This window comes from Biomphalaria glabrata, chromosome 1 (assembly GCF_947242115.1).
Source record: "Biomphalaria glabrata chromosome 1, xgBioGlab47.1, whole genome shotgun sequence".
Taxonomy (NCBI): Eukaryota; Metazoa; Mollusca; class Gastropoda; family Planorbidae; genus Biomphalaria; species Biomphalaria glabrata.
In genome coordinates, this window is record NC_074711.1 from 84,391,935 (window position 1) to 84,453,636 (window position 61,702).

Genomic DNA, 61,702 nt, shown 5'->3' on the forward strand with positions numbered 1-61,702 from the left:
TGTTTAGATTTCTCGTATCTTAGCAACAAAACAACCTTGAAGGTAAACGTCATTTACAGGATGTGATGTCACGATCTAAAATAATCAGTGCATTCTAAGGTGCCCTAGTTGTTGGAGACTATCACAATAGCCCTGTGATAAGTTTAGGTGCTGAAATGATATAATCAGTGCATTCTAAGGTGCCCTAGTTGTTGGAGACTATCACAATAGCCCTGTGATAAGTTTAGGTGCTGAAATGATATAATCAGTGCATTCTAAGGTGCCCTAGTTGTTGGAGACTTTCACAATAGCCCTGTGATAAGTTTATGTGCTGCAATGATTTTCGTGCGACAAGTAACGCTGTGTACCTATTTGGTTCGGAGACCCATTATTTAAATAAAAATAAAAGAAAGTAGTTTGGGTTTATGAAAAGAAATGTTTACAAAACAAACAAGATCCATGTTTAGACCAATATTAAAATATGAATCCTCGGTTTGGGAACCCCTAAGCTTTGGCAAAGATAAATAAACCAGAATGAACACAAAATAAATCCATGACATCTATAACAAATGAATATTCACATTTGGTTAGAATAACAACATTAATAGAATCACCTAACTTACACGTCAAAGGACAGATGACTAAAAAGGAAAGTAACAATGAAATATAAAACACTGACGCATAACTTGCTATTACAGAAACAAAACTTAATGAAATACTGAGAAAAAAAATAAGACAAAGTCTAATTTCTAATCTGTGATCTTTCTTATAGAATTAAACGGGTTGCTTTAATCCGCCAGGAAAACCTGCGAATTAGTAAAGAGTATATCTATAAGTATTATCACGACTAGGTCAACAAATGGATAACCATCGCAATGTTGTTGTCTCTTAAAGAAACGACTAAGAGATGAAGAAAGTAATTTAAAATAATAGTGAGTAAATTAAACCAAAAAATTACATCTTCTTATCCAAACGACACAAAAAAAACAAGGTACAAAGACAGTTTGTGTGGAAACACAAACTCAAAATCGGCCCCCGAAGTGGTCCACCTAGAGTCTCCACCAGGATTCGAACACGGGACTTCCGGTTCCAAGTGCTTTACCCCTCAGCCACAGCATCTCCATATTTTCATTTAGCGTACACTTATGTTTTTTTAAATAATAATAAATAACCTTATCCATACATTCAAAATTAATAACATGTTACATGTAATAAAGAGAAACTAAAAAAGATTTATTCTTCTTACAAAATTAGATAAACTGGCAACACGAAAAAAACAAATTCTCGACCTACTTTAGGTAGTGAGATAGCTAGAGAGACTTGACAAGACTTTCACCTCGCAAATAAAAATGAATATCTCCATCGTCTAGTCACATGAACCCTTCAACGTGATAATTGAAAACGCAGAAGAATGTCTGTGACTTATAAGGAAAGAAAACTCCCTGGATGCTCTCACATCTTCACTCTGCTCTAGAGACTGCGGAATGATCTGGTGAATTTTAACTCAGGAAGTAATCCAGCTAAGAAGAAAATAAAAAGGACTGCATCCTGCCTAAGGTTGTACGGGAGGGGGGGGGAGTGTTAAGTGATCCGGAATAATTTCATACCAGCTACTCTTCATTTCAAAGATTGTATAGGAGGGTAGGGTCGATTATTTTCAGTTGATATCCGTTAAGTCGAAATATTATGGGCATACAAAGTAACAGGGCCGGCCCTAAAAATTGCGGGGCCCTAAGCGAAACGGATTGCGAAGGACCCGTCTAAGTAGGAATAAACACAATGTCAAAATTAAGATATTGTATTAGAAAATACATTCGTCTTTGCAATACTTTTTATTAAATGAAAGCTGACAATTCCGGTTTTTTTTTTTTAATTGCGAGTAGGATTGGTATCCCTAATTCACAATTTTGTCTATTTTTCCGTTCATTTTTAATTTCAGATTTCAAGGACTTTTTTTTTATTTATATATTTTGCAATTGCAGGAGATCTCCAGGAGCCAATAAATGATACCAAAAATTAGCGCGGGGCCTATGAAAGTGCGGGCCCACTGCACCTCTTAGGTTGCGGTGGTCTAAGTCCGCCCTGACAGCGAACTAACTCGATTTGCAAAGTGCCCTTGTTACATGAGACAATGTCGTTTATGGCCATAGTGTAAAACACTAGTAGACATACGAAAACCTTTTTAGCCATCTATTCTTTCAATCATGATAACTATTTTTAACATCTCCATAGGTGGCAATCAACTGTTAGGGGATAAGTAGATATAATTCGGTTGTAACTTTGAGGGACAACTCAACGAAAGGAAGCTCAATGAGAAGGTTACAGCAGGGGTTCTCAACCTGTGGGTCGCGACCCCATTGTGGGTCGATTGACGATTTGCCACGGGTCGTCTAAGACCATCGAAACTACAGATTGTTATTGTCTGCTCTTCTAGAGCTGTCTCTGTGTATCGGGTGAAGGGGGTCGCCGCAGAGTGGGGGATTTGTAAAAAGGGGTCGCCGAGCATAAAAGGTTGAGAACCGCTGGTTTACAGTAACTCAAAAACCAAATTTCATAAGGCAGAGACAACATTCAATCAAAACTCGTCTCTCATTTTTGCATTGAAACCCAGTGAAAACAAGGAGAATATTAAAATACTTGATTATCTAAGGGAAAGAACTCGACATTTACAGCTATATATCTCAATAATGTAGAAGTAACTTCCCCTTTAATCAATTCACAAGTAATTAATTCACTAGTAAAGTGAACTTTCCCTTTCATGCCTAGCAGTCGATAGGGCAAATGATGTAAATGTCAAACAAGGGTGTCATGTCGCCAGCACAACGACCAGCCGCCTTTACTTTTACCCCAACTCATGTCAGGTACAAAATTATATTTCAACACTCAGAAAGAAAACTATATGGAGATCTCCCTGATTTGGAAACCACTGCGCAGTTCATCTCACGTATTGGTCTAGTCATCTGAACGCTCCAACATAACAATGAGAACGAAGAAGAAGAACCCTCAGTAACCGCGCCTCCGATTAATTAACATTATTGGTTAATTTTGTAATTCATTCATGTTTTGCTAGGTACAATAAATAAGTGTTTCAATTTTCAACCTAATCCGAGAATGGGTGTGGGAGAAATAGCGTGTACAATTATCTAAATGGACAAAACCCTATATATTAAGCCACATCTTTAAATGCTGCACTATTAATATTCCTTGTTGGTGTCAAACAAATTAATTAATTACCAGAAATCTTGTTAACTTACCAATACTTTAACATACATATCCGTTTCTCTTACCTTTGTGAATAAGGCTACACTAGAAGCAAGTTAACTAGCTACATGTACTTTGCAATTATCATTTTCAGCATTTTTTTTTAATTTGAATTAATAATGGCCAGGCCTTCGATTCCGAAGTGCAGTTTTTTACATGACTACGCAAACCGAGTTGCGGCCTACATATTTTGTCCCACTTTAGGCACCTTCTGCGCCTGTCTTTGACAAGGGTTTTTCTTTGGATCTCAAATGTGTCTTGCTCGGCTTCGTGAGAGCACCAACTGTATCTCTTAGAGGCCATCTGCTGCCAGCTACTCCCCCCCCCCCATGCCGAATGAAGGCGCCATAGTTGAACTGCATTGCTCTTCAGGGAGCACTTCTGTTACATCGTTAAAGTCGCCTAAAAAAAAGATCACTATTGGCATGCTGTTGTGGGATAAGTGTCGACCCAATGCAGCTGTTGAATGTTAAGTCTGCTTTAAAGAATGAGGTAAATTCACAGTTGGACGTCGAAATGTAATGCTTGCTACTAAATTACTTTATTAGCTAATTTATGTGTGTTGAATTGTATGCGTCATGGCACAGTATTAACGCTTTTCACCCTTTTATCTGAGGTCACTAGAGTTTATTCTTTTCTTACTGTGAATTTGACTTTATTTTCATTTTTTTTCCCCAGTGTTATGACAGAATCGTGTATTGGTATGCGCTTAGTATTTTTAGAAAGTGTACAGTATGACCCAATTTCCATGGTGCGTATATCATGTGACAGCCGGTTATATTACTCTTGGACTGTTTGAAGTGTTTTAGAATGAGGATTGGTGTGTTCTAGAATACAGATTGAGATGAGCTGCTGAAAAAATGGTTGAATAATGATTGAGATGCCATGCTGAAATGATGGTTGAAATGCCCTAGACCTAGAATAATGATTGAGGTTGTAGCTGATATTTGTTGACTGTCTGACATTAGTGACCAGGGGGAGGTGGGACTGTTCATGACAACCTAATTGCTTGTATTTATTACTAATTGATAACATAGTATAAGTGTTAATAATTCAATGAGCAATGTTTTAGATTTAAAACATGTTGACTTAAAGCTTGTTGTTTATTAACGAATTTAGTTGCTATTAGTTGCTGAAGAATAAGTTACAATTTCTTCATCTGAGTTGATGTGGGTAAAAGCAATGGTTGGTTATATTAATATTATTGAACTCATTGTTTATCATCATATCTCTCGGTTTAATTTTGTCCAGGTTGTGTCGTGGCTGGATGCTAATAAAAACAATTATTTCAACCAAAATAAGCTTTGATGTTTTTTTTAAAGCATTTTTGTATTTTTCTTGTTTTTAGCATTACTAGAGCATGACAAGGAAATGAAGTGTATTGAACGAGTCTATACCTGTTAACAAAGGAGCGGGGGTGTGGATCGGAGGTGTGTTCTACTTTTCTGCTCTTCAAATTGTAACTAATTATTTTCATCATGCTTTTACAAATATTGAGGCATTATAATTTGAAGTCACTGAACAAAATCTTGCTGGATGAATCCTGGAAGCGAGGCTGTGTGCTGCTTTCGGTCTGTGGTGATGTATCGGTTATTACGCTCATCCAGTTTACGGGAGGCTCCATCTCTTCATGATTGAAATCACATATTTCCCAGGATCATTTATATAGTTATGTGTTTTCCCAATATTTCTGACCACCAGCTGTGGATGGTTGCAAGATTAAACTCAGAAAACGAATTCATATTTAATACTTAAGGTTACAAGGTTCTTAAATACGTTTACTGCTTTTTTTTTTTTTTTTTGTTTTTTTTTTTTAAATCCATGATCAATTTTTATATACTAAAAAATAATAATTAAAAATGCCAACAGGAAAATGAGAAAAAAAGGTATAACATTCATTATGATTGATAATAAATCACTCAGGACAAACTGAAACATGCTAATAGTACAAACTCACAGCTTGAGTTTTCAATTACCAGTGCACAAATCAAAGATCTAGCAATGTTTTTTTCCGTTTGACAAGACTACTAATTAAATAGTACCTGCATGTATACTGATTCAAAGAGTTCCAAAACTTGCAACATGATAACAATTTTATACTATTTCCAAGAACGCCTAATGGTATTATAGAGATTTTTAAATCATAAATTTTTACCCTTTGAAAATTTTAAAGTAACTATTTGATGTCAATAAATGTGAAAACCATTCTTAGTCATCTCACACAAATACAAAAGTGAATAATTTTAAGAAAGCTAAAGCAGGTGGTAAATGTGCAGATGGGAAAATGCTATGACATTATTTTATCTGTTGTGTCTTCACTAGAGGTCTCTGAAGCTGTTTTCCTTTCATCTGTGGAACCTTCCTTGAAGGACTTTTGTAAAACATAGGCATCGGCAGGCTCTATCCTTTTGTAGTAGTTCTTGTTTTCCTCAACAATCTTGAAGCCAAACTTTTCATACAACTTTATGGCTCCTTCATTGTTGACTTGCACATGTAGGAAGACGTTATCAATGTTACCATCTTTTTCACAGATGTTCAGCACATGCTCAAGCATAACAGTACCAATGCCAAGTCTTCTGTAAGGAGCCAAACAGCCTAGGGTCATGATGTACAACCGTCGAACATTTTCAGAAGTGTCGATTCGACAGCAAACTGCTCCAATCACAATATCATTATAATATGCCAGTTTAGCTAGTTCACCAACTTCTAGGACATCTTTATAAAACTTGTCATTGTAAGTCTTTTTTTTTTTTTTTTTTAAAGGAAACCTCAGAATTTGCGCTATTCAGTTTTAGCTTTATCATCATAGGAATCCTTGGGCTTTATGCCTCTTTTCTTTGCCTCTTTTTTGGGCTTTATATGCCTCTTTTATGGGCCATCTTGCCTCTTTTTTGGGCTTTTTTTTTTTTTTTTTTTAATATGTTTTTATTTGTAAGTTCTTATAATTCACAAGTATTAAATCATAAACAATTGAAAAGTGATTAACCTAAAAATATAATAACAGTAATAGAAATATTATTTAATATCAAAGACATACTACCTAACCAATGAACCCCCTAAAGACAGAAAAATGATACAAGTATACTCTACTCCAGAACAATCAACACAATATCAGATATCCCTGACCCCCAACACCCCATTTCTGAAAAACTACATGAGCATTATACAGGTATATGAAAATCAAACTAGATAATTCTCTACCCTAAAGTCCATTATTTTTCTAAATGTTAATTCCAAGTGATTAGGATCAAACACCTTATTATTATGTAGACATTTGAGCCAGGTAGCCCAAACAAGATTCCTGTATTCGGAAACAATAATCAAGTTAAAGTTATGTATCCTTTTATTTTTTAGTTTTGGCAGCTTGTTTAAAATAATAGACAAGTTAACATTTACATAATTGCCACAGTTTGCTTCCAATAGGTCCATTACAGTACTTCTAACTTGAAGGAATAATGGACATTCCAAATACATGTGTTTTTCGTTATCAGCATTTTCAAGGAGGCATAATATACATTCACGGTCGTTTGCCCGTCTTCTAACCATAGGGGTCATCAAAAAGATAAGTCTATAACTAATCTCTCTAGTTTTTGGTGGGATATGTTTACCGTGTAGGTTTATGAATGTGTCCTTGAATTCTGTCACCCCAAGAACTCTCCCCCACTTAATCCTATTCACTAGGCTTTCCTGTAACAGCTTTTTAAGTGTTGTGTATGATTCTTTGGTTTTGTTGTGTATTAAATGTTCATTACCAGGTAAAACTCTTGAAATAGATCTGTAAAATAAATGAGTGACTGTACCAAAATAGTGAGGAGTATCATTGTGTATTGGAAGAAGACTACTTAATCTTAAATCAGAATAGTAAATTGTCAAGGGAAAGTTTGTTGGGTTTCTAACTACTTGACCTACAAATTTTAGCCTTAGCGACTGTATTTTTGTTTTAACATCTTGCAAGTTTATCCCCCCATCCTCTTTTTTTTGAATGAGTGTAGTGTGCTTAATGCTCCTAATAGTGTTTTTAAATATAAAGCTTCTAATTAACTTGTTCAGCTTGTTTATGAATTTAGGAGGTGGCTCTGTAATGTTAGCTAAATAGACAATCTTTGGAATGACCAAACTATTTATCAATACAGCTCTACCAAATATTGTAGAACCTGTGTGCTGATAAAGTTTAATTAAGTTTGAGGCTTTGACAAAAATATTCTCCCACTGGTCTTTACAATAGAACAAAGGATTACAGGTATAGACAATACCACAAATCTTGATTTTATCAACAATTCTGAAAGCGCAATTCTCCTTGAATTTCCATTTCCCTAGTCCCATTACAGAGGATTTATTTATATTTATTTTTGAACCACTAGCTTCTCCGAAAAGTGTAAATTTCTTTAGTATATTCTCAATATCTTGCTCTGAAGATGGAAAAAAGGTTGTATCATCCGCATAGGCTTTGACTTTGATGGTTGAGAAGGAACGACCCGGTATATTTATCCCAATAATGGATGGGTCAGATCTTACAGATTCCAAGAAGGGTTCCAAGCAAAGGATATACAAGAAGGGGGATAAGGGACAGCCCTGTCTGACAGACCTTTGTATGAGGATACTCCTACTGAGAGAATGATTAATTATCAATCTACTTGTTGCATTGGTATAGACAAGCTTTATATATCTGATTAACAGGGAACTTATTTTACATTTCTCAAGCACCTTGAACAGGAAGCTATGGCTTACTCGGTCAAAGGCTTTTTCTTGATCTACAGATAAAAGAGACACATTGAGGTTTTTATCCTTACTGTACATGATAAAATCCCGTAAAAAATGCGTCATGCCGTCAATGTTTCTGTCCGGGATACCACAGTACTGGTCATGTCCGATAAGTTGGTTTATGAGTGGTTTCATTCTTAGGAAAATCATTTTTGTGAGAAGTTTATAGTCCGTGTTGAGAAGTGAAATGGGCCTATAGTCGCTAGGTGAAGTGTTATTTTCAGATTTCTTAGGTAAAAGTGTGATGTATGCTTCGTTAAAATTTGGAGGAAAATGTCCCAGTTTAATGGCGTCGCTATATAGTCGCAGTAAGAGAGGACCAAGCAGGGGGAAGAAGGTTTTATAGAGTTCAAATGTTAAGCCATCTGGACCGGGTGATTTATTGTTCTTAGTCGAGTCCAGGGCAGTCCTGAGTTCGTCTAGCGTAAATGCACTCCCTAAAAGATCTTCATCTGTCTTGTCCAGCTGGTTGCAAAATTTTAGAAAATTATCTTGAGCATCAGTATATACTGGCTCTTCACTGTATATAGTAGTGAAGTGTTTTGTAAAAATATTCTTAATATCTTCATAATCATCTACTTTATTCCCCTCACTATCTATGATGTTGCTTATTATTTTACTTGATTGTACATTCTGTTCAAACGATAGGAATAGTTTACTAGGACCTTCATTACTTAAGTAATTTTTACACCTAATCTCAGCACCCCTATAAGTATACTTGTTTAATTCCTCTAGTTTTAAAAGAGTTTCTGTTTTAACGATTTCATCATCCGTGTGTAATAATGTGTATTTGAGTTGTTCATATTCTTGCCTCCTACGTCCCTGAGCTAATGTAGATATTAACTGGCTTTGCTGTTTGATAGAACTTTTTAGGAGAGGCCATGTCTGTGTTAAATCGAAATGTGGATCTTGTATATCTTGTAAGTAAGAATTTAGATTAGTAGAAACTAACTCCACGAAAAGGGGAATTTCCAACAGAGAATTGTTAAATTTCCAGTGGGATGACTTTCTTTTAATTTCTTTGTTTTTTATGTCCAAAGTAACTAACACCGCTTTGTGGTCTGTGTATTCTAGTGTTTCTTCCAGATGTGACACCCGACTTATATAGAAATGATTAGGAGCATACACTCTATCTAAGCGCGTAGAGACGGGGTATGACCTATGCACCATGGTGGTGTCACGACCCATAGGTTCTAGTGTCCTGTAAGCATCAACTAAATTAAAATTCCTCTCTATCTCCTCTAAGAAATTAAGATTCGGAAAGGTTTTACGAGAGGGAGGGCCCACTGCCAAAGTAGTCCGTTTATCTAATGCAGAAGTCATTGTAAGTCTCTCTAAGCGCTAAAATTAAACCATATAATAATTAAAAAATATGTTGTAGTTAGCAGTTTTTATTTCTCATATTTAAGTTTTAAAATTGGTAGTTTATCAGCTGATTGGTACCTGATGGAAAGATTAATATGCAAAGTGTATTTCTTCTGGATACCAAAATAAAAGCTAATAATTGTTTTAAAAAAAATGGTCGAGAATGTGTACAAAGTTAATAATGTGGATATATCGAAACTGGAACAGACGTTGCCATTTCTACATAGTTTTAATATTCAAGGAAACAGAAATCGTTGCATGGATTTATATTGGATGCATTGCTGCAGTACTCGTTCGTACCTCACTCGGTCAGCCTCTATCAACGCCACTCGTTGATCAGGAAACATGAAAAGAACCAAGATGCCTGCGTGTAGTCGCTAAATGAACTCTTTATGTTGTGTCTGTCCTATTTATGTGTCTGTTTCTGTTGTGTTGTCTGTATATGAGAAAAGAGTCCTTGTAATCACAACAAATTCCCATAAGGATCAATAAAGCAGTCTTAGCAGTCTTTATCATTCCTCGTGCTGGTATAATGACAAAAATGCCCTGACCTAGATCAAGGAGTAAGATGGCCTGGTGAAATAATGAATGAAATGTACCGAAATGATTACTGGAATGTTTTTCAATGATAATTATAATATCCGAGAAGGAAGTTGTGGGGCGCGGTGGTTGAATGGTTAAGCGTTTGGCTTCCTAACCTGCGGTCCTGGGTTTGAATCCCTTTGAAGACTGGGATTTTGAATTTCGGGATTTTTAGGGCGCCCCTGAGTCCACCCAACTCTAATGGGTGCCTGACTTAAGTTGGGGAAAGTAAAGGCGATAGATCGTTGTGCTGGCCACATAACGTCCTGCTCGTTAACCGTTGACCAAAGAAACAGATGACCTTAACATCATCTGCCCCATAGATCGCAAGATTTGAAGGGGAAACTCTTTTTTTCTTTCTAGAAGGAAGCTGTGGTCACTTAATTTATCTCATATCTTATTTTTCTTGTGTCCACTTTGTCTAATGGCTTCAGGCCAATAAAAAAAAGTATTTTATCCATCATAATGTAGCTGATTTTGTTTAATATTTCGAAAATTTTGTCTATTTTATGTATAGTTGAAGGGCATTAGCCGATTAGCTACATATCAAGCACCTGGCGTTCAAACCCCAAATCAACCCTGTTGATGGAATGTTATTTTGTATGAAGAGTTGTGCCCATGCACAGGGGAAACTACTCTAGTAATCAAGATGGCTGATTAAACTTGTTTATGTTTACCTGAGATTGTTCTTATGTCAAGTGTATTTATATTTGAGTGTCCATCGTAACAAACCCGACTTGAACTAAGTTATGTTTGGAAACCTTCTCTGATTTATCTCTTGTCCAGTTTGTATTTAAGCCTTGGCTTTGTCTGTCCAGGCACCCCGACAGTCTATCATTTAAAAGAGGACAAGGTTAATAGGTTAACCTATAATAGATAGCAACAAACACTTATGTAACAAAGATTCAATACTGGGGGACAACAGAATATAAACCCTAAAAAGAACCAGCCACTCCCAGAACAAAACAAATGAAGCAATGACGTTTACAAAGCTCGTCTTTAGAAGCAGCGATTAAAATAGTATGGTGCATAACAAAGAAACACAAAACAAAGCCGCAACTCAATATGCACATAACACTCGGACTTCCCATAGGTCCACCAGGGGTCTTGAACCACAGCGCCCTGACCATTCTATAGCATTGAAGATACAGAATCATTTTTACAAGGCTTATATCAAATCACTCTGTCTGTCTGGACAAAAGTTTGTGCACATTATTTCTCCGACACCCAATCTCGGATCAAGCTGAAATTTCGCACAATTATTTCTTTTAGCTGACAACACCAGAATCAATAAAAAGAAATTAACCAATTAGCTAATTAACCATTGGTTCTACATTATTTGTTTTTGTAAATTCAAATAAAGGTAAGAAATAGTACTTGACTGAAGTGATAGTATACGCTGGATTATCAATATAAGGCGATTGGTAAGCGTTTAAATCAGATGAGAAATTCAGAGGTAGATAGATAGATAGATAGAGATAGATAGATAGATAGATAGATAGATAGATAGATAGATAGATAGATAGATAGATAGATAGATAGATAGATAGATAGATAGATAGATTAGATTAGATAGAAAGAAAGACAGATAGACAGATAGATAGACAGACAGATAGACAGATAGATAGATAGATAGATAGATAGACAGATAGATAGATAGATAGATAGATAGATAGATAGATAGATAGATAGATAGATAGATAGATAGATAGATAGATAGATAGATAATTTTTTTTTTGTCTTTTCTTTATTAATTTGAGTTCGTCATACAAATTGCGAGAGAATTACGAAAACAAAATGCGTCTTGAAAACTAATTCATAAACTTTGTCTTGCGAACTACAGTCCAGTCTTAAACTAATACTCATATAGCTTATTGATACCATGTCTCTGCATGGGGGTCTTATGTCCACAACGACCGGGATGTTTTCTTGGGTTCACTTTTTTGTTGTTTCATTGAAGGCATATCTCTCCCAGACTAAAACTCCGCGGCGGGTCTCAGCGGCCCGTACGGCTTAGCCAGGCCAGCGTAAGTATGGAGACGTTGCAAAGGTCGACCTACCTCCAGCTTACCTTTGCCCCAACAACATAATCGGTTTCGTTTTTGAAGTCCGACGCCGCGGTGTTTGAACACGTCCCTGTCACGACGCCCCTCCAGGGAACCCCGCGCGCCCTTAACATTAGGATTTCCCGAGCAATCAACAAAAAAATATCGCTAATATTTCCCGGGTTATGTGACCTGGACTGGACTGACCTTTGGGGGGTCAGTATTTAAACAAAGGGCGGCTGGATTTGTTTGTTCATTTTCTGTTTTAATTTTTATTTAATTTTGTACAACTCGTGTCTAGATAGGTGTCCTTCTCCTGTATTCAAAATCATAAAACTTGAGAATATATGCGACTCTAAACTTTGGCTTTAGGATATTTATATCCACCAACGCTGTAAACTCCGCTTGTGGATTACAGTGTACTTGAGACATTGTTTAATATTTAGCATTTTAGAATGTTCTTCTTTTCGCGCCTTTATCTCCAGAGCTGAATTTTTAAATAACATGCTTACTTCTGTTTGTCCGTTTAATTTGCGGGTCTGCCGTTTAAGTTCACACACGTATTGTGTTATTGCTACATAGATTATTTTTAATTAAAATGTTGCAAGATGCAAAATCGATCGCACAGCGAAAAAAAAGGGCATGAGTTGATGACCCACGGATGCAGGAAGCGTTACAATAAATACATCGTCATCTGAACATTTTGTTGACAGCCTGTGCCAAATTGTGTTTCCATATATATATATATATTTTTTTTTTTAAGCTGTCGTCTGCTGGACTACGTATAAAAAGTCTCTGGATATGGCGCAAGTTGCAAAGGTAATGGTAGCCACAGTTATAGCTAGCTAATTATGAGATTTACTAAATGTTGGTATAGATGTGTAATTTAATATGTGGCGTTTCTGTAGTTATAGTTTTTGTAATGATCAAAATTGTGCAGTATAATATAATATCAATTTCAAGTCTCTGTGTTGTATGTTTTTTTTAAGAACTTAATTCTTATCTTATCTTATATAATACCGACATTGCTTAAAAAAAAAGAAAATGATTACGTCCTACGCGTCATGCATCTAGTCATGCATGTTAACCAATGACCTAAATTCTGCCAAGTCACTGGTTTTCTTGACTGGCTCAGGCAACCTATTCCATAATAGCACTAGGAAAGAAGGAGTATTTATACAAATTTGTCCTAGCATATGGAACGAGGAATGTGCCTTTATCTTGGTGTCTTTCTGAGTGTTTTATTAGATTTTGTTTTTGTATTCCAAGATTATGGTTCAGTGTTTCATGTATAATTGCTACTTTACTTTTGAGTCTTCTGTCACGAAGGCTTTCTAAATTTAGTGATTTTACTAAAGGTGTTACTCTAGTCAAATTATGAATCGCACTGCTCTATTTTTTGTCTGTTCCAGTTCCTTAATATTTTTTTTTAGTTAAGGGATCTCAGAGGATGCATATTCTATTATTGGCCTAACCAAGGTTAAATAACATTTTAGTTTTATGTTCTTATTTGATTTATAGAAATTTATTCTAATAAGTCCTAATGCTTTGTTTGATTTTTTGATAGTTTCATCAATATTGGGATTCCATGACAGTTTTTTCATTTATTATAACACCTAGGTATTTTGCGTTTTTAGTCTGTGTTACTGGTTTACTATGAATAACAAAAGTGACATTTTTCTGGGTGGAAAGACATGCTCCAATTTGATTCCCATTTCTGTAATTCATCTAATTATCTTTGTAAAATTTCTGTATCTTGTGTTGTTTTTATTGTTCTATATATTTTTGTACATTATGCAATCGTCTGCAAATAATCTGATTTTTGTTGACTTATGAAGTACAGACGTTCCTTCTTTAGACAAGATAATTACGTCCTACCTGTATCCGCATGAAGTGAATCGCCCATTTGAGTACCGGCCCACCGGACATTGGCCCGTATGCTCAAATAGCCAAGTTCGCCTTTGCCTTGTTGTACTCCTGGGTTAATGACTTGTATGTGCAATTTACATTAACACTTTTGAGATTAATTCCTTTTGTGTTGATTTCTTGTTTATTTCTGGATATTTTAACGATTTGTTGGTGTGAGTAGGTATGTTGGTGTGAGTAGGTGTGTTGGTGTGAGTAGGTGTGTTTGTGTCAGCAGGTGTGTTTGTGTCAGTAGGTGTGTTGGTGTTAGTAGGTGTGTTGGTGTTAGTAGGTGTGTTGGTGTGAGTAGGTGTGTTTGTGTTAGTAGGTGTGTTGGTGTGAGTAGGTGTGTTGGTATGAGTAGGTGTGTTTGTGTGAGTAGGTGTATTGGTACGCGTCGGTTAGTTTGTGTTTGTTAGTTATTTAAGGCACGTCTGCAATTTTAAAGATAAATTAGCAGATTTTCTTCGGTGCGGTGGCTGAGTAGTAACTTTACTTTAAGTTAGTAGATTTTAAAACGTGTACAGATCAAAGTTTATATAACTTATGATGGTAGAATTGTTTCCAATTTCGTCCATGTTTCCAACTTGTATATTCAGAGCCTCGTTGTAGCTTCAGTCATTCAAGTCTTGAGTCCATTCCTTTTATTTTAAATCTAAAATTGATTATTTTTAAAGTTGTATACAGAAATTGGTGAGATCGTGGATTGTCTGATTGTTAGATAAACATCTCGGTTTCTCCTCGTGTAATAATGGGTTCCATACGCTAGGACGAATTCGGGTTGCCGAATCAGTCAGGAAAACCAACGACTTGGCAGAATTTAATTCATTGATTAACATGCATTGATTGACACATACTATGCGTAGGACGTAATTATCATCTTTTTGACATTTGTATATATAAGATAGGAAGATAATATTTATGCCTCTTCGGTGCTGTAGTAGTATAGACCCAAAGTTCTTATTTTTATCTCGTTTTGGACAAGAGACCTCCAATTTATTAAAAGACAGTATTTAAATTATAAAATTAATCAATCAACATTAAAAAAAACTGTAAAAAATAGGCTTATAAAAAGGAAAGAGCCGCACAATTAGTGCCTTTATCTCCCTTTTCTAAAAAAAAAAATTATACATTACCATTAATTGGTAAATTTTTTTTTATTGATTTATGTATTTTCTTCCACAATAAATACCATTGGAAAGTTACAACTTGATATGAGACTGGAAAGTGGGGGAGATAATGTGTACAAGATTTGTAGCAGACAGACACAAACAGTCAGTTTGTAAAAAAAAAAAGACACGAGACATGCCGTTGAAAGGTCAGCATTTAAACCACATAAAATATACTTGCCAAGCACTATTACTGGGACATACCGTGACCTTGATTTCGGTCATGCCCAAGGTTAGTGATGTCAGCCTGAGGCTTCAGTGGGCGTGACAGAAGAAAAAAAACCTAGACGATGCTATAAATGCCAGATTTTCGTGGCTAATGAAATTGTCGCCAACATGACAGCCCACACATTCCTATTTTAAACTGCTGTGACTTATGGTGATGGTCATTATATATATATACACACACACAGTCGCCTTCCCCATTTTTTGGGGGGGCTTAGCGGTTCAGTCACCTCTTCTGGAAAGAAAAAAAAAAGATTGTTTACAATAAAGCAATATAGTCGTGTTCCTCTATGTCGCAATGAATCAAATAAAACTTGACTCAAACAAAAAAAATAATGTACATTTTCAATTCATTTTCACTATTTCTGTCTTGTACACATTTTTTTCACCATTATCATTTTATTTTGTTTTGTTGTAAAATGTGTTCCGTGTTTTAAATGTTCCTTCAGCGTTGAAAATAATTTACTTCCTAGTCCAAACCTCCCGCAGGACGACAAGGGATGGCAGCGGGTAGGGTATGAACCCGGAACCATCGATAAGTCCGAACGGCAGTCCAGCACGCATACCGCACGACAAGGCCATCCAGACGCCAGAAAACGTAATATTTGTTTAAGATGGTCGACATTTCTTCCATTGTAGACATGGTCGTTTTTTTTTCTCCTCTTTCTACTATTCCTATAGGAGATTGTCATACATGACATGACGGAAAAACTATAAATAGTTCGCATTATTGTAGTGTATCCGGTTGCTGTGTTTTCTTTTGCAAGGTACAGGATAATTTCGTGCACTTTTTGCCACTGCAGAATGAAATTATTCATTCGACTTTTTATTTTATAACTTAAAAACACGAATTTAAAAAAACTAGGTCCAGCTGGAATAACATGCCCAGTGTGCAGCTGAACATTCCGGGCTCACATAGGTCTCTTCTCTTATATATTAAAGACGTTACTTCAAACAAGAAGATAATTACGTCCTACGCATTTCATGTGTCAATCTAGTCATGCATTTTAATCAATGATTTAAACTCTGCTAAGTCGTTGTTTTTTTTGGCTGAGTCATGCAACCCATTCCATTCTCTAATGGCACTAGGGAAGGAGCACTTGTACGAATTTGTTCTAGCATATGGAATAACAAATGTGCCTCTATCTTTGTGTCTTTCTGAGTATTTCATTGGGTTTTATTTTTCTATTAGTAAATTAATGTTTAGTGCTTTATTTCACCAGCCACACGAGGAGGCATAAAACCCCAGTGCAAAGCCCTCAGCCTCCTGAATGACAAAAGTGGTCATCATCGAACCACGATGGATGAACTATATTTAAAAAATTAAACTAGCTCTAACAAAGGAAAAACGCTTTGAAGTTCAAATCAAAACTCAATTCCTGTTTATCTAGTTGGCAACACTGAGTTTTAGTTTCGTGTCCTTGACATTGTTCAGTTTATCTTGAAAATCTCCAATCAGGCTACACTTTCTCTGTTGAGAATATAAATTGGAAGTTGGTGTGTTGCTAATGTGGAATGGTGCGAATGTGGAATGGTGCGAATGCGCGTTGAATCAAATAAAGTGCAGAAAAAAAAAACTGTTGAGGAAGTCGACATATATCGGAGGTGTTTTGTATGTATTAATATTTTGTAAATATTCGGAAATTTAAATCAATTAAGGTTTTAGACAGTATTTGTTATTAATTTATTTGTTTAAATAATACAGAGGTAAGAGTCGCGTACTCTAACGTGAGAATCATTGGTTTCAAGCTAAAATGGTTAGCGGAGATGTTAGAACGTCGAGCTAGTCATGAAAGTATAATGGCCATTTTTTTTAAAAGACATGTTTAGTTAACTTTATGAACATAACGTCAGCATTGATTTTTTTTTTAATTATGGTACTTTCTGCAATAAACCATTTTATTTTCTGTAATAGTCATAATAGTTTGGATGATTTTTATCCCAAGTCGCTAGGATTAGAGGTGAGGTCAAAGGCCGAGCACACCAGGAAAACTTCGTCTTTATCCCTTCCCTGTTTATCCGTCGTGCGAGTTTCCGTCATAAAACGTCCACCTTGAAGAATAATGTGTGGAAAATGACATCATTGATGGGGATCACTTCCATCCCCCCACCACCACACGGAAGTTCAATGGACTCGGTACATAAGCACCCCAACCGGACTTCTGTTTGGCTTCCCTGTTGACCTAATTGTCTCCTCTAACGACCATTTTTACCTGAGCATCGTGTTGGGGTGAGAAGCTCTGTTGGGAAGGAGAAGTGTACAAACATTACAAATGTACATAACTTGAAGAAGATTTACTTTTGCTCAGGGCGTCGTGCTCCCTATGAGATCGTGCCACCACCCTCACAACTCAAGAAAACCTGCAGTAGGTCAGGCAAGTCTGCAATAAGCCAGTTGTCCTAAGATCCTCCTCGTGTTTAGCAGGACGTCCTGTAGCGGGTATGTTATGTTCTCGCAAAAAAACAACAACTCCAAAAGTACTATGTTATGTTTATCCGAACAAATTAGAAGGTTCTGCATTAAAAGGGAGGTAGATTATAGAATAGGCATTAAAAATGTTTTCTTTAAAAGAACTTTTTGAATCGATCTTTTTGCTAAGGTAGAAAGGTTCTACCCAGAAGATGAAACGACGTCCCTGTTAGGACCATAAATAAAACAATTGAGTCGAAAACCATGTCCGCATAGTTTGGCTTTAATGCACTGAATGACTACACAACACACATCTCTTACGTTATATAAACACATTCCTACTGACAAGCACGTGTAAACATAAGAATGACAACCAATACAGTTAGTAATTTTCATAACAGTCCCTTAAATTAATTTTCTATTTAATTTGGTCATAATGCCGTTTATACCTGATTAATATTAAAAATATAAAATAACTACAACGCAAATACAACCGATTTTTTAAACAGAAAAACCACCTCTGTATGTATAATTTTACCACTTGTGTGTCTTCCCCAAATGGGTGTCACCCCGCACCATCCTAATGACACCACTGCATACATCTAAACTGTTCACAAGCTAAACAATGTTCAAACATTTGAAATGGTCATAAGTCTACAACAAATGTTCAAACATCTGAAATGTTCATAAGTCTACAACAAATGTTCAAACATCTGAAATGTTCATAAGTCTACAACAAATGTTCACTTGCTGTGTGTGTTTCAGTATGTCCTACCCTCTGTTTTGTTTTTCATCACGCTGAGTTTGATGACCTTGCAAAAAACGTCTTTGATTGTTGTCCTACGTCTTGTACTGCAGCCTGACGTCTCTGTGGAGTCGGGGTAAGTAGAACCGATTTTATTTCTAGAACAGTCTTTATTTCAGAAAGGGAGAATTCTTTTCTGCTGTTGTGTCACACTTCATAATTTGGACAACTCAGAAATAGTTTCACTCTGCAGAGAGATGGTTGGAAAAGTGGTTGGAGAGGTGGCTGGAAAATAGTCTGAGAAACGCTGGAAAGGTGGTTGAGAAGTGGTTGGAAAATTAGTCTTAGAAGTGGTTCGAGAGAGGTGGTTGGGGAGGTGTTTGAGAAGTGGTTGGAAAGGTGGTTGAGATGTGGTTGGAGAGGTGGTTGGAGAAGTGGTTGGAGTAGTGGTTGTGGAGAGGTGGTTGAGATGTGGTTGGAGAGGTATTTGAGAAGTGGTTGAAGAGGTGGTTGAGATGTGGTTGGAGAGGTGGTTGGAGAAGTGGTTGGAGTAGTGGTTGTGGAGAGGTGGTTGGAGAGGTGGTTGAGAAGCGGTAGGAGAAGTGGTTGGAGTAGTGGTTGTGGAGAGGTGGTTGGAGAAGTGGTTGGAGTAGTGGTTGTGGAGAGGTGGTTGAGAAGTGGTTGGAGTAGTGGTTGTGAAGAGGTGGTTGGAGAAGTGGTTGGAGTAGTGGTTGTGGAGAGGTGGTTGGAGAGGTGGTTGAGAAGTGGTTGGAGTACTGGTTGTGAAGAGGTGGTTGGAGAAGTGGTTGGAGTAGTGATTGTGGAGAGGTGGTTGAAGAAGTGGTTGGAGTAGTGGTTGTGGAGAGGTGGTTGGAGAGTTTGTTGGAGAAGTGGTTGGAGAGGTGGTTTGAGAGGTGGTTGAGAAGTGGTGGAGAGGTGGTTGAGAAGTGGTTGGAGAGGTGGTTGGAGAAGTGGTTGGAGTAGTGGTTGTGGAGAGGTGGCTGAGAAGTGGTTGGAGATGGGGTTGTGGAGAGGTGGTTGAGAAGCGGTAGGAGAAGTGGTTGGAGTAGTGGTTGTGGAGAGGTGGTTGAGAAGTGGTTGGAGTAGTGGTTGTGGAGAGGTGGTTGGAGAAGTGGTTGTAGTAGTGGTTGTGGAGAGGTGGTTGGAGAGGTGGTTGAGAAGTCCTTGGAGTACTGGTTGTGGAGAGGTGGTTGGAGAAGTGGTTGGAGTAGTGATTGTGGAGAGGTGGTAGGAGAAGTGATTGGAGTAGTGGTTGTGGAGAGGTGGTTGGAGAGTTTGTTGGAGAAGTGGCTGGAGAGGTGGTTTGAGAGGTGGTTGAGAAGTGGTTGGAGAGGTGGTTGAGAAGTGGTTGGAGTTCATCCCCTGCCTTATAAACATAGAAGAGGAGCGTTTAAAAAAAATCACTATTTAAAACAAAAATTGCATTATTATGTAACAATATGCTGATCATATTTGTTCCAGCTACGCCCTGATATCAACATTACTTGTTGCACCTTACCTGTTCTCACTCTTCCTGGTGCTGTGGAATGTTCCCTTTCTGAGAAAGTCTCGCTCTGTTTCCTTGCCGTCTGGTAGAAATGTCGTTTTGGTAAGTTGCTTTAGTTTTCTTTATTTTTTTATTTGTTTAAGTGCTTAAAAAGTTTTGGGAAGCAGCAGGATTCCAATTCACGCCTGGTGCTTGCAACTAACGACAAAAAGCTGTAACGGTGAGTTATGAAAAAATATTCCGTATTTGTTAAAGACATAGTTTCCAAAGCAAATGAGGCTGGACAGACGGAACGACTTACAGACAGACAAAAAAAAAGTTTTTTAAAAGATACCGATTGAAAAAAAAAAGTCTTTTTGACTCTGAGGATAATAACCAGACACATAGATAGGGATACAAAACGCGAATTTTATTCTAGGGATAATAAACAATCAGATACAAAGATTGGGAGAGAAACGCCTATTTTACTCAAAGTATAACAAATGGAGACATCGAGCTTTCTGACTAAATCTTATTTCCTGCTAGATCCCTATCCCTTGGTCTGTTGGAACGTTGGGGACACCACACGAGATCTGTTGACCATCTTTCTCCATTCCTCACTATCCTTTGCCTTGGATAGAATCTCTTTCAATTAAAGACCCGTCCATTCTTTTATGTTAATTTCCCATCGCTTTCTCTGTCTCTTCTTCTTCCTGGTACTGTCCCCTGAAGGAAAGTCTTTGCGAGCCCTACGGACCTTGTCATATGGCCATATAATTTTAGCTTGCGTTTTTTTTTACAGTAGTTAGCAGTTCATCGTAAGGCCCAATCATCATCATCATCATCAAACTCCATTAGAGTGAGGGCTTGAGGGGCTCAAATCCTCTCTTGCAAAAGCCCTGGACAGAAACCCTGCTGTCTTGCGTAGTGCATAAATGTCGCCATACAGGTTGAGAATTTTGGATTTCCCAGACCTGTCGAGACGGAGATCAGCAAGTCCTGGGCAGTCTAACAGAATATGAGGCACGGTTTCCTCTTCTTCCCCGCAGCGGGGGCACCGTGAATCAAAATTTGGCCATAGCCGCGAGAAATATGAGCCAACAGGACAGTGGCCTGTCCTGCACTGTGGTATAATAGCTTGCTCAGGCCTGGACAGCCTCCACCACGGGGACTTGTCCCAGCACTCGTAAGGCCCAATAGCCGTTTTAATCCTGTTTCTAATCTCTTCGATTGTAATGCGGTCTTTATTATACCTAGTATCTTTAAAACCAATTAGGAATTATATTTAATATCGCTATTGCTTTTCCACTAACCACATTGAATGAAAATATAAACCAATGGAAATTAACAGCACACTTTGATGTGTTCAAGAAACTAACTAGAGCTCTTCTTTCTTTTTTTTTTACTCTCCGTGTTTTGCAGGGTGTGTTTGCCTCTATTGTAGAGTCGTCATGTATTGTCTTGTTTACATCACGTGTGGTGGCCATACTTCCGGTGTTTGTTGCTCTGCCGGCCACCAGTGGGGTCTTGGTCATATCCTCCGTCATCTCCGCCTTCAACAAAGGCAAGGTATGTACAATGTCTGGTGTTGTTGTTGTTGTTGTTTTTCTTCCATTTACACGTTGGAAGCTAGAGACGTCTATGTTACTCAGTTGGGTGATAATGGACCTCATTCACCAATCGTAAACAAACAATTAATCACGCTGAGGTTGTCTATTGTAGTCGAACTGAATTTCCACTTATTTGGATCAATAAAGTTATCTTATCTTATTGTATCTTATATTGATAAGACAACGAAAAAAAAATTGTCAAGTGATAGCTACTCTGTATTACAATTAGATTAGAACATTTAGCTCCAATCGAACATTTGGCCCCAGTAGAATATCTAGCTTCATTAGAACATTTAGCTCCATTAGAACATTTAACTCCATTAAAACATTTAACTCCAATTGAACATTTTGGCCCAGTAGAGTATTTAGCTACAAAATAATATTTACACCGGTAGAATATTTAGATCTTAATTTTTACAAAGCTTATATCAACTCACTCTGTCTGTTTGTCTGTCTGGTAAAAAGTTTTCACACGTTATTTCTTCCACACCCATTCTTGGATCAAGTTGAAACTTTGCACAATTATTTATTGGCATAGACAAGACAGGAATCATTTTTAAAACAAATTAACCCATTAGTCAATCAATAACTGTAATTAATTATTTTTTTGTCCGATACCAACAAAAAAAAAAGTATCCTTCAGTATTCAAAGGGTTAAATATAGAGAGTTTCGTCTCATTAGATTATTGAAACATATTTCTTCCATGCTTATAGTCGGGTCAGGTTGAAACAAAACATGAATCAATGAAAAAATTAACCAATTAGCCAATCAATTATTGGTAATTAATTATTTTGTTTCATTTCCAATAATGGAAATAACGTCTACACTATTGAGAGATATAGTTGTAAGTGCGGTGTTCTTTGCCTTGTGTAAGTTTTGTTTTTTATTTTTTATTTATTTTTTTCCTTTCTTTTTCTTAAGAGACGGAGCGGAAGTTTGAATATCACGGCAGAGGAGATTCCTAAACCTGCGAAAGAGAAGTCTTTCCTCTGCATGGGGGCTCGTATCACCGCCTCCATTACGTGCACTCTCGTGTCGCCTGCTGCCGGATGCTTTCTCTACGTGATGAATCTCTCGGACATCGTGACGTCACTCAGCCTGGCCGTCATTCCCATAATGCTGGGTCTGGTGTGGAATCCGGACTTTCAGTCGCACGTTCTGGATCCCAGCGGCGCTGACCCGCTGTGCCACAGACGACTTCGCCTGTTGTATGGAATCGTCAAGATCGTCGCCATTGTGGTTTTTATTTTGATGGAAATGTACTTCAGGACCGACGTCTCGCAGACCCACCACCTCTTGGAGAGATACGCCTATGGATTTTCGGTCTTCAAGAGGCTGGATGTTGTGTTTGCGCTTGTGGTTCACTTTTTGTCCTGCCTGATTTGCTTCGGTTTCTCCTATGTTTCTCTGGCCCTGTGCCAGCCGATGTTCGGCGTAGTGATTCCGTCCTTGTTTTCCATGGTGTCCAGTCTGGTTCTGTGCTTGACACTGTCCGCGCAAGTATACGGAATCGACGAGACTGCGCACTTCGGCTCGTTCGCTTCTTTCCTGATATGCGCGTCGATTTTAGCGTGGGCATGGGCGTGGCCTTACATCCTCAACGCTTCGATATTCCTCAGAAAACCCCAGTGCCTGCTTACCCCTTACAAAGCCCTGTTCAAAGGGTACGGGTGGAATCCGATATTTTACGATCAAAAATTCCTTCTCGGATACGACTCCAGCAGTTCATCCGAGGCAGCTTCATCAGAAGTCAAAGTGACGAACCGGATCTACATCTGCACTACCATGTACAGAGAGGCGGACTACGAGATGGGGAGATTGTTAGAAAGTTTGATGAAGATTTCATCAGACCCACTCTTGAAGGGCATTCACTTTGAGAGCAACATTTTCATGGATAACGGATGTTCGGGGACAAAACTCAATGAGTTCGCGCTTCAGTTTGTCGCCCTTCTTATCACCAAAGGCGGCGTTCACCTCGAAAGGACTCGCTGCTGGGTGACGCCTTACGGCTTGCAAGTGTTCTGCCAACTTCCCAGCGGGCTCCCACTTTTCGTCCATTTGAAAGATCCTCAAAAAGTCAAGTCTAAAAAGCGCTGGAGCCAGGCCATGTACATAAACTACGTGATGAGATTTCGCAAAGCTCTTTGGAAGTACGACTCTGAGAACAAGCCGATCTCTTCAAGAGAATGCCAACTTCCTGAGATTCGAATTTCCAGCGCGTGCAATGAAGCTGATCTTATCGGCTGTGTTTCCGGTAGCGACCAGCCTCTATTCCGACGCATTACAAACATTGGATTTCCGACACTGGCCGACTTTAAAACAACTGTAGAGAATGATCGCCAGTATCCATCCGCAGAGGATTCAAGTCCACCGCACAGTGAATTTGGTTCACAGGTAAGGATTGATATTAATAAAATACATTATTATTACATTATTAATCATTAACAACCCAACCTATACGATAACATGAAGTAGCCTACTTGAATATAAAATGTTATAATAGTTTATCAGCACAGTACATACTATCGCATGCTACATGTATAACTTATGACATATATTTAAATGCCCCACACATCTATTTGAAGGCTTTAGTTTTTATCTTAGGTAGGAGCACTTCATATTAAAACTGAAACTTTCTTTTTAAAATAATAATGTCAAGAATTTGAAGAATATATTTTATGGTCTCATTTCGAAGTCCGAATTAAGCTGGGGTATTTTAAACATTCATTTGACCTAATTAGCGACTTCCTTGTGTCCATGTTCCTGATATTTGTATATGAAAAGTGCAATAATAAATGATTGCGCTGGCCACATAACATCCTCATTAGCTTTTCGCCCAAAAAACAAGGTTTCCTACAGTACGCTAAGATTAGTAATATTACATTCTTACAGCAATATCGTCGGGATAAGAAGTCTAATTTCTACGTGTGACTCATTAAATACTTATTCATTTATTTCAGACGTTGCTATGAATGCTGATATCTTAAATATTATGATCAAGACTTGATTCTCTTTTAAAACCAACTGCTACCCTACATTCTTGTAATTTAATACTATGTCCAATTTTATTTAACTTTTTAGTTTTTGTCTTTATGCATGCAGTTTTCAACCGTAATTAGAAACACTTCATTTTTAGGTAGTTGTGTCATAGTACTATTTACTATGTAACGACCACATTGTACAGCGCCCCTTACAGACCTGCCATCTATAGGGCAGATGATGTTAAGGTCATCTGTTTATTTGGCCAACGGTTAACGAGCACGTGGCCAGCACAACGACCAATTGCCTTCACTTTCCACAACTTAAGTCAGGTACCCATTAGAGTTGGGGCGCGCTAAAGATCCCGAAATTTAAAATCCCCGTCTTCACCGAGATTCGAACCCAGGGACCCAGGTTCGGAAGCCAAACACTTAACCAGTCCGCCACCCTCCCCCCTTCCATTAAGATATTATTAGGGTCTATTGGTAATGTCACTATTAGCAGTAGCGTTGATACACTAGTTGGATTCAATTTAAATCTAGTTACAAAAGTATTCATAGGTAAATTGTGAGCTGAGATTGGTATATACCAGCGATTGTCAACCTTTTTAGCTACGCGACCCCGTAATACAATTTTTCACTAGGCGGCGACCCCCAATTTTTTTCCTTTGTTCATTGGCTTAGGTAAATGTGATTTAGCTAGTGTCAAATTTTCTTTACGACGTGATTAAATATTCTCCATAGAAATGTTTCATCCCGCAATGGCGTTACGACGCCTACGAAAAAGTATTCTGCAACAAAGAAGATGTGGTCCGCAGCAAATATTTTCGAATATCAAATATATAAAAGAAAAAGAAGGAAGTAACTACCAATAGAAATCATGTCTACGTTGAATGATGATACATTCACATTCACAAGTGTCATTCGTATCTCCTGGCTATATGTCAGTGTTCTTAGATCTAGCTTTGTTTATTCCCACTTTTTATTTTATTGATACTTGACCATCGTTTCATAATTTGTTTAATAATAATGTTATCTGAATAATTTTGCAATCCATGACATCTAAAGTATAAATGCATATCGATTATAGTACAGATATGCTTGTTAGAACAGGTTACACACATACATATATATATATATATATATATATATATATATATATATATATATATATATATATATATATATATATGTAACTTCCGAAGAAAAATAGCCAAACAAAAATCAATTTTCTGATGGTCTTAGGCAACCCCTGGCAAATGGTCATTCGACCCCCAAAGGGGTCGCGATCCACAGGTTGAGAACCTCTGGTATATACTATATATAAAGCCATATGTTACCTTATCTGGCTTATCGTGTACTTCCTGTGTCTATGTATAAAGTTAGTGCTAAAGTGTATATCAGGGCTTTAAAGTATCCTCGACAACCGACTCCTTTTTAAAAAAAATTACAATATATTCTACTTTTTTTTTTAAAGTAAGTCATGTTAATTATTTGACCTTTTTGGGAGGAATATATATATATATATATTAATTCTTTCCGCGACAAAAAAGAAAAAACAAGCTTACAGCATGAGGTGGTTTCACTTTCTGTCACAAATTCTCACGAGTGTCAGTTTAAGATTTCACAGCTGACATTGTAAGCCCCACATCTGACACAATAGGTAAAAATACAGTTCCCCTAAATGTCCATTGGTCAGGTGAAGTTCGCCTAGTCTTTGTGTCCGATGGTATGCTCTAGTTTCCTGACACAAAGCATGACTTTTGTTTTTAAAGCCAATCATCTAAAATATTCTAGAACAAGATAACTCAGAAAGGGACTTCCTCGTACTATTTGAAAAATCCAAAGCTTATTACAATTAAAACTCGGAAAGTTTTTGCCATGTGGCACGGCTGGACATTATTTTTATTTTCTTACTATATTTTAAGTGTTTTCTCAATTTAAAACGCACAACTGTAGAATAACTTTGTTGCATGAAAAATTCATATGATGATACCAATACGGAAATGATACTTTTTATCCTTATACCACACTGTCTTTCTCGCCCTCTCTCTCTCTCTCTCTCTCTCTCTTGCACTCTCTGTCGTTCTCTCTCTTTGTTTCTCACTTCACCCCCTCCCCCGTTTTGTTCGATCTCTATCTCTTGCTCTCTGTCAATCTTTCTGTTTGGCTCTTTCATTCCCATTTTGTTCGCTGTTTTTTTATTTCTCTCTCTCTCTCTCTTTCTCTCACACTCTGTCATTCTCTCTCTTTGTTTATCATTTCCTCGCCTTTTCCTTTGCTGACCACTCCCTCTTTATTTCTCACTCTCTCTCTCTTACTCTCGCACTCTGTCATTCTCTCTCTTTGTTTATCATTTCCTCGCCTTTTCCTTTGCTGACCACTCCCTCTTTCTTTCTCACTCTCTCTCTTACTCTCGCACTCTGTCATTCTCTCTCTTTGTTTATCATTTCCTCGCCACTTCCGTTGCTGACCACTCCCTCTCTCTCTCTCTCTCTCTCTCTCTCTCTTTCATTTCCTCTGCTTTAAATGAATATTTGGGTTATATTATACAGATTCTTCATTTTTAAATACACATTTTTCAAAGTATGCTTATAAAATTTAAGATATTGGCGAGCGTTATAACAATTAAAACTTATTGATATCAATTTATTTTATTTTTATTTGACTTTATTTTTTATCCATTTTTCACGAGAAATTTTTTAACATAAAATTAGATTTTTTTTTAAATGGTATATTTTTAATTAATTTTATTTTTTGGTTAACTCTATCATTTCAATTTCTTCAAGCTATTGAACGTATTGATTTTTATGTAAATTTAAGTAAAGACACAACGATAAAGACGCATTTCTTATGCCATATGCTAGGACAAATTCGTACAGGTGCTCTTTCTTTCTTAGTGCCCTTAGAGCATGGGGGTTGCAACCAACGATTAACAGAGCTTATCTTATCTTATGTTATGAAATATAGACGTTACTTAAAAAAAGACGAAGATACTCTTGTTCCTTAGTCAATCTAGCCATGCATGTTAATCTATGACTTAAATTCTGCCAGGTAAATGGTTTTCCTGGCAGACTCAGGCAACCCTGAATTTTCATTTGTTTGGACCAATAAAGTTATCTTATCCTATTATTGTTGTTTGAAATGTGATAGACATATTGTTTTCTTTGCATTAAGTGTCAGGCATCTTGTTCCAGTAAGGAGAGCTCTGACATTGATTCGCTCCCAGACGACAAGCTGAGGTATTACCCAGGTGGCGCTTACATCAACTCAGGCTACCAGTCACACTCAGAAGGAGGCAGCAACTGTTCCTCTTGTAACGGAGACAGTGGAGGTATCATGTCACACTTAATTTAAATGTTTCATTAAATAACATTTCGTTTTTAGCTTAGGCGAGCAGAAGTTTAAGTTAACGTGAAAACAATAAAGTGAGGGAGTGTCACAGTGAAACTACTTACTTCGAAGGACCAAATGACCCAAATTCCTAAGTATGGAGGTATTTCTTGTTTAAGTGAAGGAAGAACCAAATTTCACAAAGAAACAAAAATTATTTTCTCTAGAAGTCATAAAAACTTTACACACACACTTCTAACAGACTCTTCTTCGGGACTTTAACATTTCACCATCACAAAGAAGATATAAGACATCGATCAACAAAACCAAATAGACACAAAAGACTCTTCTGTTCCCTTGGCAATTAAATCGTTGAAATATATGTTATTGAATATTTCGTTTGTAATGTTAAAGAGAAACTGGGGTATGACCTATATCATTTGCCATTCCAGAATCGTCCCATTAAGTCTCAGCTAATTCAAGTCAATCACCAGTTAGGCATCTACTTTGCTGTCTCTCGAGAAGGAGCCTTACAATAATTGCTGTCTCTCGAGACCGAGCCTTGCAATAATTGCTGTCTCTCGAGACAAGCCTTACAATAATTGCTGTCTCTCGAGACGGAGCCTTGCAATAATTGCTGTCTCTCGATACCGAGCCTTGCAATAATTGCTGTCTATCGAGACAAGCCTTACAATAATTGCTGTCTCTCGAGACCGAGCCTTGCTATAATTGCTGTCTCTTGAGACGGAGCCTTGCAATAATTGCTGTCTCTCGAGACCGAGCCTTGCAATAATTGCTGTCTCTCGAGACCGAGCCTTACAATAATTGCTGTCTCTCGAGACGGAGCCTTACAATAATTGCTGTCTCTCGAGACGGAGCCTTACAATAATTGCTGTCTCTCGAGACGGAGTCTTACAATACTCCTTTCAACAAATGTCTCCTTATTTTTGGTTGTTTACAAATAAAAAAGATTCTGTTTTCATTGAACCCTCTCAGGCTCCACCGCCCCTTCCCCCAAATAACCAACTATTTTTAAAAATCTATTAAAATTCACGTGGTCATTTAACAAAAGGTAAAATGTTCCATTATCATAAAAGAATTTTTTTTTCTAAAACTATTCTCAGACATTCAAAAAGTTCCACCAGCCACCCCAACACCGCCGGTCTCCGACCACAATACTGTGCACTCCTACACTGACGTCATCAGCGACAGCGACGCCTACGTGGACGACGACCACACGTTCATCCTGGCCACAGACGCGGACATGGACTTTAAAGCCGACGCCATCAAGGAGCTACTGAACATGTGCATCACAGATAAACGTATCGGTGCCGCCTGCGGAAGGACACATCCAATCGGACAAAAATGTAGTTCCATCGTCTGGCATCAAGTTTTTGAATATGCTAAAGGTGTTTGTTTTTTATTTTGCCTTGTGTTCATAAATCAATGTATGCAAATAATAATGTGGCTTTAATTTCATTAATTTTATTTAGTAACTTTAAAAAAACATATTTTTAATATACTTGAAACACAGAACTAGGAGTGAAAATAAAATTGTTTTAATGTAGTAAACTTTATTTTTACAACCCATTACTAACCTTCACTCTGTCACAGTTAGTTACCCATCTTGCAGACTCTACCATTTTTCTATGTTGTGTTTTTATATTCTGTCGATCACATATTTTCATCTTGGTCGGATTTGTGGGAGGTCAGGCGAGGCTACTGCCCTGGGGACTCCATAAGAGAGAAGTGTCAACAATATAGATTTCAGCGAAATCAACGACATTTCGTCGAAAACATTTCGCAAGTTTCTAACCTTACATTCGTTTAGTATTTACTCAATGGTATTTGACTTTAACGAATTACTCCATTCTTTGCTCAAATAATTTCATTTGTTGGCAATACAGTTTTGAAACACTTGAAGGAAAAAATGTTTCTTTTATTAGGAAAATATATATATATATATATATCAGTGAATTAAGTCGTATTCCACATCCAAAGAGCTCAAGTGGCAGATGTGTTTTTTATGGATAGTGGTTGAAAAAAGTTGGCATCTAGTTAGATCGACTATCAACTCCATTCTCTTAACTCGTGTCATAACATACTACCAGTGGCGTAGCAAGGGTGGGGGAGAGGTCCAAATATGAAAAACTCCACGGGCTCCCACTTGTGGAGAGTTCCTAAATGAGTATCCGAATTTTTTTTTTACATTACATATTACGCCATTATCTCATGTCATGATGTCGAATGTGAAAATGCAGGGGCTCCTAAAGGGGTCAAGCCCCCCTGGTCACCAAATCCCTAGCTACGCCTCTGCATACTACAATCAAAGTTGATTCTGAAACGTCCTTCGATTGATTTTTACAAAGCTTATATCAACAGACTCCGTCTGTTTGTTTGTCTGGTACAAATTTTGAACACGTTATTTCTCCCACTTCCCATTCTTGGATGAAGACTTTGCGTGAATACTTATGTTCCCTAATAAAACATGAATCTATTTAAAAAATTTAGCCAATAAATTAGTGATAGTTAATTGGTTTTGTTTGATATTTAAAAAAACCTAAAACGTGAACCAATAACCAAAAAAAATAGAATTAAACCAATTAGTCAATTAATTATTGGTAATTATTGTATTTGATGTCGTATAAGAAAAATAACTTCTACGTTTTTGAGATTTATGGTTGAAAGAGCAAAATTCTTCCCCTTAGATCAGCTTTGTTTTTTAAAAAGGTTTTTTTATTTAAATTTTGCTTGTTTTATTACTAGATTTCTGGATGATTAAAAACGCCCAAAATATCATCGGTTCAGTCAGCTGCTGCCCAGGCTGCTTCAGTTTGTATCGAGCTAACGCCATCAGAGATGTCATGGACAAATATTCCAGCCCAACAAAAACACCTTTCACAGTCTATGTCAAAGATACAGGTACATTTGTTTCTCTCTTTAAGGCTGGTATTTAGACTTGTCCAACGGTCAAACGTCATTTTACAAACTTCAGCAGAATAAAAGCATATATACTACATCCACAGACCTATATATGGTATAATATATACATAGGTCTATGATTACATCATACTATTTATTTTACATTTACCTAAATAAATCGTAACAAGAGATTAAAAAACCTATATTTATTGTAGTATTTATAGGTCTGTGGTTGTATATTACATAGCCTTCGTAACTTCTTCTATAGAGAAATAACTTTTGTAATTTCTTTTACTGAAAAATTGGGCTATTCGCGTCTGACACATATAATTTTTATGTTCAGCAACAAAGCCCATAATACAATCCCATATACCTATTTAATTAATGTCATAAATATCGTTAGGGTCCCGAATTCGAATCCTTGTGAAGACTGGGATCTTTAATTTCGGGATCTTTGAGGTGCCTCTCAGTCCACACAGCTCTAAAGGGTACCTGACATTAGTTGGGAGAAAGTAAAGGCGTTTGGTCGTTGTTCTGGCCACATGACGACCTCGTTAACCGTGGGTCATAGAAACAGATGACCTTTACATCACCTGCCCCGTAAATCGCAAGGTCTGAAAGGGGAAACTTTACTTTTTTTAAATAACAAAACAGTTAGGTTTTTTTTTTTTACTTTGTCAACTAATGTTTGGGAACAATTTCTACAGGTGAAGATCGCTGGATGGCTACCTTAATGATGATCAATGGCTGGCACATGCGTTATTCTCCCTTTGCTGATAACACCACATACTGTCCAGATACATTTGAGGTTAGAAGTTACAGTTTTTTAATGCCCCTATACTTATAGATGCATTGAAATGTCAGGGTTCAAGGCTAAACTTAAGAAAGAAAAAAAAGTTAAGCATATTTTGGTTACAGTGTAGACATGTATGGTTCCTTCTGTCTCGATGATGTACACAGATGTACACAGATGTACACAGATGAATCACTGGTGTTGTTTTATTCTCCATGAATCAAGGCAAAGTTAGCTGTGACTAAACTAGCCGATTCTGGAGTGGCAATCTTTAGCACATTTCGTGCATGAGAAAACATCTATTTTTAGAGCTATCGTTTACAATGTAGATATAGCAAAATGATATATCTACAATTTTGATAAGTAAATTGATTCGTGAAATAAACGAGTTTTCTTCGGAAAGATTATTGCACCACGACCCATATCTCCAACAGGTCAGTAAGGCATGGCTGTAGTATGACAGCGGGCAAGGTTTAAACTCGGAACCATTGTGATGACGGTTATAAGCAAATACCCTATGGCCAGGCTATCCTTTTACTGAACAGTTGCTATCTTTCGAGTGACATGGTGACCAAGTGGTTACTCATTTTGTTGCCGTTTAGAAAGTCTTCAGTTTAAGTGACACATTCGTGATAACTCGAGATTATAGAACAGAAGCCCGTCATTTGACGTCTGCTGAAACTAGACTTGGTTTTTGTGCTGGTCATTGAATGCCCTGGTAACTCTTTAGCCACAGGTAGTCTTGTTGTTCTTTTGTTGTTGTTGCTGTTTTGTAACTACTTAATATGCGTGAAATGTGTATTACATTTCGAAATGGCCAACCTTTGATCTCAACTTTCAAGTTAGGCTAATCATAAGCTAATAATAAATTATGGCTTTCATGCTTATACCATGCTCAGAGCGCTTTGGTCCAATCTCATTTGTGGACCAGTGGAAGGGGAGGGGGAGTATCTAGGAGAAGGTTTTTTCCGTGCTGCCTTTAGGGCGCTCAGTAAACACAACTCTGCCCTAGTCGGATGTCGAACGTCGAGCCCCCTTCATAGGTAGCCAAGCCAAACCAAGTTCAAACGCACTTAGCCTCTCGACCACGCTTCCCACACAATAATGACAAGTCTCAATGAGTTTCGCAATTATTTTTGTTACTATAATTACATTTTCTAATAGTCTGAAGTAGTACAGTACAGTCATAGATTTGCGATATTTACATTAACTCTTTCTCTCCGTAATTATTTACCACATTATGGTGGAATCAACGTTGGTATCGTCAGTTAGGAGAGAAAGAGTTAATAGAGTTGTAACTCAACTGTATTTACCATTTTTTCTAACTTAACCTTTAGGAATACTACAAGCAGAGACGACGATGGATTCTCTCGGACATGGCAAACGCCATTTTAGTAGTTCAAAACCTATTGCGACTGGTCCGGAACAATGAGTGCTTCAGCCTGATGTATGTCATCTACCTGGTCAACATGTTCTTAAACAACGTCATCACACCTGGGACGGCCATTGTCATGATCACTGCAGGTGAGAGGCTTCAGTAGTGTGCGGGTGTCGTGTTACCGAGTTGCTTAGATGGTGATAATCTAGACAGAGGCAGCTGGACAGCTGCATGCGGAAGAAAAATGGGGGAAGTTTAGGAAAAATGGTTCAAATTGTTACAAAGTAACGTAGTGCAGCGTACAGAAGGTCTTACTTTCGAATTCTAATGAAGAAGATAAGGATATGGTTAGGACCTTTATAATGTGTAAAATTTGATGTTGAAAGTGGTAACACATTAGAACTTTAATATTGAAAGTCGTAACACCTTAGAACTTTAATATTGAAAGTGGTAACACACTAAAACTTTAATATTGAAAGTTGTAACACGCTAGAACTTTGATATTGAAAGTGGTAACACTTGTTTCAATCTATCTACAAGAATTGTGACCTCAAGTAATTCTTCATTAGTTTGAGGCGCGAGAAGCTTCTTCCACAATTATGAATATTGCATAATGCCGTTTTTTATAATCGCACGTAAGATTGGTGTTTTCCACATTGAATGACATCCCAAAATGACAATTCTTGTCTATATATTTCAGGAGATTTGTATGAATGTTCTAAAGATTTTGATGATTTCCGGATATTTCCAGGACTTTTTCTTATATTTTGCAATTTCATGAGATTTCCAGGAGCTCCTGGTAAATCGATAGGAGTCCGGGGGAAATCTGTTAAAAGTTATAAAATGGTTAAATTTAATAATTTATACACCTAGAATTAGCGCGGATCCTATGAAAGTGAGGGTCCTATAAAAGTGCGGGGCCCACTGCGGTCGCATAGGTCAGGCCCTGCAAAATAGCGCCGTATGCTACACCGCCGGTCGACTAGTAGATATTAAAGTGTCTTATGGAAGGTTCAGTTTGTATGTAACAAGGCGCGTGGACCTACAACGTCTGAGACCAGTTAGCTTACAAAGTAAATGTCAAGTTAAAGGTCGTCCTTAGAGTCCAAGTAATACAGTATTACAGTGGCCAAGTAAAAAAAAAAAGGGAGGTCACTGAGGACAAATGTAACTCTGAATTTCAAAAACTAAGTGCCGCAAAAAAAAAATGCCGGTTGTAAAACGTACTGGGAAGAACGCCTAGATTTAAAAACACAGAATGGGAAAGATTGATCTAGATCTAGATCTCTGTTAAATACATGGCTCGTTCTCTCTACATCTCTCTCACCTTCTTTCCTTCTCCTCAGATTTTTTCCCTTCTAGCCTCTCTCCTCAGTTCTCACTCTTTCTCTCTACATTTCTTTCTCCTTTCTTTACATTATTCCCCTCTCTCTCTCTCTCTCTCTCTCTCTTTGTCTCCTTAACTTTCCAGTCCAACAACTTCTCTTTTCTATTTTATTTCTTGTTCTTACTCTTTCTCTTTCCTTCTTCTCTTATGCTTTCCTCCACTTTCTCTTTCCACATCCTTCACTTTCTCTTTCCACATCCTCCACTTTCTCTTTCCACATCCTCCACTTTCTCTTTCCACACTCTTCACTTTCTCTTTCCACATCCTCCACTTTCTCTTTCCACATCCTTCACTTTCTCTTTCCACATCCTTCACTTTCTCTTTCCACATCCTTCACTTTCTCTTTCCACATCCTCCACTTTCTCTTTCCACATTCTTCAGTTTCTCTTTCCACATTCTTCACTTTCTCTTTCCACATTCTTCACTTTCTTTTTCCACATCCTCCACTTTCTCTTTCCACATTCTTCATTTTCTCTTTCTACATCCTCCACTTTCTCTTTCCACATCCTCCACTTTCTCTTTCCACATTCTTCACTTTCTCTTTCCACATCCTCCACTTTCTCTTTCCACATCCTTCACTTTCTCTTTCCACATCCTTCACTTTCTCTTTCCACATCCTTCACTTTCTCTTTCCACATTCTTCACTTTCTCGTTCCACATCCTCCACTTTCTCTTTCCACATTCTTCACTTTCTCGTTCCACATCCTCCACTTTCTCTATCCACATTCTTCACTTTCTCGTTCCTTCTACTCTCTCTCTTCTCTTTCCTCCTCTTCGTATCTCCTACGCCTCTCTTTCCATAAATCTCTTTTCTTCTATTTCTCCCATCTCTTCCTCTAGATCCTCTTTTTTTTCTCAATCTCTATCTTTCTCCACTCTTCCTCTCCTCCTGCCTCTCTCCTTCTCTCTCTCTCTCTGTTACCCCCTTTTTATCACTTTTCATTGCCTCTGTCCTAACAAAACAAAGTGACTTCTATTCCTAGGTCTGGAGCTGGTGTTCGAAATCCCTTACGTCTACACAACTCTCCCCATGGCCGTCATCGTCTACATGTACGCCTTCGTTTGCACGTGTACCAGCGCTCGGACACAGGGCCTGCTGACCAGCGTGCTCATGGTGCTCATGGGCAGCATGTTCTCCTCGGTGGCCATCTACGGCTCTTACAAGATAACTGCAGGGATGGCAGCAGGTAGGTTAGGTTGACTCTTACATAAAAGTGTGCCTTAAAGGAAAAATGTTTTACTTAAATGGGTCACTGGTGGAGGCGCAGTGGCTGACAAGAGGGACAATAAGAGTGGCTACCTTTATTTTTTTATTAGAGTTAGTCCCCTTTATTACTTGATTTAAGTCCCTGTTAACTGTTTACAATTGCCACTCTCTTGAGTCTTTCAACTGACCAGTGTAGTTTGAACTAAATCTCTATAATGTTTAACTAATACTTGTGTTGTTGTACTATTGCTTTGTTACTCAAGAGGAGTGTGCCACTGTTGTGGGAAGAGTATTTCGATAATGAGCTAAGTAGACTTTATTTATTTGTTAGTACTAAGTTGGTTTATGTAAATGGTATAGGTCTACTTAGTCTCTTATGTCTTAACCTCTCCTGTATGTTTTTTTGAAAGACATCTTTTGTTTAGATACTAGACAGTAGTGTGTCTCGTGAATGACGTCATTTCATTGTTAATGCATGTATGATATTATTGTAAACCATCTTTTTGGTTTTTCGGCATAAGACATTATTGTGCCTCTATGATGGTGGTTCTTCAATTATATTGACCGGCAACTGTCTTGCTACTTTGCATTACTTCATTATGTCATTTTTTTTCCTGAGCCTTTATTGCCATTTATATTTTTCATGATCTTTTTCTTTTGTTTGTAAATAAACTCCATTTTTTTTTGTGGCAACTGAAATCTCAGAATTATTACTTGTCTGTCTGTAGTTTTGTACATCTAGAGGCTATAGTTATGAGCCTAGATAATATAATTGGGACCACGAAGTACCACTGGATTAACTTTCCAGTACAGTACAGGTCACTGGTCTTATGACCTATCCTAATTCTAGGTCACACCACCCATTAGTTGGGGAAAAGTAAAGACTGTTGGTAGTTGTGCTGGCCACATGACACTCTCGTTAACCATAGGCCACAGAAACAGATGATATCATCTGCCCTATAGACCACAAGGTCTGAAAGGGGAACTTTAAATGGGTCCCTACTGGTAGTTAGTATGAACTAATTCTAGTAATTTAAAAGTTTAGACCGAAAGGTTATCAAAATGTATATAGTTCGTCCATCGTGGTTCGATGATGACCACTTTTGTCATCCAGGAGGCTGAGGGCTTTTCAGTGGGGTTTTGTGCCTCCTCATGTGGCTGGTGAGACCTATTTGAGCCCGGAATGTTCGGCTGCACACTGGGCAGGTTATTCCAGCTGGAGCTAGTGTCATTGGCCTTGCTTTTCTTCTCTGGCGTTTTTCTTCTGCCTGCGTTGTTCTCTTTTCCTGAGCAACCTGTGCGCAAGTTTTCACAGCGCGACGCAATGATGCTCTGTCATGTGCCTCTGTCTCCCAGGTGGCTGGGTCTATATTGAACGCCTTCAGAGAAGCTTTGAGGGTGTCCATGAAGCGTTTTCTTTGACCGCCTTGCGGGCGCTTTCCTTCCCTTAATTGGCCATACAGGAGTCGTTTAGGGATGCGGCGGTCTTCCATTCTGCAGACGTGTCCTTTCCATCGCAGCTGGGACTGCATCAGGATTGTAAACATGTAAAGGAGTAAGACACTAAACAGGTTGTTGTATTTTTGTCTATAAGCTGTAGGGTTGATACCTTAGAGGCGTGATAACTGAATGGTATTGCGCATGCAAATCTTAATCCAGGCAACACATTACTTTTAAAAACTATGCTGTCCATAAGATCGATTGCTTAAGATATCTGGCAACTTAAGTAGTATTAAATGATGCATCAGATTGTAGAGAAACACGTGACCGATTGATATATGATAGTTGTAGGGCCCTCCACTAGGCTGCCTTTAATAAGAGTTATGTGAGATGTTTTTTCGCTACTCGACAAACATTTAATAGGCAGAGGTTTTTCTCCTTCACTGTGACGCAGACGACAAAAAACCTTAGCGCGCTATTACTTTTTACCAAAACGCCTAAATTAATTTTAGTTGACTTTCTGTACAAGATTTTGTATTGCATTCCCTTTCCCCATTTCGTTCCCATGGATCACTCCTCCCCTCATCTTATCTAATATGATACTATAGTAATTTTTTTTATACATTTTATAAATTATGGAATTATGGGCCTTGTCTTCTCCAGAGATCAAGGCCGGTCATTTTCATTTCCAGCAGCATTACGTCATACTCCTGCTGACCCTCAGTCTTGTCTACGCCGCCTTGATGCACCCCAGAGAGAGTCACCAGATCATCTACGGGTTCGCCTACCTCTTCATCTTCCCTGCCATGCACGTCTTGTTGCCGATATACAGCATCGCCAACATTATCGACCAGAGCTGGGGAACACGTGACTCGGTAGGTGGTTATAGAATAGGTTTCACTGCTCGTAGAATAGGTTTAACAGCTCGTAGAATAGGTTTCACAGCTCATAGATTAGGTTTTATTGCTCGTATAATAGGTTTCACAGCTCCTAGAATAGGTTTCACATCTCGTAGAATAGGTTTTATAGCTTGTATAATAGGTTTCACAGCTCCTAGAATAGGTTTCACATCTCGTAGAATAGGTTTTATAGCTTGTATAATAGGTTTCACAGCTCCTAGAATAGGTTTCACAGCTCGTAAAATAGGTTTTATTGCTCGTATAATAGGTTTCACAGCTCGTAGAATAGGTTTCCCATCTCGTAGAATAGGTTTTATTGCTTGTATAATAGGTTTCACAGCTCCTAGAATAGGTTTCACATCTCGTAGAATAGGTTTTATAGCTTGTATAATAGGTTTCACAGCTCCTAGAATAGGTTTCACAGCTCGTAAAATAGGTTTTATTGCTCGTATAATAGGTTTCACAGCTCGTAGAATAGGTTTCCCATCTCGTAGAATAGGTTTTATTGCTTGTATAATAGGTTTCACAGCTCGTAGAATAGGTTTTACTGATCGTATAATAGGTTTCACAGCTCGTAGAATAGGTTTTACTGATCGTAGAATAGGTTTCACAGCTCGTAGAATAGGTTTTACTGATCGTAGAATAGGTTTTACTGATCGTAGAATAGATTTTACTGATCGTAGAATAGGTTTTACTGATCGTATAATAGGTTTCACAGCTCGTAGAATAGGTTTTACTGATCGTAGAATAGGTTTCACAGCTCGTAGAATAGGTTTTACTGATCGTAGAATAGGTTTTACTGATCGTAGAATAGGTTTTACTGATCGTAGAATAGGTTTCACAGCTCGTAGAATAGGTTTTACTGATCGTAGAATAGGTTTTACTGATCGTAGAATAGATTTTACTGATCGTAGAATAGGTTTTACTGATCGTAGAATAGATTTTACTGATCGTAGAATAGGTTTTACTGATCGTAGAATAGATTTTACTGATCGTAGAATAGGTTTTACTGATCGTAGAATAGATTTTACTGATCGTAGAATAGATTTTACTGATCGTAGAATAGATGTTACAGATCGTAGAATAGGTGTTACAGATCGTAGAATAGGTGTTACAGATCGTAGAATAGATGTTACAGATCGTAGAATAGGTGTTACAGATCGTAGAATAGATGTTACAGGTCGTAGAATAGGTGTTACAGATCGTAGAATAGATGTTACAGGTCGTAGAATAGGTGTTACAGGTCGTAGAATAGGTGTTACAGTAAGCCTCGAATTGGACCTCCCCCCCCCCCTTTTTTTTTTAGCTACGCCACTATATATGAGTGGCTTGATAACATGCTAGTAACCCATAATACATCTCATCAACCAATCAGCGTTGAGTTCTCGCTATTGCCATTATGTGTGTTTAATAATTAGAAATTGTATTCAAGATGTCGGCTGACGTTAACACTGGTAGTAAAATTAAATTAAAACAACTTTACCTTGACTCAGATGTATTCTTCTCGCAAAGTACAAATTGTTCTGCGTTTAGTTGCTCGCGTATGCTAACACGAATAATGAACTAGTGGGAAAAGTCTATTCTTCTCATAAATTAGATATTCAGTAAAGCTACATTACAAACTATGATATACTGTGTTTTATATTGTGTTATGTATGTTTAATCAAATAAATATTAGCCCGGTTTATAAAGTTTGGAGGTGCGGTGGCTGAGCGGTTAAGCGCTTGGCTTCCGAACCGGAGTCCATGTTTCGAATCCTGGTGGAGTGTGGGAGTTTTAATTTCGGTATCTTCAGGCGCTTCTGAGTCCTCCCATCTCTAATATGTACCTGACATTAGTTAGGGAAAAGTAAAGGCGATTGGTTGTTATGCTGGCCACATAACACCCTCATTAACGGTAGGCCACAGAAACAGATGACCTTTACGTCATCTGATCTGCCCTATAGACCACAAGGTCTGAAAGGGGTACGTCAGTATGTAGATGTCTACCAACACTGGAAGCACCTCTCAGCTAAGAAAGAAGCTGAAAACAATAACGGCGGATTGTCCACTTTATTAGTGCATTTTATTTGGTATTTAAAACCTGTCATTAAGTCATTTTCCCTAGTCGTTGAGTTGCATGCCATAAATATTTAACAATATATACATGCATATTGATGGGTCTATATTACATTGACGTATTGTGTTATTCAGAATGAGGCTAAGCTTCCAAAGATTTCCTGTCTTCCCAGTTTTAAGAAAATGAGAAAACGAATGAAAAACTCCAAATTAAAAGGTATCACCTTAGGTAAGTGTACTAAGTAACTCAGGTAAAAAAAAATAATAATAATTAAAGGTCATTGCTTGTTAGTAAACTGAGCAGTGGTTTCCAAATCAGGGAACTCTCCATATAGTTTTCTGTCTTAAGAATGTTTTGGGGCCAGTGTCTGGTTCAGGCCTCTTGATAAAGAATACAGTTTTGAAGGACATGATCAGCATTCTCCGGTGACACTCCTCATGGGCAGATTTCACCTAGTTTTAAATTTGAGCTTCCGGAACATATGTTGTCTCATTCTGTGTCCGGTTCTGAGTCGAAAGATTAGACGTTGATCGACTTGTCGGGATAGCTTAAAATAGGCGTCACCTTTCTTGGGATTTGGATTTGTTGGTTTGTAGCTCAGTCATTGTATTATGCAGTTGTGGGTGTATTATAATTTTCTTAGTGTTGAACTTAAAATAACTTGAACAAACTTCTTTTTGGTGAACAAAATCTGAATATAACTTTTAACAATATACACAGATTCAACCCGAAACGGTATATAGATGTAATAGTAATGAATGGAAACGACATTTTAACAAAATTTGACTCGCAATAAATATACTAAATACACGTCTTTGCTGTCTCATATCTCTGGGTCGTCTGCCTTTCAACTATCACCCAGGTTTCTGTGTAAATTTAAGTCTCGAAGGGTATTATATTCCCTTTGCAAAATCTTGTGTGACTAAAGAGAGCCAATCGTTGATACACAGCTGCGGTCACAGGTTGGTCATCTGTAATCACAAGAGGCTGTTGCACTTTCACCCTACTTTCTACCCAGATGACTTCTTAACATTATGACAGATCCTGCTGTGGTTTCATCCTTCGACAAGACCAAAAAACTAATGCTCCCTTTCTTCAACGTTACCTTGGAGACACACACTGCTAACATGTAAAGTATTGTGGTGACACTAATACTGACACGATATTATTTTCAGGCCCTAACCTACAAAAAACAGCTATTTTGAAAGTGTGAACAGATTTGGGCTACTACTCCCGTATCGCGCTGACAAGAAACTCGCCTGTCTGACGTAAATCCTCCCATCTCCTGTAAAGGTTTGGTAGCAGAGTAGAATTGTCACCTCTGATAAAATTACGTACCTACTATAGCTACCCCTGACTACCTGCAGGCTGACGCAGAGATTCTTTCACGTCCGATTTTACAGGACAGGTTTTCTTCGATTTAATTTTAAGCACCGGTGTAACCAGACTCAACCTTCAGCTCGGAAGCTAAGCAGTTATACCCCATTCATTAAACTGAATTTATAGTTATCTACGTAAACACTGAACAAAGGTAAGGTATAATTTATATTTGTAAAATTGTGCTGATTAGAATGTTTTGGTCGTTGGGGATCCAACCTTTATCGGCCTGGTCAACGATAAACGTCTCACTGGTGACATAATAGAAAAAAACAAATTAAAAAACTTGATTGACTCGATAATCTGCAATTCCATTATGTAAATAAGTTCCGAGGAATAGGGCGGTACCTCTTCAAGAATCTGATATGGCCCGCAAGTTGGAAAATCATTTACTTAGTCCCACATTGAGCAGTAGTTGATAAAAGATTATGTCTGAGTTTTCGTCTGTTTTTACACAAATGCTTTTTTATTTAGCGTTCTTACTGTTGCACAAAGCCTGAAGTAGCGCTATTATTACCAATGTGTCATCACTAAATATTTTCTCTCATCTTTCCGAAGGTTCTCAAAACTTAGAAATGGACACACAAACTGAAATTCAAACCATCTTGTCCTCGTTGGCTCGAGACATGTCACAAGGAGACGAAAAAGCCAGGGAGGAACACAAGTTCTGGGAGTCTCTCGTCGCCACCCACCTTGGCATTGCTGTCAACCAAGGCCTGGAGAAAGCTGCGTTGGCAGAAGGCCTCGGCAGGTTAAGGAACCGTCTGCTCGCTGCTTTCCTCTTCTTGAACGCTGTCTGGTTGGCCTTCCTATCTTACTTCTACATGGGACTGGACTCTCCTTTGTCACGGCTGAACATTTACGGAATCATTAGCGGAGCCCTGTATGGATTCACTTTAATCATTCAGATTCTGGGATTGACGGCCGGGAGAATAGAGCAGGTTTTGAGAAAACTGGCTACTTATGTTCATGGAGATGATATGCCAGTTTGGGTTAAAGAAAGAGAAGACAAGTCAAAATAAGAGAGAGAGCGAGTATGTGTTGGAAGATGTTTCAAGTATGGCTACAGATACGGTACTGTTTGGATGGTGTTAAAATGCCCGGTTCATGGTGCTTGATGTTAATGTGAAAAATGTAAAAATGATTGTGCTAAATGATATCAACCGTAACATAATATATAAATATATTTATTTCAAACACAGAAAATAAAAAATATATATATTTCAATGTATACATTTTTTAATAGAATGAAATCAAGTTTACTTCTGATTTAACTTGTCTTGTTCCATATGAAATAATTTAAAATGTTTTAAAAAAAATGCAGAAATTAAACTGCTAACTTGTATTAACTTTGAAATGAATAACAAAAAAAAACAACAAATACAGTGGCGTAGCTAGTGTATGGGGAGGGGGGGAGTCAAATCAGAAAGTCCTGCCGGGCCCCCACTTCAGAGGGCCCCAATGAATGTCCTAATTGCCTCTGCCATGTAATCTTGCTATTCATGTGGAGTCAAAAATACTAGACAGTATTGATCTAGATGATGTTATAGATTCTATGCCTTTGCTGCACAGAAAGCACCATGTGAGGTGATATGAATTGAGATTTGTCACTTGTGCATTATCTTGCCAGTAAACAACGGTATTATTCATTAAAATAGTTTTAATGATTATTTTTTGTTACTTTTACTTATATACTGTGTACCTATATTGGAATATAGACTTAAATATTTATTAAGTAAATTATCTCATGTCATGATGTCAAATGTAAAAATGCAAGGGGGCCCTAAAAAGGTCAAGCACCCAAATCCCTAGCTAAACCACTGAACAAATTTGATATAATTTTAAATATCACAGATTTAAAACATGAAGAATTATAAAAATAAAAATAATTTAACAATATTAAAAATATTATCTGAAAGGTCTACAGGTATCCATGTGAGGCGCACATGCTTTGCTTTCGAACCTGGGAATCTGGGTTCGATCTTGGTGAAGAGTGGGATTTTGAATTTTGGGATTTTTAGGGCGCCCTAGAGTCCACCTTACTCTAATAGGTACCTGACTTTAGTTGGGGAAAAGTAAAGGCAGTTGGTCATTGTGCCACCCACATGACACCCTGCTTGTTAACCCGTTGGCCAAAGAAACAGATGACCTAAACATCATCTGCCTTATAGATCGCATGGTATGAAAGGGGAACTTTACTTTTTACTACATGTAGCCAAAGAAACAGTTCCTGTCAAATTAAAATAAATGATACAATAAAAATAAAATAGTACTGTCAAAACACTTTACTAATATCTACTTGAATAAAACCTAATATTATACTTAGAAAAACCCAAGATTGGTATGTTACAATAATCATCAGTCCCCATACAGATAATATCTTACATCAAACCACTTTGATCATGTTTGTGTGTGTTCAATTTATAGGCTATTGGCTGAAAATAAATAGTTTTAGTATCAGCCACCTCTAAGTCCAAACCGTGTTGAGAGTTTCATTTGAACACTGTTCTGATATAAATACATAATGAAATACTGGTCATGTGGAAATATTTGATAAACCCATATTTTTTATTTGTAAGTGTTGGCTACAAATACATATTGCAGTTACTTCCAATGCAATTGGTTATAGTAATTGCAATGATATACATCTCTTTCTATATCTATACAACATTAACCCAATAGCTCCTATTTCAACTCCTTCCTGTTAAAATTCTTTGCATACCCTAAGCAAAGAGGGGTGGCTCTGAATAATGAATTTAAAAAAATAATAATAAACATTTTGAGCAAAATAATAAAATTTAAGATCTAATACTAATAAATAAATAAACAACTTTAAAAAAATATAGCAATATTTCTAGTTTAAAAAAAAATGTATACTTTTAATACCTTTAGAATATAAAAAAGCTTCAAAAATACAATTTATTCCCGGTGGGTGCTTATACACTGGGGCTATGGGCCATTTCATTTGAAAAATTCTTAAAAAAGCGATACACATACAGTTTCACTAAAAATAGTCACCACACTCTAGTTCTTGTTCGAAATGAGACATGATTAGCTCTTAGAATAGGAAAGTTTTAAAAACTGTTGATAGTGTCCCAACGCATTATCCTATTGTAAGACTTATATGTAAAAGATGCACTGTACTACGGTAAGAGCTATTGGATTAATAATAACACAGGCCAAGATCTATGGCTCCGACCTTAATTTTTTGTTTATATATATGTATATAGGATAATGAAATATATTTATGATTAGGATTTAGTTGTATTAATGTATTTTTATCGTTTTGCGAGTTAACTGTTTTTCATTATTATAACCAAATCCTTTGGAATAACCACATCATGCATTTGTAATTACTATTTTGATATGCTGTTTCATGCCACTGTCATATACTAAATAGATCTTACAGGAAATGGTTGCAATAAACAGGCTACAATATTTTATTAAAATTTAGCAAAATATAAATAATAAAACATTTTTAAATACATATTAAAATTCAGTATTTTATGTAAGTAGCTAGCCAAATATTTTCAACGACCATGACAAAGGTATTTAGTATTCTATTACTGAAAAGAATAAAATCACAGATATATTTAAAAAAGCTAATATTGCACTTTCACTATTATATTTAAAATAAATAATTGGCATAAATTATTGTTTCTTATAGTTTAAATAATTAATAGATATACAAGTAAAATGTTATACACAATTAGTCGTTAAAACAAATATAAAATGGACTTAACTCTGAAACCAGCAGAAAACAGAAGGTCAACAATTGTATGTCCATAAATATTAAAGATACTCTTTTGAATAATTATTAATGATCTCTTTCTTCTGGAGGTCTGTAAGGTATTTTGAGAGCTTCAAACACGGACTCTTCTGTGGGTGTCTGAACTATCGTGCCTTCATAAATTTTGTCTGCACCCTGTACATTTAAGAATAAGAATGAACTGTAAAAATCTATCCATTTAAAAAAAGATATAAGAATGCTCTATTGTTAATTCAAAAGTGAGCTATTCTAGCAACAGTTACCTTTCTTACAACACCAATTTTCAAGGCATGTTCATTGAGAGACATATTCTGAGTTTTACACAAGTGTCGCAAAGACCTGTTGAAATGAGCTGAGCCTGTAAAGTAGACCAAAGCACAGCCATACTCACTGTAGGGTACCACGATGATGTCTAACCTGCGATGCTTGAGTGACAAAAAAAATCTAAAATGAAAATATTAATACACACTATGCTGTAAAAAAAAATTTATGGACTATTTAGTAGTTAAGAAGAACACCACACACTGTAAACAAAAAATAATTATGGACTATTAAGTAGTTAAGAACAACACCACACACTGTAAAAAAAATCGTCAAAAAAATAAAGAATCTTACAAAACAAAAACTGGATGAACAACATGAAAGAATTCTGCTAAGGAAGGCTGCTTATTGAGAAGAGTGAAAAATTAGGTTAGGTCGACCCTAAAAGCATACCTACGACACAAGTCAAGGGAATGAGTGAGGATGATGGTTAAGCAAAACAAGAATCCTCTGTTTGGTTAAACTGCTGTAGGTTCATCACCACACTGACACATATCATCTTTGAAGGACTCAAATATTTCACACAGATATACACATTTTAATTCTATTTTCTTTTCAACAATAAATTAGAACTTAAAATAATTTAAAAAAAAACAAAAAAAAAAACATTAACAAAAACTACTTTTATTATTTAAACAATTCTGATTTTATTTATAGTCCACACCCTTAACGACCCCCAATGCGGTTTGTGGTTCTGACCTTTCTGTTTGGACCTTCCAATTTACACACACCAAGATATTTTTTCTGGTTACCAGTTTGTTCAACAGAGACAAGATCATCTGTCAAGAACCCTGTAAAAATAAATATAAAAAGATATGAACAAATTTCAAAGTACTAAACAACTTACACAACAAAGTTCAAGCAATCACGTTATTAACTTACACCATTAACTCAATTCTATACATGTTCTATTCTAAAAAAAAATGTAAAAAATTTTTTTTTTAATTCACTACACATTAGGCTAGAACAGAGATATAAAAACTGGTCAATTCCAATGTCAGTCAGGGTGTTTTATGATCCTTTTTTATCATTGAGAAGTACATAGGAGCCCAATTCATTAAGCACATGTTGTGTGTGTCTGTTGTGTTTTGTGTTGTATCTTATTAGTGTATATATTGTTAATGTTATAGTACATCTGCTGAGGTGGACTAATGTAGTCAAACTGAATTTCCATTTGTTTGGACCAATAAAATAATCTTATCTCTTATCTTGTCTTGTTAATTTAGAATGTAATTTTTGGACACACTACAAACAACATTGAAACTGATGACCCCCATGCTATCAACCAAAAGAGAAAAACTGAATGAATTTTCTGGAGCTCTGATGCATTAAAACATCCTCTATACTATTAAAACTATGTATATTATAGTCTTTGACTTACCAGATTCTTTCAGTTTAGTAATTAATTTAAAAAAAATTCCTTTATGAGATTTCCCATCAGGGTGTGTGACAAGCACATCCACATCTCCACATGTGGCTTTACCACGCCGATAGGAACCACAAGCTTGAGCGATTATTCCTTCTTGAATACTTTCAGCAGCTTCTCTTACCTGAAAAGAAAGTTTTAAATAATTTTTTTACAAAGTACTTACTCTATCTCTCCGTAATATTTTCCTTATTCAGAAGGAATTATTAATTTTTCCCATGTGTATTTCACTAGCCTGTTAGGGTTAAACTTTAATCATAGTTTTCTCTTAACCAGAAAATGTTATAATTGGTATAGATAAATGTATGCCCTTCTTATATAAAAAAAAAAAAGTGTAAAGTTTCCCTTTCAGACCTTTTTATATAACACAAATTAAAGTTTACAAAACCCAAAAATTAAGTTAATGTAATGGGGTCAAATCAATGATGACTTAATTGTGTAGTATGACATCAAGCATGTTTAAGAGACCAAGTAAGTACTTCTGCCTTTAAGAATCCTCTTCTTTGCTGCTATAACATCATTATTGTCCAAAAAAAAAAAAAAAGTGGCACATCTGGGTCTTTGTGAATTAGGTTTGCCGTTTTCTTGTCTACCCCAAAAAAAGAAAAAAAAAGCAGTAGGGACACAAATAAGTATCTATTTAAATCATCATTAAACTTAAAACCTAAAAGAAAGTTTGCACTACAAGTGGACTAAGCAATTTATTTTTTTGGAAAAAAAAAAAAAAAAAGAGGGGGGGGGGGGAATTAGGAGCAGTGGTAAAGATACCAGGGTTAAAGGGAGGGAATAAGTAAGCACTAATGTTTATCACCTCGTGTGGAGTTTTTGATCTCCCATCGAGCGCCTCCCCAGGTGGCGGATAGGGGAATGCCCTCCAGATATGGTGGGTACCGGGGAAATAAAATACCCGTGGTGGACCAAAATCAAACCTGCTGCCTTGCAGGAAGTGGAGGGATCCACAAAGGCTAGGGCACCTTACCCGAAAATAAGCTATCCAGAGAGCTGAAAGGGGCAGCCCCCCAGATGGTTATGCACAGGGCTAACAACTCTGTCATATAAAAAATACTGTTACGAAAGCTAATACACACAAGAAAACCCGGACAGATCTCAACTGAAAACGACCTAGGCCTGGAAAAGGACATGATTTTTGTTTTGCGACATGGAACGTGCTAAGCCTTTATAGAGCAGGTGCGCTAGCCCAACTTACTGAAGTGTTAAAGAAATATAGGATACCCCTTGTAGCCCTACAGGAAATCAGGTGGAAAGACTCGGACATTCTCAGAACCAAGGAGTATACTATATTTTATAGTGGTGGAAGCACTAACAACTTAGGTACAGGTTTTGCTGTTAAAAAGGAAATGGTAGGTAATGTCATTGGATTTAAACCTGTAACTGATAGACTCTGCTCACTACGTTTGAAAGGAAAATTCTTCAACATATCATTTATCAATGTTCATGCCCCTACTGAAGATGCAGATGATAACACAAAAGAAGCCTTCTATGATGGACTGGAAAGAATTTATGATGAAGCGCCAAAGCATGACATCAAAATAGTCCTAGGAGATTTCAATGCAAAAATTGGAAAGGAACCAGCATTCAGACCAATAATTGGCAAAGGAAGTTTACATGAAGAGACCAACAATAATGGCATAAGATTAGTGGATTTTGCATCAGGAAAAGGAATGTCTATCAGCAGCACAAAATTCCAACATAAGAATATTCACAAGGTAACCTGGATCTCACCTGATGGCAACACCCAGAATCAAATAGATCATATACTCATAGATAAGAGACATGGATCAGACATACTAGATGTAAGAAGTTTCAGAGGAGCTAATGCTGACTCAGACCACCTACTAGTAAAAGCTTAATTTAGACAAAGAATAAGTACCATACACAATTACCAAAGAAAGAGAGCACAGCAATATGATAGTCAAAAACTCACAAAGGATCCACTTGTTGCAGAAACTTATAGAATGGCACTCCAAACGCAACTGACAACACTAGAAAAGGACTGCGAAAATAACATAAATGAGCATTGGGAAATAATAAAGCATGCTATCAAAAGAACAGCAAAAGAGGTAGTTGGATTTAAACAAAAGAACGAGAAAATAGGGTGGTATGATGATGAATGCAGACAAACTATAGAAGAGAAGAACAATGCCCGAATGATAATGCTACAGAGAGAAACCAGGAACACTAGACAGCAATACAATGAAGCAAGAAGAAGGGCCACAAAAGTTGTAAGAAAGAAAAAACGGGAATGGGAAAAGTCCAAGATCACTAAAATTGAGGAACTAGCAAAGGAGGGAGACATGAGAGGAATGTATATGAAAATTAAAGATGAAAAGAATGGATTTCAAGCTAGATCACACATGTGTGAGAACAAAGATGGTCAGCTTATTACAGAAAACAGCAGGGTCATTGAGAGATGGGCTGAATACTTTGAGGAGATCCTAAATACCACTGAAGATGGAGACAATGGAGAATATGAACTGCCGCATGGGGGACCAGATCCCTTAGTGAACCCTCCAACACTCATTGAAACATCAGAAATAATTAGGACCATGAAGAATCACAAAGCACCAGGAGAGGACCAAATCACAGCAGAACTAATTAAATATGGAGGGAAAGACTTACATTCCCAAATACACAGACTAATATCAAGAATTTGGGAAGAAGAAGTAATACCAACAGAATGGGAAACGGCTCTTATAACCCCAATACACAAAAAAGGATCCAAGTTAAAGTGCTGTAATTACAGAGGAATCTCTCTACTAAATGTGACTAATAAGATACTGTCTAGGCTTATAACTAAGAGACTTGGAAAATATTCAGAAGAAATCTTAGGTGACTACCAATGTGGTTTCAGACCCAACAAATCCACAACCGACCACATCTTCACACTAAGATGTATACTAGAAAAATGCCATGAATACAACATACCAATCCACCAACTCTTTATAGACTATAAAATGGCTTATGACAGTATCAGAAGGAAATACCTATATGACACATTACAGGATTTTGGAATACCCAACAAGCTGACAAGACTTATACATATGACATTAAACAACTCAAAAAGCAAAGTCATAATACAAGGAGAACACTCACGGGAATTTAGGATTAAACGAGGATTAAGACAAGGAGACGCACTTTCCTGCATGCTTTTCAATTTAACACTGGAGAGAGTTATAAGAAATATACACATAAACACAAGGGGAACTATTACTAACTACTTCAGGAGAGAAAACATGGGTCCACAACCAACAGGGACGATATACAGCCAACCTCTACAATACCTTGCTTATGCCGATGACATTGCCTTATTGAGTAAAGAAACCTCTGACATCGCTAGAGCCTTCATACAACTAGAAGAAGCATCTCGACCAGCAGGACTTGAGGTCAATGACAGTAAAACCAAGTACATCACAATGACAAGAGACAATCAAACAGAGGGACAAAATATCAAAATCAAAGACCACGAATTTGAAAACGTCCAAACTTTCAAATATCTAGGAAGTACTATTAATTTAAAAAATGACCTACTAACAGAAATAAAGGAAAGAATAGCAGCAGGCAACAGGGCATTTTATAGCACCCACCATTTACTTAAGAGCAAAATGATTTCAAGTAAAACCAAGAAAATAATATACAAAACTATAATAAGACCAGCAGCAATGTATGGAAGTGAGACCTGGACACTGACAAAGACATCTGAAAATTTACTTAACACTTGGGAAAGAAAAATTCTTAGGAAAATCTATGGTGCCATACAGGATGAAACAGGGTGGAGGACACGCACTAACCATGAGTTATATCAATTATATGAAGACCCACCAATAGTGAACGAAATAAAAAAGAACAGACTACGTTGGGCAGGTCACCTTGAAAGAATGTCAGACAACAGAGGGGCGAAAATCGTATACAGGCAAAAACCAAAAGGCAGGCGACCCAAAGGCAGACCCCGAATGCGATGGATAGATGACGTGGAAGCAGATCTGAAGCAGCTAGGGGTTAGGGCGTGGAGACGAAAGGCCCAGGAGAGATCTGAATGGAAGGATGTGTTAAAGCAGGACAGAGCCCTCCATGGGCTGTAGCGCCACTGGGATGGATGGAATGTTTATCACCTGCAATTTTTTGTTTAATCCTCACATGGGTACTCTCCCCCTTTCCCTGCAACTCAAACTTCAACAGGACTATAATTAATTAATTTAATGCTGATTTTTACAACACTGGACAAAAAAATTAAAATAAGCTGGGCACTTCGTTAATTACTTATGATAAGCCCAGCATAATTATCTCATACAAGATTTTTTTCTTTCTTTTTACCATCTTCCATTTCACTAAAATGCCATCATCTTTATATGGTAACATTATAACTTGAATAAATCAAATGTGAAAAGTGTAAGTAAAAAACAAATCGTCTCCCTTTCAGACTTTGGGATCAATAGGGCATACTATGTAAAGGTCATCTGTTTTATAAGGTTAACAATAATGTTAAATAAAAACTGACCACTTTTTCTATTTCACCTGCTTCTTCTCTTGGCATCCTATCTAACAGTTCATCATAAAGACGTACACCGACTTTTTGTTGAGAGGTTAAATGAGCTTTTTGTTTCAAGTCGTCAATGGTTCTCAAGCCCTTGAAAGTTTGAGGGAAAAAAATACATGTTAGTCACAGTTTTCCATGCAACATATTCACATTAAATATTCAATTAATGTCCCACCAAAACTGCATAACAAAATGTTTCTTAAAATAATAACACATATGTTAGAGAAAAAATGCACATCGATTGCAAAGAACAATAACCCATTAATATCCATCTGAAACCTACTGTCCTTAGACTTTCAAACAGAGTAAAAGGTAAAAATCAAAACTTGCTAAACTCTTATTCCTCCTTTGTGAAACGACTCAGGACAGCACTTATGAAGCTCAAAACAACAGCAAAAAAATGTGACTCCATTCGTGGTGACTATATTGGTCTAGTCATCTGAATGCTCCAACATAATAATCAGAACAAGGAAGAAGAAGAAAAAAAACTTGCTATTCTAATTTAACTTTTAAATTCATAAAAACATAGTTGTTTTAAATGTTACCCCTTTGTGTTAAGTGATGAATACAAATTCAAGTAAAGCTGTCAACTCCAAGTTTAGCAAATATTAAAATATTTTTCTCTGACCTGCTGATACCATGCCAGAGCAGTCTGTGGTCCTGCTCCCCAGACATTTGTGAATAATTTTAACACTTGCGTCATTTCACAAGATTCAAATTCTTTCAGTTTACGCAGTTCCCCACTCTGAGCAATTTCCCAGATTTTGTCAGCCAGTCTTCCGCCCACTCCTGGAAGTGATTTGGCTTCCTGAAATATAATGAAATAGCTTGATAAGTCAGTAGGAAAGGTCATTTCATTATATAAATTCAGATGTAGATTCTTTCAAATGTAATTACCTCCCAAGAAGTTATAGGCTTTGGATAGTTTCTTATAGCTTTAATTGCTTTCTGGTAGCCAAAAGCTCTCCATTTGTCATTAGTACTTTCGTATGTTTTAGCCATTTCCTGTTGATAGAATTGAGCAATAATAGTTTTATATCAAGATTCACTCAATAGTTTAACAATGAAAAATTAGCGTTTGTTTTATTATTTCTGGAAAAATATTGATTCATTAATAATTAAGCATTGATACAATGCTTTTAACATCTTTTTATGTGGCATCTTTAAATAAAGACTCTTTTTTTTCCTTACCTCCAGCATATCAGTTATGTTAGTATTGAAGTTAGGCTTTGGATTCTTAGATGACTGAGCACATATCCATTTTTCAGGCTTAAAGTAAAAAAAAATGAAACAATAAATTACTGAAAGTTTTTTTTATTTGAACAATGATATCATCAGCTATTACAAAGCTTATGTTACTCATGCTGGTAGTGAAGCAAAAAAAAGTCTCACCTTGACTTTGGAGTTTGTTAAAGCTTCAATTACAGGCTTTATGCCTGCTTCTTTTTCCTCATCACTCGAGGAATAGTTGCTATTGCTGTCTGAGATTTTGTTTTTATTTAGAAAAGTCTGCAATTGTGAAGGCCCAGGACTAGTTGCCTTGGTACTACTCTTCAAGTGATTATCTGTTGAATCATTATGGCTTTCTACTATGCGTAGCAGGTAAGGTTCAAAGGGCAATATCTTTTTCTCTCGCAAACAAGAGCTTAGCCAAGAAGACTTTACCACAGGCACGGTGGGATAAGATTCAAGATGCAGAAGTTTACACATCCGATTAGTATCCATTTTATCATCCACAATTATAAAGGACAAAGTGTTTAGCACTGTTGAATCAAATTGCTCATAAATAGTTCCTCCACATTTGGTGATCTGGTTTTTGAAAATATTTATTCGCATTTTTTCAATTCCAGCTGGCAATATATAAATATATTTATTGCTAAAAATCTTTTTCTCAGAAGAATCAACTTTGTTAAAAGCAAAACATTCTTTAGAACTTTCAACTGAGTCGGAGGATGGTTCTGTTTTAGTTCTTTTGATTGGGTTCCCCTTTGTTTCTAAAATTCTTTTTCTGGAAGCCATGCTGAAGTCTGAAAAAGAAAAAGTTTTAAAACACCAAAGTATATAATATACAACTAAAAGATCAAGTCTAGATTTTAGATCTAGAAATCCCTGCAGACGGTAAACATCACCGGTATGATCCATATTTATGATATCCTAACCGCTTAAAATGCCCTATCTATTTAAATGTAATGTGTAATATAGTGATATAGACTATATTATAGTGATTTAATCTGATTCATATTTCATCATCCTGTAATGACTGTAGCTTTAATATATTCTAGATTATAATATTATTTATAGTATATATATCTATATACATTTATTCTAGGGTAATAGTCTAGATGCCCTGTATAATTAATATTATACTTTTATTTCTAATAATAATAAGATTATAATAAATTATGAATATAATATTTAAATAATAATCTTATTTTATTATCTGAAATCTGAACACTACAAAAGTTTTACATTTTACATAGAATCTATCAGTATCATTATTATATTATCATGATAATCTACTTAATTAATCATTTATTGTTTATTGTCATAAAGTAACTTATACTGTGAGTTATACTACTATAATAATAATAATACTATCAGGTCTATCATGATCATGGTCATGATGATGCCATAATCATCTAATCTAATCTAAATCTAGACTAGGTTAAGACTATATATTATATATCTATATACAGTAACTTACGTTTATCGAACAAGTTAAGCTCAGTCGCCGACATTTTTTTATGTTTGAATTTGTGTATCTCCGTAAAAATTAGACCTAGAAAAAAACTGATTGTATCTATGAATTCCTCATCCATTTTTCTTAAAAGGTAGATATGTTTTATTTTATTACTACTCAAAGTTAAACTTATATTTGATGTTAAAGTGAGTCAGGTCGATGCTTTCAAAAGCTTAAATTATCGAACACTGTTTACCTTTATTTTATCTTATCGAACATATTAAGAACTTATCGAACACACAAGAAGTATGGTGTTTCAAAAGTGTTCTAATCTATATTTTTTTATTTATATCATTTTCTTTTTACGCCATGTCAAGACAGACAGATTTTAGTCATTTTCACATGCTCTATATCGAAGGAATCTATCACTGATCAGCTATGCTTTTTTGTTTTTGACCTAATGTCATTATATAGCAACAATCCTTCTTGTATACCTTACCTTAAACATTTTGTGTTTTGCCTCTATTGTAATATTATTTTTTTTTGCATACATTTTTTATGTTTTTATTTATTTATTTTTTTTAACAGATCGCCACATTTTCTTTAGGGGAAGTTGACATTAATCTTTTAGGTTAATAATAACCTATGCATGCAGTACAGATGCTGTTCATCATCTTTTCATAAGCAAGCCTGCTCAAGAAGGTAAGAATTAAATCTTGCTTTTAGATTACTGATCAGCAATCTGAAAGTAAATTGTTAATGGGATGGAATTTATTAAATGTAAATAAAGAAATGCTATCCTAATTTTGAAATATGCTGGTTGTGGGTTTTTTTTTTAATGTTTTTTTTTTTAAGTTTCACTGTGATAATTGTTTATTTTAATTCTAAAATAACTTTTCAGCCAACTTATTTTTAAAATTACCATATAACTCTAATTACAACAGAATATAGTTGTATTAGTAAGAGCCTGTGATAAAGTTAATATAAATAAATTGGACAAAATATAATATTGAATGAATTGAAGCCTAGCTCGATCTAGTCTGCCATTGCACTTTTAGCATAGTCAAATACCAGTGCCACATTTGCTGACACCAATTCATAACATTTAATTTAAGGAGAAGATTCAACTCCAAATTTTGAAATACCATTAATTTTTGTGTTGCTTAATAGGCTTTAGAAGTAACCTAATTTTTGAGCACCGTTTATCATCAAGGGCTGGAAATATAACCGTTAAATAGTATGTCCACATAGATAAATGTAAGGTCTTCTGATGTTTAATTGTTAGATTCTTTTTATTATTAATACAGCTTGAAGGTAGTTTTATTACATGACTAATATTTATTTGTTTGTTTGTTTGTTCCAGCTGCTGCATGGAAGTCAAAATATGAATTATTGCCACCAGTCTTGAAGTCAGCTTGTAAAGAATGCTAAGAATTGAATGAAAATGCTGTCTTGATATCTTGTTTGTGCTGTTATATTTGTCTTTTGTGTTGGTTAATTATTCCATGAATAAAAAATAAAAAAAAGTTAATTGTGTAAGTTTGATTTAAGAATAAATGATCAGAGCATGCAAGTCTTATATAGTACGTTACCAAAAATTGTATTGTTTGATAGTGTTCAAACCCAAAAATGTAATTTAACTTGTCCATTACTTTATAAATATGTTGACATTATAGCTAGATGTATATAGAAATCATGCACTGATTCAATTTTTATAATTTCCAAACAATTATGTCAAATAATTCTATTGCTAGATCTAAATCATCAGTGTGAAAGTAGACCTATGTAAAAGGTTAAAAATCTCATACTAAACCATTGAGCTGCATTTGAACAAAAAGGGCATTATAAACAAAAAATCACTAATGAATTTGTTTTAAACTACACTATTGAAAAACATTAAAGATTATTCCTAATAAAGCCATAATAAAATTTAATGACTGAACCATCGGAGACAGTATTTGCATGATAATACCTAATTGAGCCCTAATAAATATTTCAGTTACTAAACCATTAGGGCCAGCATTGGACCGATAATGGCACAATAAGGGATATCCCTAATTGAACCCTAATAAATATTTCAGTTACTAAACCATTAGGGCCAGCATCGGACCGATATTGGCACAATAAGGGTTATCCCTAATTGAACCCTAATTAATATTTCAATTACTAAACCATTAGGGCCAGCATTGGACCGATAATGGCACAATAAGGGTTATCCCTAATTGAACCCTAATAAATATTTCAGTTACTAAACCATTCAGGCCAGCATCGGACCGATATTGGCACAATAAGGGTTATCCCTAATTAAACCCCAATGAAAATCTCAGTTACTAAACCATTGGGGCTAGTATGGGCTTGACTAGGGCGCGATTCTGGAAATCCCCAATGAATCCGGAAGTGGGTTTACCCATTCTGGGCCGATATTGGCACGATTAGGGTAGCCCGTATTGGTCCCTTATGGGAACCTAATGACGCCAATGTGCAAACGGTATGCGCGCCCATTAGGGCGCGATTTGGGCTATTTAGGGCTGCAATTAGGGCAAAGGGGGATAACCCTAATTAAAACTGATACTGGGCCGTAATGGGCATGTTTATAGGGTACAAACTGACGGTGCTAAGCCCAGTAACGCATTACCGACACATTACCTTACCAGTACTTATTTAGGTCTAAGCTATTTTGAGATATAAGTATAAGGCCATTAATAAATCCAAATATTATTTATTTGGGGGAGAGCCTAATAAGCTTTGGTAGCCAATAGATAATCCCACCCTCCCCAAGTCATTGCAGGACACAACAGTTTACTTGGTTGACCTCAAAACAAAACATACGGTACGCGGCCCTACGTAACTAGCCGCCGATCTAGCACTCTCAGTGTATGTAGGGGAAGGTGGGGTGAAATGTCACAAGGGTAAGTTGTCACAAACACTATATCGATATAATGTGATGCGCTATCAAAAATGTGAAACTACAGCTGAGATGTTTACGGAAACATTTACAAATAGTTATAAAATGAAGTCGATACCTTTTCGCATTTTAAAATTATCACGATTCATTGTTTTTGACTGTTCGGAAAGTGGAATTTTATTTTTGTGTAATTTTGTTGAAAAACACTTATAATTTTGAGATGATTGTCTGACATTACACTGTTTCATATCTCTGTGTATTAGTTACACATTGAAATTAGTTTTTTTCAAAAAGCTCGACCCAATAAAATGTTATTAAAATAAATGTTCTGAAAATTGTTGTGGGGCAAGTTGTCACACAGGTTGGGGTAATTTGTCACAGTTGTGACAACTTGCCCCAATGAAGATTAAGCATTTTGAAAACAAATTTTAATATTAATATTTGTTTATTAATAATTATTTGTTTTATTGATTCCTTTTTATGGTGATACCTAATAGATACCTAAATAGTATTAAGCGACTTTCTCTTTAAATAATGCTGTTTACAAAGGTTATGCCAGCATCAACATACAGAAAAGATGTTCTCCTAGCGCAACTTTTTTTTTAGGAAAGAAGTTACCTAGTCCTACTATTTATATAGGTTGGAAGTGGGTGCATTGCTGAAAGAAGTGAACAGATATTTTACAAATATTATATAGAAAAAAATAAACATTATTTTGAAGAAAAACCTACAGCTTTTCTTGTTAGGTCCAAAACTTTTCAGAACCTTCACATATATATCATTATTTCACGCCGGCCAGTCAAGGAAACTACTACAAGAACAAAGTCTTGACTTAATATGCTATTTCTTTTAGACATAGCAAGATATGGTGATTTTTTAAATGTGTGACATTTTACCCCATGCCTGTGTCAACTTACCCTGGTGTGGGGCAAATTGTCACAACCTCAACCCAGCCACTTTTTTGTTGTATAACTTTGATAAATAAAGAGATAAAGTTTATTTCATTTACTCTAATTGTTGTCTGAATGTTTAAGTTACAGCATGTTAAGTTTGGTGAGAATCAATGAATTCTAAATATGTTTAAAACATCCAAATCTGAAAACTGTGACAACTAGCCCCACCTTCCCCTAACAGCCCAAAAGTCAGTGCTAGATATTTTTCAATCGGGGTGTGATTGGGGGGAGGGCTGAAAAGCAATGGTAGCTTGTAAGCTGTGTTACCTATAGATGTAGATAGATCCGCCCTCCCTAAACCACCTGGTTGACCAAAAAAAAAAAACGTATTTTGGAGCACGCTTAGTATTTGTCACACACACACACACAACATATCTATATTTACTACGTATCTATCATGCCTAGTGTTTGTGACCTAATTAGCGGCTTGACCGTAGGAACTTGACTGATGGCTCCTCCCCCTTTCCCCTCAACATTGTCCTTACTACAACTTGAACAATGTTTTGGGACTATGTGTTGATGGCCTGGTTTACACCTGTGTGTTACGCTATCACTGACCATTTTTGTTGTTGTTGTGTGTTAGTCTGGTGGCTGCGTTTAGATTGAGTCTTGAAATTTATGTTGTTACTTTGCACTGAAAAAGTGTGAATGTTGGAGAGTGGAAGCGCGGGTAAGGGGGTGTAGGCAGAATAAGAGAGTGGTTAAATGCAGGGGTCGGCAACCTTTTAAGTCGGAAGAGCCAAAAATTACAATTTACGAAATTTCAAGTTTCTAAAGAGCCGCAAAGTTTTTTTGTTTTTTTTTTGCCAATTAAATAGTACCCACACAATTATTTTTTTAAATAAAAAAAAAAAAAACGAATCTATTCATATATAAGCAGTGTTTTTCACAACACATTAGATAATATATATATATATGACATTATTAGATTTTTTTTTTATCTCGGTAACAACTTAAGCAGTTAAACATTTGCTTACATTAATAACTTGTACTTTAATAACAAACAATTGAGCAAACAAATTCAATGGGAGCCATGGCTTTGCATGGTTTTAGAAAGTTGGGTTACATTTGGGTTGGCTAATAACTTGTTTTTAGTTTAAAAGTCGACTCTAAATTTTCATTTGTTAGTTGGCTTTTAACTTTACTATTAATTATAATCATGCAAGAGAACGCTTTCTTACGCAAATATGTCGATCCGAAGATAGTCAGCACTCCAAATGCCAACTTCTTCACCTCACTGTAGCAATCTAGAAAATTATTTCATGCGCCAAATTAACTCGAGACATTCCTTTGAAAGCTGACCACTTTTATTTGCGCTACGTACATACATTTATAGAGCTCCAAGTCTTCCTACATTACTTTTCCACCCCACAAAGCTTTACTTTTTAAATTAATTGCATGTCTAGAGATCCAGAATCAATTTCAAATACATCAATGTGGATTTCGTTACTATTTGTGTTGAGAGGATTTACTAGGAATGCTAGATTGGTTTTGGATTGCTCTAATCTGTGAGATAATTCATCTTTGATTTTTTTTTATAACTGTACTGGAGTAAATCGTGTCAAAAGTTGCACTGATTTTATCGCGATACTACTTTGGACATTGAAAATGAAGTAACTGACCGCTCTGAATAGCTTTTGCAAAAAGAATTATTTTTTCTTCGAAACAAACCAATTCTTCTAACAAACCATAGGGTGGGTTTTCCTTTTCCTTGCAGTTTTAGATTCAGCTCATTTAATTTCTCTGTTATATCCACCATAAAGTAAAATGTTTTCCACTATTTGTCGTTCTCTAATTCTGGGTGATAAATGTCTTTTTCATATAGAAATGTATGTATTTCATTCAAGCACAAAGCAAAAGTTTCAGCCTTTGAAAAGCCATCGCACTTTTTAAGACAGAAGTAGCTCAGAATACTGAGCTCAATTTCGTTTAAGAATTAAAGTGACGAGGTAGAGTGCTTTTGACAAGATGCTGTTAACAGTCTTTATTACCAGATTCATGAACTCAACTATTCGGCCGAATTTGTTTGGGCACAAAGCGCTTCTTGATGCATTCTTCAGTGAAACGTAAGATTACACGGTTTATTTTGCTTCGATGTATCCTTATTGCCATTTTATTTTTTCCTGTTATATTTCTGGCTCCATCAGATGCTATTGAAACGATTTTATTTAAATTGAGCTTATTGTATTCAAGGTATTTTTGCATGGCATTCGCTGTATTTTCCCCTGTAGTTTGTCCTGATAGCAATCCTAGAAGTTCTTTTGGACCTAGGAAAGACATATACCTGACAAAAAGGTCAACTTGTGCCGTGTCTTTTATGTCGCAAGACTCATCTATAGCAAGTGATAGGACAAAAGAAAGTTGAATATCTTCCACCTGCACATATGTTACATTTGAAGACATTTTAGCTATTCTATCTTGTACTGTTTTAGCGGATAGTGGCAAATCTTTTTTTTTTTTTTTTCAAGATTTCTGGTTTGTTTTTGAAATCACAAAACAGTTCTACAGATGCACGTAGGAAGCAGTCTTTGGCATACTCACCATCTGTAAATGGTTTGCCTTTTTGTGCAATCTCTAGTGGTAACGCAAAACTTGTCAGATTAGCATTACGTGTGCTTCTAACTTTGAGAAGATAATCGCTTCTAACTCATTTACTTGAAACAACAAACTTATATGTCACAACCAAAGCGAGTGGTGATGATGCCAATTCGTCTTGCGTCGGAAGCGAATTTAAACCTACATAGAAACATCCGTCGACGGCCGAGAGCTTCCGACGGACTGACAACAGTGACGACACGTGTAATGGGGAAGGGTGTGGTGAAAAAAGTACAATTGGCTGAGAGATTAAATCAGTGCCTAATCCTTGTTAAACGATTCAGAACTATTTTAAAAAATGTTTCGATAAAATAAATAACATTTGCGTATGGAACTAAAGAGCCGCAGCTTTACATCCAAAGAGCTGCCTGTGGCTCGCGAGCCGCAGGTTGCCGACCCCGGGTTAAATGTGTTATTGTTATTATTTTGTGTATTTGTGATGTTTCAAAGGAGTGTCTTTGTAGCGCATTATGAGCTTTATCATACTTCATGGCAAAAAAAATATAATTTAAAAAAATATATATATATATATAATTTTATAGACCCGGCGCCACACGTCTAGATCGAGAAGCACAACTGACTCTTATGTATTTGAGGCTGACGTCACATTCTAATGGTCGATCAATTATTGATGATCTCTGGATACAGTGTCTTGAATGTTTCTCTCCCCCCCCCCCCTCCTTTTTTTTACCTGCCCAAAACATTTTTATTTCAAAATACCAAATCTACATACTATACCTCCCCTTTTATTAATATCTCTCCACATCAAGAACATGCGCTATAGGTATTGGTTTATAACACATAATTCAGAAGTTAGTAGAATGGGGCATCTGAAAAAGAAAAAAAAACTTTATACATTTTTTTTTTCATTTCAGCCTGTCGTCCTTTTCCCCTGTAATGTTATTAGCATCAAGCTATATGTGTCATAAAATCAAGCTTTTAAAATGGGTACTATTAGTGCATATCGATGTAAATCTATTTACTTAAAAAAATATAGCACATTTATGGTAAACCACAAATAGTTGATACAAATTTTAACATATGAGTAATTTATATCTGTACTTTGCATTACATAATTTTAAAAAATAACAATTTAAAAATATATAATTTAAATATTTTGTCTTCTTTGGGCTATATCCCTTTGATGCTTATTTTTAACATTAAAATGGTGTTCGATATTTT

General features: G+C 36.5%; 4 protein-coding genes and 1 long non-coding RNA gene across 7 annotated transcripts in view; 3 read left to right on the top strand and 2 right to left on the bottom strand.

Annotated features, from left to right (window-relative positions):
• Window positions 1–4,508, top strand: part of LOC106064180 (calcitonin gene-related peptide type 1 receptor-like) — a 127,172-nt gene extending 122,664 nt beyond the window's left edge. Inside the window, exon 13 of the mRNA XM_056030854.1 lies at window positions 1–4,508. This exon is cut by the window's left edge and continues 2,563 nt beyond it. The gene's annotated coding sequence lies outside the window, so the exon portion shown is untranslated.
• A 739-nt stretch (window positions 4,509–5,247) lies between these two features.
• Window positions 5,248–5,975, bottom strand: LOC129924241 (N-alpha-acetyltransferase 50-like). The gene has a single exon (XM_056018247.1). The coding sequence runs from the start codon at window positions 5,843–5,845 to the stop codon at window positions 5,528–5,530; it is 318 nt and encodes a 105-aa protein (XP_055874222.1). The 5' UTR covers window positions 5,846–5,975; the 3' UTR covers window positions 5,248–5,527.
• A 6,259-nt stretch (window positions 5,976–12,234) lies between these two features.
• LOC106064181 (uncharacterized) lies at window positions 12,235–42,543 on the top strand. Its single transcript, XM_056018249.1, has 14 exons — window positions 12,235–12,812; window positions 18,468–18,583; window positions 19,930–20,056; window positions 21,356–21,502; window positions 22,466–23,938; window positions 27,700–27,856; window positions 28,980–29,264; window positions 30,622–30,777; window positions 31,485–31,585; window positions 32,908–33,094; window positions 35,319–35,522; window positions 37,646–37,857; window positions 40,074–40,167; window positions 41,875–42,543. The coding sequence occupies exons 1-14, from the start codon at window positions 12,795–12,797 to the stop codon at window positions 42,336–42,338; spliced, it is 3,741 nt and encodes a 1,246-aa protein (XP_055874224.1). The 5' UTR covers window positions 12,235–12,794; the 3' UTR covers window positions 42,339–42,543.
• Window positions 42,488–54,300, bottom strand: LOC106077133 (DNA polymerase lambda-like). 3 transcript variants are annotated; one of them, XM_056018250.1, is made up of 10 exons: window positions 54,092–54,300; window positions 52,780–53,414; window positions 52,579–52,656; window positions 52,285–52,392; window positions 52,016–52,195; window positions 51,349–51,477; window positions 46,788–46,956; window positions 46,106–46,197; window positions 45,349–45,510; window positions 42,488–45,241 (listed from the first exon to the last, which is right to left on the bottom strand). In XM_056018250.1, exons 1-10 carry the CDS (start codon window positions 54,204–54,206, stop codon window positions 45,134–45,136), a joined length of 1,776 nt encoding a protein of 591 aa, XP_055874225.1. In that variant the 5' UTR covers window positions 54,207–54,300; the 3' UTR covers window positions 42,488–45,133. The 3 variants fall into 3 exon arrangements, with proteins under 3 accessions (XP_055874225.1, XP_055874226.1, XP_055874227.1); XM_056018251.1 differs by lacking the exon at window positions 54,092–54,300 and adding an exon at window positions 53,983–54,046; XM_056018252.1 differs by lacking the exon at window positions 45,349–45,510.
• A 113-nt stretch (window positions 54,301–54,413) lies between these two features.
• On the top strand, window positions 54,414–55,598 carry LOC129924242 (uncharacterized). The gene is made up of 2 exons (XR_008776238.1): window positions 54,414–54,769; window positions 55,431–55,598. It is a non-coding gene; the product is annotated as an uncharacterized LOC129924242 (long non-coding RNA).
• Window positions 55,599–61,702: the final 6,104 nt, after the last annotated feature.

Bases quoted from the DNA above. Each gene is read 5' to 3' on its own strand.
- LOC129924241 (XM_056018247.1), bottom strand. From the start codon at position 5,845: ATGACCCTAGGCTGTTTGGCTCCTTACAGAAGACTTGGCATTGGTACT.
- LOC106064181 (XM_056018249.1), top strand. The intron at 18,584-19,929 runs GTAAGTAGAACC...TATTTGTTCCAG, and splicing joins GACGTCTCTGTGGAGTCGGG to CTACGCCCTGATATCAACAT. The intron at 40,168-41,874 runs GTAAGTGTACTA...ATCTTTCCGAAG, and splicing joins ATTAAAAGGTATCACCTTAG to GTTCTCAAAACTTAGAAATG.
- LOC106077133 (XM_056018250.1), bottom strand. From the start codon at position 54,206: ATGGATGAGGAATTCATAGATACAATCAGTTTTTTTCTAGGTCTAATT. The intron at 46,198-46,787 runs GTAAGTCAAAGA...TTATTTTTACAG, and splicing joins TACTAAACTGAAAGAATCTG to GGTTCTTGACAGATGATCTT. The intron at 45,511-46,105 runs GTCAGAACCACA...TTGTCACTCAAG, and splicing joins TGGAAGGTCCAAACAGAAAG to CATCGCAGGTTAGACATCAT.